Below are 72,089 nucleotides of genomic sequence, written 5' to 3' on the forward strand. Positions count from 1 at the left end.
TGAGCGGGTTCGGTTCCTCGGAATCCGAACCCCCCCGAACTTCAGCCTTTTTACACGGGTCCGAGGCAGACTCGGATCTTCCCGCCTTGCTCGGCTAACCCGAGCGCGCCCGAACGTCATCATCCCGCTGTCGGATTCTCGCGAGACTCGGATTCTATATAAGGAGCCGCGCGTCGCCGCCATTTTCACACGTGCATTGAGATTGATAGGGAGAGGACGTGGCTGGCGTCCTCTCCGTGTAGAATAGATTAAAGAGACACTTGATTTACTACTTGGGGAGCATTAGGAGTACTCAGTACAGTGCAGAGTTTTGCTGATAGTGACCAGTGACCACCAGTTTTATTTATAATCCGTTCTCTGCCTGAAAAAAAACGATACACAGTCACATACCATATCTGTGCTCAGCCTCAGTGTGCTGCATGATAATATCATCTATGTATATCTGACTGTGCTGAGTGCTCACTGCTCACACAGCTGAATTGTGGGGGAGACTGGGGTGCAGTTAATAGCAGGAGTACAGTGCACACTTTTGCTGCCAGTGTGACTGATCAGTGACCACCAGTATATTGTCTGCCTGAAAAAGTTAAACAAACACTCCTGTGGTGTTTTTTTTTTATTCTATAAACGCATTCTGCTGACAGTGTCCAGCAGGTCCGTCATTCATTACATTATATAAATATTTACCTGCAGTAGTGTTATATTTTTTTTGTTCATCTCTATCATCTTTATCATCTCTATATTAGCAGACGCAGTACGGTAGTCCACGGCTGTGGCTACCTCTGTGTCGTCAGTGCTCGTCCATAATTGTATACCTACCTGTGGTGGGGTTTTTTTTTCTATCTTCTTCATACTAGTAGTTTAGGAGTCTGCTGACAGTGTCCAGCAGGTCCGTCATTATATTATATATACCTGCAGTAGTGATATATATATATTTTTTATATCATTATCATCTCTATACTAGCAGACGCAGTACGGTAGTCCACGGCTGTAGCTACCTCTGTGTCGTCAGTGCTCGTCCATAATTGTATACCTACCTGTGGTGGGGTTTTTTTTTCTATCTTCTTCATACTAGTAGTTTAGGAGTCTGCTGACAGTGTCCAGCAGGTCCGTCATTATATTATATATACCTGCAGTAGTGATATATATATATATTTTTTATATCATTATCATCTCTATACTAGCAGACGCAGTACGGTAGTCCACGGCTGTAGCTACCTCTGTGTCATCAGTGCTCGTCCATAATTGTATACCTACCTGTGGTGGGTTTTTTTTTCTATCTTCTTCATACTAGTAGTTTAGGAGTCTGCTGACAGTGTCCAGCAGGTCCGTCATTATATTATATATACCTGCAGTAGTGATATATATATATTTTTTATATCATTATCATCTCTATACTAGCAGACGCAGTACGGTAGTCCATGGCTGTAGCTACCTCTGTGTCGTCAGTGCTCGTCCATAATTGTATACCTACCTGTGGTGGTTTTTTTTTTCTATCTTCTTCATACTAGAAGTTTAGGAGTCTGCTGACAGTGTCCAGCAGGTCCGTCATCATATTATATATACCTGCAGTAGTGATATATATATATTTTTTATATCATTATCATCTCTATACTAGCAGACGCAGTACGGTAGTCCACGGCTGTAGCTACCTCTGTGTCGTCAGTGCTCGTCCATAATTGTATACCTACCTGTGGTGGGGTTTTTTTTTCTATCTTCTTCATACTAGTAGTTTAGGAGTCTGCTGACAGTGTCCAGCAGGTCCATCATTATATTATATATACCTGCAGTAGTGATATATATATATTTTTTATATCATTATCATCTCTATACTAGCAGACGCAGTACAGTAGTCCACGGCTGTAGCTACCTCTGTGTCGTCAGTGCTCGTCCATAATTGTATACCTACCTGTGGTGGGGTTTTTTTTTCTATCTTCTTCATACTAGTAGTAGGAGTCTGCTGACAGTGTCCAGCAGGTCCGTCATTATATTATATATACCTGCAGTAGTGATATATATATATATTTTATATCATTATCATCTCTATACTAGCAGACGCAGTACGGTAGTCCACGGCTGTAGCTACCTCTGTGTCGTCAGTGCTCGTCCATAATTGTATACCTACCTGTGGTGGGGTTTTTTTTTCTATCTTCTTCATACTAGTAGTTTAGGAGTCTGCTGACAGTGTCCAGCAGGTCCGTCATTATATTATATATACCTGCAGTAGTGATATATATATATATTTTTTATATCATTATCATCTCTATACTAGCAGACGCAGTACGGTAGTCCACGGCTGTAGCTACCTCTGTGTCATCAGTGCTCGTCCATAATTGTATACCTACCTGTGGTGGGTTTTTTTTTCTATCTTCTTCATACTAGTAGTTTAGGAGTCTGCTGACAGTGTCCAGCAGGTCCGTCATTATATTATATATACCTGCAGTAGTGATATATATATATTTTTTATATCATTATCATCTCTATACTAGCAGACGCAGTACGGTAGTCCATGGCTGTAGCTACCTCTGTGTCGTCAGTGCTCGTCCATAATTGTATACCTACCTGTGGTGGTTTTTTTTTTCTATCTTCTTCATACTAGAAGTTTAGGAGTCTGCTGACAGTGTCCAGCAGGTCCGTCATCATATTATATATACCTGCAGTAGTGATATATATATATTTTTTATATCATTATCATCTCTATACTAGCAGACGCAGTACGGTAGTCCACGGCTGTAGCTACCTCTGTGTCGTCAGTGCTCGTCCATAATTGTATACCTACCTGTGGTGGGGTTTTTTTTTCTATCTTCTTCATACTAGTAGTTTAGGAGTCTGCTGACAGTGTCCAGCAGGTCCATCATTATATTATATATACCTGCAGTAGTGATATATATATATTTTTTATATCATTATCATCTCTATACTAGCAGACGCAGTACAGTAGTCCACGGCTGTAGCTACCTCTGTGTCGTCAGTGCTCGTCCATAATTGTATACCTACCTGTGGTGGGGTTTTTTTTTCTATCTTCTTCATACTAGTAGTAGGAGTCTGCTGACAGTGTCCAGCAGGTCCGTCATTATATTATATATACCTGCAGTAGTGATATATATATATATTTTATATCATTATCATCTCTATACTAGCAGACGCAGTACGGTAGTCCACGGCTGTAGCTACCTCTGTGTCGTCAGTGCTCGTCCATAATTGTATACCTACCTGTGGTGGGGTTTTTTTTTCTATCTTCTTCATACTAGTAGTAGGAGTCTGCTGACAGTGTCCAGCAGGTCCGTCATTATATTATATATACCTGCAGTAGTGATATATATATATTTTTTATATCATTATCATCTCTATACTAGCAGACGCAGTACGGTAGTCCACGGCTGTAGCTACCTCTGTGTCGTCAGTCACTCGTCATCCATAAGTATACTAGTATCCATCCATCTCCATTGTTTACCTGAGGTGCCTTTTAGTTGTGCCTATTAAAATATGGAGAACAAAAATGTTGAGGTTCCAAAAATAGGGAAAGATCAAGATCCACTTCCACCTCGTGCTGAAGCTGCTGCCACTAGTCATGGCCGAGACGATGAAATTCCATCAACGTCGTCTGCCAAGGCCGATGCCCAATGTCATAGTACAGAGCATGTAAAATCCAAAACACAAAATATCAGTAAAAAAAGGACTCAAAAATCTAAAATAAAATCGTCGGAGGAGAAGCGTAAACTTGCCAATATGCCATTTACCACACGGAGTGGCAAGGAACGGCTGAGGCCCTGGCCTATGTCCATGGCTAGTGGTTCAGCTTCACATGAGGATGGAAGCACTCAGCCTCTCGCTAGAAAAATGAAAAGACATAAGCTGGCAAAAGCACAGCAAAGAACTGTGCGTTCTTCGAAATCACAAATCCACAAGGAGAGTCCAATTGTGTCGGTTGCGATGCCTGACCTTCCCAACACTGGACGTGAAGAGCATGCGCCTTCCACCATTTGCACGCCCCCTGCAAGTGCTGGAAGGAGCACCCGCAGTCCAGTTCCTGATAGTCAGATTGAAGATGTCAGTGTTGAAGTACACCAGGATGAGGAGGATATGGGTGTTGCTGGCGCTGGGGAGGAAATTGACAAGGAGGATTCTGATGGTGAGGTGGTTTGTTTAAGTCAGGCACCCGGGGAGACACCTGTTGTCCGTGGGAGGAATATGGCCATTGACATGCCTGGTGAAAATACCAAAAAAATCAGCTCTTCGGTGTGGAAGTATTTCAACAGAAATGCGGACAACAGGTGTCAAGCCGTGTGTTGCTTTTGTCAAGCTGTAATAAGTAGGGGTAAGGACGTTAACCACCTCGGAACATCCTCCCTTATACGTCACCTGCAGCGCATTCATCATAAGTCAGTGACAAGTTCAAAAACTTTGGGCGACAGCGGAAGCAGTCCACTGACCAGTAAATCCCTTCCTCTTGTAACCAAGCTCACGCAAACCACCCCACCAACTCCCTCAGTGTCAATTTCCTCCTTCCCCAGGAATGCCAATAGTCCTGCAGGCCATGTCACTGGCAATTCTGACGAGTCCTCTCCTGCCTGGGATTCCTCCGATGCATCCTTGCGTGTAACGCCTACTGCTGCTGGCGCTGCTGTTGTTGCTGCTGGGAGTCGATTGTCATCCCAGAGGGGAAGTCGTTAGACGACTTTTACTACTTCCACCAAGCAATTGACTGTCCAACAGTCCTTTGCGAGGAAGATGAAATATCACAGCAGTCATCCTGCTGCAAAGCGGATAACTGAGGCCTTGGCATCCTGGGCGGTGAGAAACGTGGTTCCGGTATCCATCATTACTGCAGAGCCAACTATAGACTTGATTGAGGTACTGTGTCCCCGGTACCAAATACCATCTAGGTTCCATTTCTCTAGGCAGGCGATACCGAAAATGTACACAGACCTCAGAAAAAGACTCACCAGTGTCCTAAAAAATGCAGTTGTACCCAATGTCCACTTAACCACGGACATGTGGACAAGTGGAGCAGGGCAGACTCAGGACTATATGACTGTGACAGCCCACTGGGTAGATGTAATGACTCCCGCCGCAAGAACTGCAGCGGCGGCACCAGTAGCAGCATCTCACAAACGCCAACTCTTTCCTAGGCAGGCTACGCTTTGTATCACCACTTTCCAGAATACACACACAGCTGAAAACCTCTTACGGCAACTGAGGAAGATCATCGCAGAATGGCTTACCCCAATTGGACTCTCCTGTGGATTTGTGGCATCGGACAACGCCAGCAATATTGTGTGTGCATTAAATATGGGCAAATTCCAGCACGTCCCATGTTTTGCACATACCTTGAATTTGGTGGTGCAGAATTATTTAAAAAACGAGAGGGGCATGCAAGAGATGCTGTCGGTGGCCAGAAGAATTGCGGGACACTTTCGGCGTACAGGCACCACGTACAGAAGACTGGAGCAACACCAAAAACGCCTGAACCTGCCCTGCCATCATCTGAAGCAAGAAGTGGTAACGAGGTGGAATTCAACCCTCTATATGCTTCAGAGGTTGGAGGAGCAGCAAAAGGCCATTCAAGCCTATACAACTGACCACGATATAGGAGGTGGAATGCACCTGTCTCAAGCGCAGTGAAGAATGATTTCAACGTTGTGCAAGGTTCTGCAACCTTTTGAACTTGCCACACGTGAAGTCAGTTCAGACACTGCCAGCCTGAGTCAGGTCATTCCCCTCATCAGGCTTTTGCAGAAGAAGCTGGAGACATTGAAGGAGGAGCTTACACTGAGCGATTCCGCTAGGCATGTGGGACTTGTGGATGGAGCCCTTAATTCGCTTAACAAGGATTCACGGGTGGTCAATCTGTTGAAATCAGAGCACTACATTTTGGCCACCAAGCTCGATCCTAGATTTAAAACCTACCTTGGATCTCTCTTTCCGGCAGACACAAGTCTGCAGGGGTTCAAAGAACTGCTGGTGAGAAAATTGTCAAGTCAAGCGGAACGCGACCTGTCAACATCTCCTCCTTCACATTCTCCCGCAACTGGGGGTGCGAGGAAAAGGCTCAGAATTCCGAGCCCACCCGCTGGCGGTGATGCAGGGCAGTCTGGAGCGACTGCTGATGCTGACATCTGGTCCGGACTGAAGGACCTGACGATTACGGACATGTCGTCTACTGTCACTGCATATGATTCTCTCACCATTGAAAGAATGGTGGAGGATTATATGAGTGACCGCATCCAAGTAGGCACGTCAGACAGTCCGTACGTATACTGGCAGGAAAAAGAGGCAATTTGGAGGCCCTTGCACAAACTGGCTTTATTCTACCTAAGTTGCCCTCCCACAAGTGTGTACTCCGAAAGAGTGTTTAGTGCCGCCGCTCACCTTGTCAGCAATCGGCGTACGAGGTTACTTCCAGAAAATGTGGAGAAGATGATGTTCATTAAAATGAATTATAATCAATTCCTCCATGGAGACATTCACCAGCAGCAATTGCCTCCACAAAGTACACAGGGAGCTGTGATGGTGGATTCCAGTGGGGACAAATTGATAATCTGTGAGGAGGGGGATGTACACGGTGATGAATCGGAGGATGATGATGAGGTGGACATCTTGCCTCTGTAGAGCCAGTTTGTGCAAGGAGAGATTAATTGCTTCTTTTTTGGTGGGGGTCCAAACCAACCCGTCATTTCAGTCACAGTCGTGTGGCAGACCCTGTCACTGAAATGATGGGTTGGTTAAAGTGTGCATGTCCTGTTTATACAACATAAGGGTGGGTGGGAGGGCCCAAGGACAATTCCATCTTGCACCTCTTTTTTCTTTCATTTTTCTTTGCGTCATGTGCTGTTTGGGGAGTGTTTTTTGGAAGGGCCATCCTGCGTGACACTGCAGTGCCACTCCTAGATGGGCCAGGTGTTTGTGTCGGCCACTAGGGTCGCTTATCTTAGTCACACAGCTACCTCATTGCGCCTCTTTTTTTTCTTCTTTGCGTCATGTGCTGTTTGGGGAGTATTTTTTGGAAGGGCCATCCTGCGTGACACTGCAGTGCCACTCCTAGATGGGCAAGGTGTTTGTGTCGGCCACTAGGGTCACTTATCTTAGTCACACAGCTACCTCATTGCGCCTCTTTTTTTTCTTCTTTGCGTCATGTGCTGTTTGGGGAGTATTTTTTGGAAGGGCCATCCGGCCTGACACTGCAGTGCCACTCCTAGATGGGCCAGGTGTTTGTGTCGGCAACTAGGGTCGCTTAGCTTACTCACACAGCTACCTCATTGCGCCTCTTTTTTTTCTTCTTTGCGTCATGTGCTGTTTGGGGAGTATTTTTTGGAAGGGCCATCCGGCCTGACACTGCAGTGCCACTCCTAGATGGGCCAGGTGTTTGTGTCGGCCACTAGGGTCGCTTAGCTTACTCACACAGCTACCTCATTGCGCCTCTTTTTTTCTTTGCGTCATGTGCTGTTTGGGGAGTGTTTTTTGGAAGGGCCATCCTGCGTGACACTGCAGTGCCACTCCTAGATGGGCCAGGTGTTTGTGTCGGCCACTAGGGTCACTTATCTTAGTCACACAGCTACCTCATTGCACCTCTTTTTTTTCTTCTTTGTGTCATGTGCTGTTTGGGGAGTATTTTTTGGAAGGGCCATCCGGCCTGACACTGCAGTGCCACTCCTAGATGGGCCAGGTGTTTGTGTCGGCCACTAGGGTCGCTTAGCTTACTCACACAGCTACCTCATTGCGCCTCTTTTTTTCTTTGCATCATGTGCTGTTTGGGGAGTGTTTTTTGGAAGGGCCATCCTGCGTGACACTGCAGTGCCACTCCTAGATGGGCCAGGTGTTTGTGTCGGCCACTAGGGTCGCTTATCTTAGTCACACAGCTACCTCATTGCGCCTCTTTTTTTTCTTCTTTGCGTCATGTGCTGTTTGGGGAGTATTTTTTGGAAGGGCCATCCGGCCTGACACTGCAGTGCCACTCCTAGATGGGCCAGGTGTTTGTGTCGGCCACTAGGGTCGCTTAGCTTACTCACACAGCTACCTCATTGCGCCTCTTTTTTTCTTTGCGTCATGTGCTGTTTGGGGAGTGTTTTTTGGAAGGGCCATCCTGCGTGACACTGCAGTGCCACTCCTAGATGGGCCAGGTGTTTGTGTCGGCCACTAGGGTCACTTATCTTAGTCACACAGCTACCTCATTGCGCCTCTTTTTTTTCTTCTTTGCGTCATGTGCTGTTTGGGGAGTATTTTTTGGAAGGGCCATCCGGCCTGACACTGCAGTGCCACTCCTAGATGGGCCAGGTGTTTGTGTCGGCCACTAGGGTCGCTTAGCTTACTCACACAGCTACCTCATTGCGCCTCTTTTTTTCTTTGCGTCATGTGCTGTTTGGGGAGTGTTTTTTGGAAGGGCCATCCTGCGTGACACTGCAGTGCCACTCCTAGATGGGCCAGGTGTTTGTGTCGGCCACTTGGGTCGCTGAGCTTAGTCATCCAGCGACCTCGGTGCAAATTTTAGGACTAAAAATAATATTGTGAGGTGTTCAGAATAGACTGAAAATGAGTGGAAATTATGGTTATTGAGGTTAATAATACTTTGGGATCAAAATGACCCCCAAATTCTATGATTTAAGCTGTTTTTTAGGGTTTTTTGAAAAAAACACCCGAATCCAAAACACACCCGAATCCGACAAAAAAAATTCGGTGAAGTTTTGCCAAAACGCGTTCGAACCCAAAACACGGCCACGGAACCGAACCCAAAACCAAAACACAAAACCCGAAAAATTTCCGGTGCACATCTCTACTATATACTGCTTACAATAATGCAGCATAGTATACTTGACACAGAGCTGCAAGATACAGCAATGGCCTACTATACTGTACTACTATAATTATATACTTGTGGTCCCCAGTCCCCACAATGCAGCATACTGAGCACATATATTTGCAGCACACTGAGCACAGATATGGAGCGTTTTCAGTCAGAGAACGTAGATATTTTCAGCACACTGAGCACAGATATTTGCAGCACACTGAGCACAGATTATGGAGCTTTTCAGGGAGAGAACGCAGCCACGTCCTCTCCATTCAATCTCCAATGCACGAGTGAAAATGGCGGCGAGGCCCGGCTCTTTATATAGAATACGAATCTCGCGAGAATACGACAGCGGGATGATGACGTTCGGGCGCGTTCGAGTTAACCGAGCAAGGCGGGAAGATCCGAGGCTGCCTCGGAACCGTGTAAAATAGGTGAAGTTCGGGGGGGTTCGGATCTCGGAGAACCAAACCCGCTCATCTCTAGCGAACAGTCCTACAAAATAAGTTGTATATAAACTAAACAGTAGGCATATATGTTGGACGACCTTCTGCCCCAGATGCTCAGGGATCGGCCTTCTGCCTCCATCCCTGCCATCCATACTCCAACTATACCATGGGCCATCTGCCCCTCCATGGCCAGGGGTCGACCTCCTGCCACTACCCCGGACCACCACACCACTTGTAAAGACTAAGCTAAACTCCGCCCCTACGGAATAAAAATTGAGCCATCGGCCCCAATATCCACATATGCCTAGCAAACTACCATATGGGCCCACTTGGTACAGTGGTGCCCATACCTAATTTAAAAATTATAATTCATCAAAAGTTCGCTCTAAGCTTAATAACCTTTACTTCCTAAATTAAATTTAACTAACCGATCTGAACCTGCCACACAAAATTCACCTAACAACAGTTCCCAGGGTGGGAGGGTGGGCAACGAGAAACTGGAAAGAGACAGAATATTCTAGATCTGTCTCACATAACTGCCTCAGTACAGCCCCTAATGCCATCCTGACCAATCCTGAGCCAGCATCATCTTCACTGTGTTCCTCCCCCTAAAAAGCTTAACCCCTTCCATGCCACCGTGTTACCTTGAGTGACATGCAGCCTGCCCAGTGCAGTGATTTTATGCTGCTCGTGCCCATTTTGATGCCCTATGCAGTCTGGTTTTTCTTAACCAATTGTAGCTTTCATGGTAGGGCCTACTATTTTTCCTTTCTTGTCATGACAGTTAAGTGTTAAGGGTAGTACTAGTACCTGTGCTGGGAACTTAACTGAAGTAGACTATAGCAGTAGACAATAACTTTTCTGAATATAACAGCAGTAACAGTTCTCTGATTGAGACTTTAGAAACCCCTTTCACCCATGAACTTACAGTATTATCATCTCATACCCTAAAGTAGACATGCCACAAACAGATGGACAATAACACATAGGAAAAACAAAAAGAAAGAATATAGTAAGGCTGTATACACACTACAACGATGTGTAGCCGGCCGATATGCCAGCCAATGGGCCAACATATCGTATCAGCGGTACACATCAGAGCAATGTAATGAAGGTCCTTTGTTCCGTCCTACATTACACTGCACAGCACAGCATATAATATCATCCATTTGGCCCTGTAGAATGGCCAACCAGAAGATATCGCATGTGACCGCAGGAGCGTGCAGATTGGGCATACGTACTGAACTTATTGGATATGGCATACCGATTTGGCTGGAAACTACATATCGGTCCAAGATCATTCTACTATGTACCCAGACTAAGTTTAAGGTATGGAAGTCTAGGAATGGCAATCCTGAACAAGAATTTTTAGCATTGGTGACTTAAAGGCACCACAGTGCTCCACAGTGTCAGAGAGTGGGGAAAATAGGTAGCATGCAGCAGAATGGAGATTGTCGGGTCCATTTGTTATTGAATATTTGCAGCTTAATCTCTGATAAAATTGGTTTTTAAGTAATATTTTTAACTTTAATTTTAACTTTTTTACTTTTTTTTTTTTTTTTTTACAATGGAGCAGAACCCCTGGACAAACACAGCAGAGCCCCTGAACAAACACAGCAGAGCCCCTGAACAACACAGCAGAGCCCCTGAACAAACACAGCAGCCCCTGAACAAACACAGCAGCCCGTGGACAGAACAAACACAGCAGCCCCTGGACAGACACAGCAGCCCCAGGACGGACACAGCAGCCCCAGGATGGGCACAGCAGCCCCAAGATGGACACCACAGAACCCCTGGACAGATACAGCACCCCTGGATGGACACAGATCCCCTGGACATACTGCAGTGTTAAAGCTCCACAATAGAGTGAAGTTGCACTGGAGACCTTTGTGCAGTCCAAAACCAGCGAGAATTCGACAGCGGGAAGATGACGTTTTGCCTTGTTTTGGGATTCGAGACAGGCGGAAAAACCCGAGCTGGACTCAGATCCCCCTCGGATTCGCAATGTTTTGGTGGGTCCAATGTTTGGGTGGGTCCTTTGCTCGGACAACAAGACCAGCTCATCTCTACAAAAGACCATGAGAAACAATTTTTAAAACCTGGAAAAGTACAATATTCCTAGTGGGTGGAATTCAAATGTTTGAAAAGTTGGTTGGGTGTCTGTTTTTTTCCTGTCTATTAGATAGGAAAAAACAGACTCCCAACTGACTTTTCAAACATTTGAATCTCCTCCAATGAGTGCAGATAGGTGAATGGGCTAATTCACTTCATCACAAAAGGTGATGTTTTATGCTCTATGGACCTATACTGTTAATGTTTAATGTTTATATAAATGTTTAATGTGATACTGTTGATGTTTAACGTTTTACGGGCTTATACTGAGAAGGGGAGGAGCTGTGACCAGTGCTGTGCGGGTGTGGTCAGTGCCATGTGGGTGTGGTCAGTGTCACGTAGGTGTGTATACCCCCAAAAGACCCACTGTCTCACAAAATACATAAACATAGAAAAATTGCAGAAAGGCGATTTATTATCATAATACTGTCATTTATTTATTACCAGTTATTTATATAGCGCACACATATTCCGCAGCGCTTTCCAGAGAATATTTTTTGCCATTCACATCAGTCCCTGCCCCTGTCAAAGTCAGAAAAATGTCTCAATGCACGTTGCCATATTTGCACCGCACACTGGTCCGTGCTGCGCGTGCGTACACTCTCCCGTGGATGCGCATACCCGCAATAACGTGCACTCGCCGGCGCGGTATGCGTATTTACGGTAGAGTTTATGTAGTCGTAGCGTGCGACTCATTCGTTACAAATGTTCACAATTAATGTAGTTTATAGATCATGGTCCCTTTGATAGATTCTGAAAGTTTGGTTAAAATACAATGTCCCAGAGCTGAGGAATCCCTCTTTATATCGTACGAAGGGTCTGACAGGAATCATACAGCAGTGTTTGGTACCCATCGGAAGAGTATTTAATTAGCAATATTCCGGTGTTGGTTTGGAGCGTATTAATCGCTCGTGCGAATAGTTATGGACATAAGAAGTTTATGTCCATTTCTATTATTTACACATACTCAGGTATGCGGCGGGAAACCCAGTTTCCCACCCACCTGAGCTGTTGGAAATCGTCACAGCCCACCTGTATGAATCACCCTATGACCTTTTGTTATGATACAGGGCCGAATTCCTTCGGCCAATGGACAATGGGATTGTAGGACCAGGAGATTACATTGTGTGTGGGGCATAAATAGGCAGACCGACCACATCCAGCTCTCACTCTCTCATCAACGGTTATCTGCTGATAGCCGGGAGCTGGATATCGAGGCGCAGGCGATCATACCCTTTGTGCGTAAGTTTCTCTCCGTAATCATTGTCTTTCTGTGAGCCAATTTCTCTCATCTCATCTCTCTCTCTCTCTCTCTCTCTCTCTCTGTTCTGTTCTCTCATATCTCCCCTAGACTAGGCTAGTATTGTATTGTATTTCTTTTAGGTCAGAGTAGTATTGTCCTTTTGTATTTATTGTTTAGTTCTGTGGTTAGGAAGTCTCTGTTATATTGTAGTGTATCATTTGTACTGTTATCCCCTTTTACAAGTATATAAGATATAATACAGTTAATAGGCCTTGGAACCTAAACCAGTATCTGTGTATTTTCTATAGTGATAAGTGTTCACTTGAGCGTCGGTGACGCTCAAGCAGCTTTGTAGTTAGTCAGGTTACACAAGGTTGCACTCACACCCTGTACTCACATTAAGGTATTCAGTGTATTTCATTGGTATAAGGTTTTATCATAAAGGTATAGTGTTGTGAGCGTCTGCATCGCTGGTGACCTCCTCGTGGTCTCGAGCGTAAGCTACGCCATAGCGAATCATTCCCCTAGACATAACCAATAACGTGTCCTGTGATCCCTGGGCCGTGAGCGAACGTGACGCCTGAGCGTCTCGCCTACGGCTGAGCGATCGTTACGCAACTAGCGTACCATTACGGTACTTCTTAAGTAAACAGCGTACAGTGTTCTTAGCTTCATAAAGGGTTGTTTATACGACAAAGGAATTTAGCATTGTCAATTGCGGGCTCGTCCTATACTTCTCACATCTGCACTAGGTAGATCAGCAGACATTATCCCTCCAGCAAAGGGTGGGAGGTTGTCTCACAGTGCTGACGGGATAAGCGTCTGCTTCGCTTAGATAAAGAGTGCTGAAGGAACCCGGTAACCGGAAGTAAGAACAAAACGCTTGTGTCTTTTTAAAACTGTTTATTTTTCTTTTGTCTTGCGTACGCATACATACCTGCATTTCTTTTCACTTGTGTATTTCATTTTTCGTATATCACTATTCCTGTTTGCCAAATTTTATAGTTGATAGAAAGTGCTAAAAAGAGATTTGCTGTTATTTAATAGTAGAGGTGATAGTTAAAGTATAGAACAAACACACGGTTTGTCTGAGATACAAGGCAGTCAGTGTGGATTGCGGTAGATGATCAGGGATCACCTACATTGATAAATAAATATATTGTGTTACGGTGGATCCTTTGCATTGCGTACACGTGTCGCTAACAAAGACTAGCGTACGCAATCCAAAGGCAGACGCACGCAGCGTTCATTACGCAACGTAGCGTCCGGTTACGCTCACGTAGCTCAAGTCACGAAAAAGTTGAATTAGCGCAAAGCGATAATTAGCGCAAGGCGATAATTAACGCACAGCGGTAGATAACGCGAAGCGGTAAATAACGCAAATCTATTTTTAGAAAATCTGAAATTTAGTTTAACAGATCCTGCTCCTAATTGGTAACACTCTTGGCCTGAAGACAATTTCTGCGCAGAAATAGATATAGAAACAAAGTGTACATGTGTTGAGTGAGTGTGTTTTGTATACAAAAGTTTATATAACTTTAAGGTGGAACCAAAAGGAAAGCCGGGTACTCGTCAAGGGACATACGTGTAAGTGACATATACGGTGGCCAGGGAGGCATCCCTGGTTAAATAATATTTGAGCATTAGAGTATAGCGGAGGTCATAAGGTAACAAGACCAGGAGGTCGTAAGGTAAAAGGTCCGCTATAAAAGTCCAGTGGCACAACGCCTGGGGTGTTGGTGCAGAACCCATATAGGCCATAAGCTCTTGCTGAAGGAATCGCGGCCGGAAACATCGATTCCATTGGTCTTTCAGTACATGACAAGTAGTGCTCGTGTACTGAACGATTGGACCGCACGTAATTGTGTGCAGTAGTTAGTGATCTGACCTAATACCATTAGAGTAAAGTGGTCACAAACGCTATCTGTACATTCTGACGTGATTTGTGTAATTTTTTATTTTTGGAAGGGAAGTTCGCTGGTCACTCAGGAACTATCTAACAACCCCACCTTTACTGGAAAGAGTAAGTGTCCTGCGGGTAACCCTCATATGTTCCAGTAAACTGAAGGTTCCATAGGGGCCCTGTATCGAGTACGCCAGCACCACGTCGGTGTGATCAGGTCGTATTGGTCGAGGTGGGCGAGTGAGTGGGGTACTCGGTAAACCGCCACCGCCGGCCTACTGTGGAGTAATTTGGTTGTCTGAAAAGGCTTGCTGAAAACCTTGATACAGAGATCCAAGGAGGACTAAGCAACACCTGCAGACTATGGGGGCCAGTTGCTCAGGTAGGGGGCGATCAACCCTGGTTCAGGTTGATTCTGTGAACCGACCAGTTGGGTCGGCACGATATGTAATGTGTGAAAAATATGGAATTCACACCGAATCTTTATGTGATGAATGGGAGAGAATGACTGTACAAGACAGGGACAAATTCCCAAGAATAGGTAGCTTCAGTCCAGAAGTGTTACAAAATTTAAGGAGGAGGATATGTCTCGTAAAATCAGCAAAGAGACGAATTCAGCATCATGATTATTTACAGTTATGGCACCAGGAAGGTGAGATACAGAGAGGTTTGGCTCTGGCGGCAGGATCTGGGGCAGTCAGGAAGTTGATTGCCACAGCTCCTCCCCCACCATACATTGCAGGAGAAAAGTTGATTGCGGAGAGAAACGCACTGGGTTGTAAAACACAAACTCTTAGTAACACTGTAAATGTTAATGATGTTAACCAAATAACTCATGCAAGTATTAACCCGTGCAAGATGTACCCTGTTTTGAACCTTCCTCAGGAGTGTGATCAAGAAGACGATTCAGCAACAATTTCAGCTCTCTCTCTTGCAGCCACCATAGCAGAGACCACAGTAGGCACAGCGACACCCACGAGATTAGTGAAAGCCCCTAGCGGAGGGATAGGTGAGGTCGTGTCAACGGGTAAGTACGGCACCATGCACTACACTGAAACAATTGTACCACAACAAGCTGTAGAATCTACACAGGAAGAGGCTGTTAGAATTGCTCCTGTAAGGGTAATAGCAGTCCCCAATGGAAAAACAGATGTCTCTGGAGCCACTCCCATTAGGAACATTGCCATGTACACTCCATTTTCCAGAATGGAATTAAGAACAATAGTGTCCGAATTTCCTGACCCCAGGAAGGATTTAGTTGCTAGCCAAAAATACATCAGGGATTTAGGTAACACGGTAGAACCCAACAACAAGGATTGGCAGATACTGCTAAGAGCTTGTTTACCTTCCAATGTTGATGCAACTCAGTTTTTAGCTGATTGTGCATTGGATAAAGATGTACCGCTTACAGACGTGTACAACAAGGATAATGTAAAAAGGATAAATTTACAGCTAAAAGAGTATTTCCCAGCCGTTGTTAAATGGAATAAAATATTTTCCATTAAGCAAAAGGAGTCCGAAACGGCAACAGAATATTTTCACCGGGCACTATTAGAAATGGCAAAGTACACTGGTATAGAAGACATTAAGACCAACCCAAACCATCGAGAAGTAGCAGTATCTGTACTGATGGATGGTTTGAAAGAAACATTAAAAGCTAGGGTACAGACCACGCAGCCCTGTTGGCGAGGTCTGTCAGTGTCCACCTTGAGAGAGGCTGCTATTGATCACGACAGAAATATCACTAGGCACAGGGAGTCGCAAAGTGATAAGTTGATGTCCGTAAGTATACAGGCGCTGACCACAAGGCAGCCTGCGTATGTACCACCGAATCCTGTGGGTAAGGCAAGTGTAATAACATGTTTTTCTTGTAACAGACCGGGACACTTTGCACGAGAATGTAGAACAAAGAATGTACAAAGGTCTTTTCAACCCCCTAGACAACAACACAACACACGACATTGGGAGCAGGGTCCACAGAGGCGGAGTTTTGAGCCACATACAGGGGAAACAAAAAGATATCCCCCAAACAGAGACTGGCATGCCTCTGGTAGTTCCCAGCTAACTCCCTCACAAGTAGTTGCTGCCAGCGGGATTCAGGGAGGTCAGCATACCCAATAGGGGTGTGGCCATACCTGTAATCTGCAGCCAGTTAAGTTGATTGCTAGTCTTGGAAACGAACCAGAAATTGCAATCAATGTAGCTGGTAAAACTTTAAACTTTCTTGTAGACACAGGGGCGGCCAAGTCAGTGATAAATTCGACAGTGGGCATGAGAACCACTGGTAGGACAATTCCAGCCATGGGAGTAACAGGAGTAGTCCAGCACTACCCTGTTAGCAAACCAGCCGAGATTACAATAGGGCCTTTGCATACCAAGCATTCCTTTTTGCTGGCTGCATCTGCACCAACTAATCTCCTGGGAAGAGATTTACTATGTAAAATGGGTTGCGTCATTTATTGTACTCCTGAAGGTGTATTCTTGGACATCCCTGAGAATCACGCTCAGGAAGTACGAGACATGTTAGACTCCCCATCAAAATTAATGTCACATTCCATTATGACAAATAGGAATCCATCCCAAGTAGAAGAGATGACATCTCAGATACCAGAGTCGCTTTGGACAAAAGATGGACAGGACACTGGATTAATGGCAAACGTAGCTCCAGTAGTTGTGCAAGTAAAAGATGGTAGGATAGCTCCAAAAATCCCACAGTATCCTCTGAAGCCAGAGGTGGAGTTAGGAGTTTTTCCCGTAATAGAGCGCTTGCTACAACAGGGCATTCTAGTAAGAACGTCCAGCACAGCAAATAGTCCCATCTTCCCTGTTAAAAAGAGTGGGGGGAGGGGTTACAGGCTAGTGCAGGATCTAAGGGGGATTAACAAAATAGTTGAGAGTCAGTTCCCCGTAGTGCCTAATCCAGCTGTCATCCTAATGCAAATTCCTCCCACTGCCAAATTTTTCACTGTTATTGACCTCTGCTCCGCTTTCTTTTCGGTACCTCTGCACCCTGACAGCCAATATTTGTTTGCATTCACATACAGAGGAGTCCAATACACGTGGACTCGGTTACCCCAAGGTTTCATAGATAGTCCAAGTATATTTTCTCAGGCTTTGCATGATTGTTTACAGTCTTTCCAACCGGAAAGTGGATCAGTGTTGATACAGTACGTGGATGATTTATTACTGTGTTCAGATTCACTGGAAACATCTCTGAAGGATACGAAACAGCTCCTGTTTCATCTTTCAGACACAGGTCACAAGGTTTCCAAAGACAAGTTGCAATTATGCCAAGCTAAGGTAAAATATTTGGGACACTGTCTAACACAAGGACTGAGACACCTGACCGCTGATAGAATCCAAGCCATTAGAGACATGACACTGCCACAAACCCAGCAACAGATCAGGACGTTTTTAGGAATGTGTGGGTATTGCCGTAATTGGATCCCAGGGTTTTCCATATTGGCGCTACCTTTGCAGGAAATGGTCTCCTCAAACAAACCTGATCGGATTTCGCATACAGACGGATCCGAAACAGCATTTGAGAGACTCAAACAGTGCCTAACGCAGGCACCAGCACTAGGTATGCCAGACTATGGGAAACCCTTTGAACTATACGGAACAGAAAGTGCTGGGTGCGCAGCAGGTGTACTAACACAAAAACACGGTGGTGCCAGCAGGCCAATTGCATACTACAGCGCTCAGCTAGACACGGTAGCGCGATCCCTCCCCACATGCTTGCGTAGCGTTGCGGCGATAGCATTGCTAGTGACAAAAAGCGAAGATGTCGTGCTAGGCCACAACCTCACAATCCATACACCGCATGCGGTATCTGCCTTATTGAATTCTGCCCAAACCAGACACGTCTCATCAGCAAGGTTTACAAGATGGGAATTGGCATTAATGGCCCCCGTAAACATCACCATAAGGAGATGCAGTGCATTAAACCCTGCAACATTTCTCCCAGGTGTGCCTGGTCAGACACAAAGGGTGGAAGGTGAGAGTGATGGGGAAGGAGGATTTAATGCAAAGGGAGATACACATGATTGTATGGAATATTTGACCCAAAATTTTACCGCAAGGCCTGACATCAGTGACAATCCACTGGAAGATGCAGAACTCACGTTCTACACGGATGGTAGTTGTCACAGACAGTCAGACTCGGGAGACTTGTGTACTGGATACGCAGTCGTAGATGACCAAGACACCATAGAAGCGGAACCGCTAGGCCCACCTCACTCAGCCCAGGTTGCTGAACTGGTCGCCCTAACCAGAGCATGTGAATTGGCTAAGGGTAAGTCAGCCAATATCTACACCGATTCCAGATACGCGTTCGGGGTAGTCCATGATTTCGGAGCCCTATGGCGGCTCAGAAATTTCATGACGGCAGCTGGTACACCGATAGCGCATGCAGCTCACATAAAAAGGCTTCTAACAGCGATACAGGAACCCGACAGAGTGGCTGTTATCAAATGTAAAGCACATACATATAGCCAAGACCCAGTATCCCTTGGTAACAGCCGAGCAGACGAAGCCGCAAAGCTTGCAGCTGCTACCCCCACACGGACAAACACCACACAGTTGATGGTATTTAATACCATCAACACACAGAAGTTGTGTGAGATGCAGAATTTGTGTTCCACACAGGAAAGAGCAGTCTGGAAGGCAAAGGGATATGGCCAGGAGTCCTCAGGGCTCTGGACGGACGGACATGGTAAACCAGTGGCCCCCAGGACATACCTTCCATGTCTGGCTGAAGCAGCTCACGGGCTGACTCATCTAGGCAAGGAGGGGATGTGCAAATTGGTAAGAGCATACTGGTGCGCCCCAGGATTCTCCTCTCATGCGAGTAAAAGAGCAATGTCATGCCTTACCTGTCTGAGAAAGAATATTGGAAAAGCAATACCTACAGAACCATCCCATATCCCACCTGCCGGCGGCCCTTTCCAGGTAATACAAATTGACTTCATTCAATTACCCCCATGTAGAAATTTGAAATATGTACTTGTCTGTATAGATGTTTTCTCGAATTGGGTCGAAGCTTTTCCAGCAGCTACAAATACCGCTATGTTTACAGCTAAGAAAATTGTGCAGGAATTTGTATGTAGATATGGTATCCCTAGAATCATTGAAAGTGATAGGGGTACCCATTTTACAGGTGATGTCTTTCAAGGAATGTGTAAGTTGATGGGAATTGATAGCAAGCTGCACACTCCGTACCGTCCACAGGCGAGTGCGAAGGTCGAAAGAGTGAACAGCACTATTAAAAATAAATTGAGTAAAGTAATGGCAGAGACAGGATTGACGTGGCCAGAAGCTTTACCCATTGTTTTGTATAGCATCAGAACCACTCCCAGGTCCCCTCTTAATCTGTCCCCTTTTGAAATCTTGTTTGGTCGACAACCTCATGTCATGATTAACCCTCAGGATGATTTGAAATGTAACAATGAAGTAACTGTAAAGTACTTGATTAACATGAGTAAACAGTTGAGGAATCAAAATGATAATCTGAAGTTGGTGATTCCTGATTTACCAGATAGTAATTGTCATGACATTGAACCTGGGGATTATGTAATGATACGAAATTTTCTACGCTCAGGTTGTCTTATTGATAGATGGGAAGGACCATACCAGGTCTTATTGACTAGCACCACAGCATTGAAGGTTGCTGAGAGAGAGACTTGGGTCCATTCATCCCACTGCAAGAAGGTTGCTGATCCAGAGAAGTCCCGTGATAAGGAACAGACGGTAGAGGTTGTATCACTAGAGTGTCTGTTCCAGGAGGACTGAGGCGGCACCTGAGCCTTGAAGACCGAAAGCAGCTGTCGACTCCCCTCTCCCTTTTATTGTTTTCTCCACTTCCCATCCCCTCTCCCTTAAAATTTCTTTTTCCCCCTTCTCATTCTTCTCTATTTCCTCCTCAAAGATGGACTTGCCCCAAGAGACTGTGATCCGGATTTTTATGTTAACCATGATGTTGACCAGAGCAGTCTGTTCCGGCGAGAGTACCATAGAGGTCGAAAGAGGTTCTGGAATGGGTTCCGATTATGATGATGGAGGCGTAGTTTTCCAAGATCAACCAAACCAACAAGCAAAGGCGAGTATCAGAAAACGATCCGATAGAAGAAATTGTGATGGATTGTTAGCTGAAGAAAATTGTATCTGTAAGCTCTGTGATAATCTGGTTGAAGATGGATGCATAAAGAAATGCCAATCTAGTTTTAATATCCATATAGACCGGCATCCATTGAGTGACTATCACTCCTTAGTGGGTAACGTGTTAAACCAAACAGATTGTTGGGTATGCTCTCAAGTACCTCAGGGTCACAGTAAATCAGGGCTAGTACCATTTCCTTTAACGTTAGGGGAGGTACTTGAGCTAAGTGGTGGGAGACCGGTGGACCGGAGGTTTAACATCTCCAGCCCTCCTAGTTTGAAGCTCCACCAATACCATGTGGATAGGTCCCTCATATGTTTTAACATCTCCAATCCCAGAAAACCGGGAAATTGGGAAGTGTCATGGAGCAACCTTACCATGACCTTTTCACACAGAGCAGATAGAATGCCTACAGATACAGAGCTCGTACGCCACATAGCCAGTAGAGGAAAATCTTTCCGGTATCGATATACCTTAGGAAATAGGATTACTAGAGTTGGAGAGGTATCACCAGGATACTGTGCACATATCGTACAAACCGATACGTGCATTAGGCAGATGGAAGAATTAGGGTCAGGAGATTTCACCTGGAAGGTTTGTAACATGGTCATGTCCTTCTCCGTCCCATATGTTCTCCCCGATGATGCATATTTCATATGCGGGAGAAAGGCGTACAAGTGGCTTGCCCCAAACTCTGAAGGATTGTGTTATATTGGAAAAGTATTGCCTGAAGTGATGACTGTAACACATGACAAAATGAAGGACATACACCGTGGTGCCCAAGCTCCTTATACTCACACTCATTACGAACACCGAGTTAAAAGACAACTGTCAGAAAGGTTAGAGCATCCGGCCTCTGATCTTATCCATGAATCCACCGGGATTCAGGTTCTGGTAGCGTTAGATTTCACTCGTACCGCTCGAGGAGTGATGAATTATAGATACATTTCCGCACTCGCCAATTTGTTAGATAATATCACTGAAATGTATGATGACACGTTTAGATACACTGGAAGAGAACTTCAAGCTTACAAAACAGAACTAGTTCAGCATAGGATGGTTCTTAATTATCTTACAGCAGTAACAGGCGGATATTGTGTTACATTGGCAACACAGTACGGCATAAAGTGTTGCACGTATATCACAAATAGCACCGAGGATCCGGTAGAGGTCATAGACCAAAAGATGGACGATATTCTCCAACTAAAGTGGGAATTTCGTCAAAAACACAATCTCACCCTTGCTGCTGTAGGTAATGAGCTGACTGGTTGGGTGTCATGGTTGAACCCGCGAAATTGGTTCTCCGGTTTAGGAGACTGGGCTCAAGGAGTCATAATGGATGTTGGAAAGTTTCTACTATGTATCTTGGGTGTCGTTATATCGATTGGATTGATATTTAGATGCGGGCAGGCTTTAATGAGGTGCAAACAAAGTACAAAAGTGATGAGCTTGAGGAGTGAGGAAACTGTAATTAACCTGGATTTGATTTATGACCCAATGATAGAAACCAGAATGTGATGAAAATGCGATTATACGGTCCGTTTCTTTCACCTGTTTTTCTGCTTTTCTCCAAGATACAAAGACCCCCTTGGACGAGGAAGTTGACGAGACGAGATGTATACAGACAACAGACAAGCACCAAAGAAGAAGATTTGACAACTTTAAATATGGACACTTGATGAACTTTGCCATGGATCCCCAGTTTCCCTAGTATTTTTAAACTCACGCTAGCCCAACATTTTTTGTAAATCTGATGGCACTGACAAAGCTTGTTGCTCATGCCTAAGGAGCAAAACAGCGCAAAGAAGACGACTCTCAACAGATACCGAACACAACTTCGACGACAGATGTACATTTCCCTGACATAGAATATCATTGCATTTTTCGTAAGTGTTCTTTATCTTCATCTCTACAACCCTCAGGTAACGACACACATAGACGATAGGGAATTCAGGCACAGATATCAGCAACCACATACCTCCCCCATTCATGTATCATCAACTAAAATGTGCATCCCCATTTTGTTACAACCACAGCCGAAATGAGCTCGGTAAAGTTTGACAGCCCATCCACAGACCTGTACCACAGGATAAGAAGGAATTCAAATGTATACTTCGCAATACCTCGAAGCTTGATTTACCACACGTACGGCACGATGATACATGACCCTCCAAACATGGACTCATACACACATGCTTCTGCTTTCTCACTAGGTCATACCCTCTTCACACCTTCTCCTCTCTCCTCCCCTACCCAACCATGGAAATCAATTAACCCCTGACTTACATTTTTCTCCTTAAATGTTTTGTGGCAGTTATTATTGACTGCCAAAGGGTGGACTGTCAAAGTCAGAAAAATGTCTCAATGCACGTTGCCATATTTGCACCGCACACTGGTCCGTGCTGCGCGTGCGTACACTCTCCCGTGGATGCGCATACCCGCAATAACGTGCACTCGCCGGCGCGGTATGCGTATTTACGGTAGAGTTTATGTAGTCGTAGCGTGCGACTCATTCGTTACAAATGTTCACAATTAATGTAGTTTATAGATCATGGTCCCTTTGATAGATTCTGAAAGTTTGGTTAAAATACAATGTCCCAGAGCTGAGGAATCCCTCTTTATATCGTACGAAGGGTCTGACAGGAATCATACAGCAGTGTTTGGTACCCATCGGAAGAGTATTTAATTAGCAATATTCCGGTGTTGGTTTGGAGCGTATTAATCGCTCGTGCGAATAGTTATGGACATAAGAAGTTTATGTCCATTTCTATTATTTACACATACTCAGGTATGCGGCGGGAAACCCAGTTTCCCACCCACCTGAGCTGTTGGAAATCGTCACAGCCCACCTGTATGAATCACCCTATGACCTTTTGTTATGATACAGGGCCGAATTCCTTCGGCCAATGGACAATGGGATTGTAGGACCAGGAGATTACATTGTGTGTGGGGCATAAATAGGCAGACCGACCACATCCAGCTCTCACTCTCTCATCAACGGTTATCTGCTGATAGCCGGGAGCTGGATATCGAGGCGCAGGCGATCATACCCTTTGTGCGTAAGTTTCTCTCCGTAATCATTGTCTTTCTGTGAGCCAATTTCTCTCATCTCATCTCTCTCTCTCTCTCTCTCTCTCTCTCTGTTCTGTTCTCTCATATCTCCCCTAGACTAGGCTAGTATTGTATTGTATTTCTTTTAGGTCAGAGTAGTATTGTCCTTTTGTATTTATTGTTTAGTTCTGTGGTTAGGAAGTCTCTGTTATATTGTAGTGTATCATTTGTACTGTTATCCCCTTTTACAAGTATATAAGATATAATACAGTTAATAGGCCTTGGAACCTAAACCAGTATCTGTGTATTTTCTATAGTGATAAGTGTTCACTTGAGCGTCGGTGACGCTCAAGCAGCTTTGTAGTTAGTCAGGTTACACAAGGTTGCACTCACACCCTGTACTCACATTAAGGTATTCAGTGTATTTCATTGGTATAAGGTTTTATCATAAAGGTATAGTGTTGTGAGCGTCTGCATCGCTGGTGACCTCCTCGTGGTCTCGAGCGTAAGCTACGCCATAGCGAATCATTCCCCTAGACATAACCAATAACGTGTCCTGTGATCCCTGGGCCGTGAGCGAACGTGACGCCTGAGCGTCTCGCCTACGGCTGAGCGATCGTTACGCAACTAGCGTACCATTACGGTACTTCTTAAGTAAACAGCGTACAGTGTTCTTAGCTTCATAAAGGGTTGTTTATACGACAAAGGAATTTAGCATTGTCACCCCAGTGGAACTTACAATCTATTTTCCACATGTACACACACACACATTACGCTAGGGTTAATTTTGTTTGGATCCAATGAACCTACCAGTATATTTTTGGATTGTGGGAGGAAACTGGAGTACCCAGAGGAAACCTACTCAAGTGCGGGGAGAATATACAAACTCCACACAGTTAGGGCCATGGTGGTTATCAAACCCATGACCTCAGTGCTGTGAGGCAGTAATGCTAACCATTACACCATCCATACTGTCATGATGATGGGCCTATTATTATGTGAAGGCCTGGTACAGGAGCTCCATGTGCCTGATTGTTAACCTGGCCCTGAACCCCCTAGACTCCAGAGTGTATAGCAGATACAGGGCAGGGAGATGGGTGACTAATGCTTTATATGTAGATTACAAAGACAAACTATACTACAATTCCTGATCATGAACCGTATAAGTGTTTTATTTATCATTTCTGATTTTCTGTAAATATGAACCACTTAAGTTTTACCAATTATAGGTTGGAACAGAACAAATAAACAGATTTCACTTGCCTGGCACCTCCTCCGTCGATTCTTTTGAAAGAGCCACTAAAATCCCTTGAGTGTGAATCACAAAGCAATTCTCAGTCCATGGACTATCTATCCAAGGTCTTTCCTTCCTAGAGATGATGAAAAACAAGTGTTTTAACAATAACAAACATCTGTTAATTATGTGGCAACATTCGTAACATCAAAGAGAGAAAAAAAGATATTTTTTCTCCTCTCATTCTCTTTACATGCACACGCACGCCCCTCTCTCGCTAGAGATATTTAAATATATCGTACTCATACAATTGTATATCACTGGCCTATATGTGCATAATAATACATCAATTTTTACTCTGCCTGCTCCTATGTGTAGCTTCCTCGCCTGCCTTCCTCTCTATATTTCTTCTCCATCCAATCCTCCATGTGTATATATTTATATCCTTTCTCTTTGCCTTCCTCCATACATATATATATTTTCACCTTCGCCACTGCTCTTTTTTCACTCTCTGTCTTGTGGGACTACTTGACTGTTTTATTAGTTTTTTACAACTAGGTAAGAAATGAAAAAGTGAAAAGAAAATACAGAGACCAAAGCTGGCTGGTTTTGTCACAGGATCCTCTTGCCCTTTATAGCTCCTGATATATGATTTCTGCTCATTGCTGTTGATATGTATTACCTCTGACCTGCCTCATCTGCACAGTGCCATTGCACCCCCACTACTCCCCCCCCCCCCCCCACCCCACTCCCCTTCCACTCTCTCTTCTCCGAGTCATTCACCTCTTCTCTGCTTTCTCTCTTTTTCTTTGTTAGGGCTGGGAATTGAAAATACATTACAAGAATCTTTTGAGGATTTTGTTCGGCTTTAATTTTAATGAAAATGTGGTTCAGAGCAGGGGAAACAAAATTGTTTTATCATCAGTCTGCCTGAATGATTGGCAAAAGGAGGCTTCGTCACTGGACGCATCCTGAACGGCTGGTGTTCTAAATCCCTAGGCTTGGGGTCTGTGAAACAGCAAAGAGGACAAAAATTAGCCTTTGCGAATTGCAAGGCTAGAATGGTTTATATCATCTTTGGTTCTAGATCCCTGCACATCTCTTCTGTTAATGACACTAATGAATCAGTGATGAAACTGCCACTGCCTGCATTAGGTGTGTGTCTCCATGGCTGATTGTCCTATGACTTTGATTATTTTCTAGTACTGTGTGTGACGGCCTTAGCTGTATGCAGCAGATTACACACATCAAAGTCTCCCAAACAGGGAATCAGCCACTATTTCTGTTCTAGTAAAAATCCTTTCAATGGAATTTTCCAGTGTGTGGTGGGTTCTTGTTTATCCTTCTCTATTACAATCGGGAAGACTTTGATAAACTGCATGTATGAGTCAATTTGGATTGCGTTTCTCAGATCTACAGGATAAGGAAAATTGTGCTAAGGGAATGGCGTGTCTGCGTTCTCTAGACTTGTCTATATATGACATACCTGTGACACATTCTAGGGAAAGTATTAGGAAGGAGGAGGAGCAGTGTAATTAATACAGATGAGCATTGGCGTAAGTTCATCCCAGTTGCCCGGAGGCAAGATAAATATTAGTGCACCCCCCATATATTTAGATAAATATATGTATGTATGTATGTATGTGTGTATATGTATATATATATATATATATATATATATATATACACACTGTGTGTGTGTGCGTGTGTGTGTGTGTGTGTGTGTGTGTGTGTGTGTGTAATGTTCTGAAAAAAAAAAATATATATATATACTGTATATATACATTTCACTGTCTTTTATTTTAAATCACACATTTCTTAGCAGTCATACCCAGGATAAGAACCCGTAACTTGTTACACTGACAGCAGACACTTTACTGATGGAGTTATTTGCTCCTGTACAGTAAGAATGAGAATTCTATCTATATGAAGTTACGTGTAATTGTCAGAGAAGTACAGTAACTTCATATAGTTAGAATTCTCATATTTCCTATACAGGAGCAAACAGTGTTTCCAGTGTAATAGGTTGTGGTTTCTAATACTGGGTGTGACATTTGTAAAATGTGTATCTACAGTATAATAAAAGTGGTGTGATTTGTAAGGTGCAGGGACCAGTGAGGAAGTTGGACACTGAAGAGATAGCGGCAGCTATCAATGAACTTAATTCAATGGTGTCACAGAATGGGAGGAGAGGTGCCCCCTTCAGAGCAGGAGCCCGGCGGCAGATGACTCCGTTGCCTCCCAGAGTTCTGCCTCTGCAGATGAGCATCATTTCCAAATTGTTCCACTCAATATTCATCTCATTCCACATTTGGCTGTGCATTTCCCATTTTTCTCCGAAGAGATTTACCCTTAAGGGTTTCATGCAGAATTCGCCCAATCATTTTTATTTCGCCCGGACATATCCCTTAATAGTTATACACTATAAAAGGCACACTAACTGCTGCTAGGAGTAGGCTGCTGATTTATATATAAAGAGACACAAACAGGCACAGAATGAGTGTAAAGGATCTAGAGAACAGTAATGAAATTGGGATGAATAGGATAGGAAAAAGTGTGTAAAAGAGAGAATATAAGAAAAAGAGATGTGGTTTAAAATTGGTAGAAAAAAAAGACAGAAAAGAATTGAGAAAACAAAGAAAGAAAAGTCAGAGAAAAAGAAAGAAAGGGAGTAAAAGAGGGAGAGAGATAGAACGAAAGGGAGAGAGACTCCTCCCCCAAAATTTACTTTTTAGATAAGTAAAAAAAACCTAAACCTACATTTTTAAATGACCAGTCTTAGCAGTGGGGTTTAGATTTTGAAGAGCCATTGAGAGTAAAGAGTTTCTTCTGCTGTCCCAATAGCTGTTCTACCAGGTGGTTGGAGCTGTTCTGTATACTCTTGGCTGCCAGTTGTTCCTCCACATGTGTTGAGTCTGATTTAAGGTACCAGGTTGTGTTTGGTGCAATCACGCCACCTGACTTATCAGCCCCTGTTAGTGCTGGTATAGGCATTCAACAAGAAGACTCTCTAATACATGTTACTGTGACTCGTAAGTGTGAGGCCGTCACTATCAGGGTTGAATTTAGGGGTGAGGGTGCCTCTAGGCAGAACAGCATTGGCAGCCCCCTCCCCGCTTCCTAATTGTATTAAATTTATTTTCATTGATTGGTTATAAGCAGGGGGTTAAAGTGAGCCGAAACGGGGCGGAACTGCGTTCCATCAGTTCCACTTGGAGACGGAACGCAGTTCCGCCTCCTCCAGATCACCTAACCCGATGTGTGCGGGCGCGGCAAGGAGATGCCGGGAGCCCGCTGTGATTGTGTTATCAGCGGCACCCGGCTCTCCCGGCACAGCCGGCGGCAGGAGCTCACTACTGAGCTCCTGCTTCCGGCTCCCGGCTCAGTGCGCGCTATGAAGAGAGACATCATGATTCATGACGTCTCTCTCATAGTGCTGGGGAGCGGGAGTGAAGCGGACGCCAGGAGGATCACAGCGGGAGCGGGGATTGGTAAGTGTGGGTTTTTTGTTTTTGTTTTTTTAAACGTGTGACTACTACTGGGGGCATAACTACAGGGGGGCTAAACTACAGGGGCTAACTACAAGGGGGTAAGCTACTGGGGGAATTACTACTTGGGCCAAACTACTGGGGCAAACTACATGGGGCAAATCTACAGGGGCGCATTACTACTGAGGGCATAACTACAGGGGCACATTACTACTGGGGGCATAAGTACTGGGGCGCATTACTACTGGGGTATAACTACAGGGGCATTACTACTGGGGGCATAACTACAGGGGCTAAACTACTGGGGGCATTACTACTTGGGGCAAGCTACTATGGGCATTACTACTGGGGGCAAATTACATGGGGCAAACCTACAGGGGCGCATTACTACTGAGGGCATAACTACAGGGGCACATTACTAGTGGGGGCATAACTACAGGGGCACATTACTACTGGGGGTATAATTACAGGGGCATTACTACTGGGGGCATTACTACTGGGGACATAACTACAGGGGGCAAACTACTGGGGCAAACTACATGGGGCAAATCTACAGGGGCGCATTACTACTGAGGGCATAACTACAGGGGCACATTACTACTGGGGGCATAAGTACTGGGGCGCATTACTACTGGGGTATAACTACAGGGGCATTACTACTGGGGGCTAAACTACTGGGGGCATTACTACTTGGCGCAAACTTCTTTGGGCAAACTACATGGGTCTAAACTACAGAGGCGCATTACTACTGGGGGCATAACTACACGGGTGCATTACTACTGGGGGCATTACTACTGGGGGCATTACTACTTGGGGCAAACTACATGGGTCTAAACTACAGAGGCGCATTACTACTGGGGGCATAACTACATGGGCGCATTACTACTGGAAGCATTACTACTGGAGGCATTACTACTGGGGGCATTACTACTTGGGGCAAACTACATGGGTCTAAACTACAGAGGTGCATTACTACTGGGGGCATAACTACACGGCGCGCATTACTACTGGGGGCATTACTAGTTGGGGCAAACTACATGAGGCTAAACTACATGGGCTAAACGACTAGGGGCATTACTACAGGCGACATTACTACTGGTGGCAATACTACACAGGGGCATTACCATTAAGGGCATTACTAATGGGGGCACTACTAATGAGGGCACTGTAAAGGGGGCACTTCATAAGGGGCATCACTCCTGGGGACATAAGGGGCACTACTACTGGGGGCATTGCATAAGGGGCACCACTACTATGGGCTCTATATAAGGGGCACTACCACTGTGGGCACTACCAGTACAGTGGACATTGCATAAGGAGCACTACTACTGTCAGCATTATGTGTATTGGAGGTGCTACTACTGTGGGCATTATTACTAGTGTGTGACCACGCCCCTTTATTTTTTAGACCAGGCCCCCATTTTCGTGCAATACCTTTATTGCATGGGCCCGGGAGGGGGGGGGGGGATGCAGTGAGGATTTAGTTGCATAGTGATTGACAGGAAGAGGCCATTTCGGGTAGTGTCTGCAAAGACGCAGGAATGCTGTGACCATTTCCAGGGCAGTGTCTCGGTGTGCGACTGCAATCTCGTACGCATCAAACATGGAACCAGCTTTGCTGCTACCATGGGTATTCTGCACACCCATGGATGCAATCAGTGAGTCAATATTCCATGTATCTGGACAGAGGGGGTAATTGAGACCTGGTCGCTAGACAGTGATTTTTGCAGCCCAGCGATCGGATAGTCCCTGCCTACAGGGAGAGTGAATTTTTGCTGTGCAAGTGTGCGATTGCATGTGTAGCAGAGCTGCACAAACTGATTTTGGGGGTCATTCCGAGTTTATCGTAGCTGTGCTAAATTTAGCACAGCTACGATCATCTTTCCTGACATACGGGGGAACGCCCAGCACGGGGCCAGTCAGTCCCGCATGTCAGGACAGCCCCCCTCGCAGAAGTGCAAAGGCATCGCACAGCGGCGATGCCTTTGCACTTCAGGAGTAGCTCCCGACCAGCGCAGCTTTAGCGTGCTGGCCAAGAGCTACTCCTCGCTCCCTGGCCCGCAGCGGCTGCATATGACGTCATGCAGCCGCTGCGGCCCGCCCCCCGTTCGGTCCGGCCACGCCTGCGTTGGCCAGACCGTGCCTACGAAACGGCGGCCAAACGCCGCTGTTTCGCCCCCTCCCGCCCATAGATCGCCTCTGCCTGTCAATCAGGCAGAGGCGATCGCTGTCCTGCTACGCCCTTCAGCCGTCCCGCATGCGCAGGCGCACAGCGGCTCTGGCGCATGCGCAGCAGGGACCCGTTTGCTCTGCTGCGTTAAAATGCAGCGAAGAAACGGGTCGGAATGACCCCCTATGTGCAGTCTCTGCGCAGCACAGGACTTACTCAGCCGCTGTCCAGGACCGGATTTGACGTTAGACACCCTCCCTTCCAATACGCTGCATTTTTCCAGACACTGCTTGAAAACGGCCAGTTGCCACCCACAAACGCCCTTTCCTGTCAATCTCCTTGCGAATGCCCGTGCAATCGGATCCTTCGCACAAACCCGTCGCTGACCGGCGATCCCCGTTGCTGCGGTCCTTTGTGGTGCATACGCATGCACAGTTCAGTCCTGATCGCCCGCTGTGCGAAAACGCACAGCAGCGATCAGGTCTGAATTACCCCCATAGTACGCAGCTGCTGGACATCTTGTGATGGATTCGGGGGGCGTCTTTGTTCACTTGTGGTCGGCTGCTACACTTGCATTGCCTCGCAATTCTGTCACTGAAAATGTTCGCTGCTGCTTTGCCATTGGGACAGAATCTGAATCAGGCCCACTGTGTGGACAATGCAGCTACTGTACCTTCACTGCAGGTAAAATCTGATTTTATAATGTGAAAAAATGTTTAACCCTTTTAAGTACATTAATAATTATAAGAGAAACATTTTTGCTTGAGGAGGATATTGGAGAGTGGGGGAAGGGTTGGTGGATGGGGGTGGGGGTTGAAAAAAACGGGAAGGGTGGCTGGTTCGAGCAGGAGACTGGATAGTGGGGGAAGGGTGGATGGATGGGAGTTGACAAAAACGGGAAGGGTGGCTGGTTTGATGAGGAGGCGTTAGAGGAGGTCTGCGCTTGCGGATAACTGGAATTGTAGCTGTGATGCATAGAAGGATGGGTACTGGAGGAAGGGTAGGTGGGTGGTGAACTGAAGGTGAAAGGGAGATGAGGAGCAGGTGCTTGAGGCTCTGGCCCATGAACGTTCCACTCTGGTGTCAGTTGTCCTAAGAGTGTTTGGTACAAAACCTGTGACACCAGGCGCTGGCACTACTTGGTGCTGCGCAGAAACCTTACGCATAGTTTTGCTCACATATGACACAAAGTCATCAAACTCATCCAGTTTCCGGAGCAGCTGTGAATGGGCCTCCAATAGTAGAGGGTCTTCTACAAATTTTGTTTTCCGTGGCTTCCTCCTGGCAGCCTGTCGCTGTGGAAAGGTTGGTTCCTCTGGTGAGGTGCTGATGAGGGCAGGGGTACAGCTGAGGTCTTCTTCAGGTTTCTGTAGGTCTTGTGACTGTAGGGTAAAAAATAACATATTTAGTGAATATTCCAACATATTATTTTTCTTTTACAGTTCCCTAAAAGCGTGGCAGAATGGCAAGCTATTGCAGAGGACTTTGACAGGCACTGGAATTACCCAAACTGTAGTGGTGCGATAGATGGGAAACATGTGCGCATCACCAAACCCACCAACAGCGGGTCGGACTACTTAAATTATAAAGGCCACTTTAGCATTGTTCTCAGGCGGTGGTCAATGCAAACTATGAATTTATTTTCCTGGATGTTGGGAAAAATGGTCGTTGCTCGGATGATGGATCGTTGAAAAATACGCGCTTCTATGATAGGCTCACCACCAACTCCATTCATCTGCCACCTGTGGAGCAAACAAAGAATAGCCTGGAATTTGTTTTCGTGACAGATGAGGCCTTCGCACTGGACGAACACATAATGAAGCCCTACCCGCCAAGAGTCCTGAACCTCGATATGCGCATTTTCAACTACCGCCTTTCTAAGACCCGCAGGGTTGTTGAGAATGCATTTGGCATTTGGCATTCTCAGCAACCGGTTCAGGATCTTCCACAAATTCATTAACATGAGGCTAGACAAAATTGACTGTGTAGTAACAGTATGCTGTGTACTACACAACATGCTCTGTCGCAAGGCCACGAGGGAAATGCCTTTGCTCCCAGTAGGACCAGAAGACCCCAACCAACCAGTGGTGACAGCGCCGATTTCCTCGGTGGGACTACCTGCAGCAACTTTACGCAGCACTGCAAGGGCAAAAGAGGTCAGGGAAAAATATAATGCCTTCTTCAATGGGGAAAGAGCTGTGGCATTGTAGGAGGAATGTATAAGGTAAAAACAATTTAAAAAGCAACTTACCCCTTCGGCCTCCTCCACGTCCAGACTTCCCTCCTCGGACTCTGCCATCACCACTAGGGAATCCTTATATGACCTTTTCTCCAGGAGGAAGTGGAGATCTTTGTAGTACCACAGCTGCGGCACATACACTTTGTCTGCACCGGCCCCTGACCTCTTGGACTCCTCCACCTTGTGGTTCTCTTCAACAAAGACTGTCCGTAGATTGGCGATTTTCTTCTGGACCCAGGCCACCGAGGCAGCAGAGTAGGAGGGCTTGGAGTACTCCACCATACGGGTATAAGCAGCCTCCCTCTTCTGTTTGTTACTGTAGTCTGGTGAGGACGTCAGCCACAGACACTCCTCCTCACAGTACAGGCTGATAAAGCCGGAAAGAAAATTGCGGCTCTCATAGGACATCGGCAAAATGCAAAAAAAGGAAAATTAATACGCATGAAAAAAGTACCATTATTCTGGTTAAATAAAGTTTGTTTTCTAGTTAAAGTTCCATTATTCTGGTTAAATAAAGTTTGTTTTCTAGTTACTGGTGTGAGTTATATGAAATATGTTGTGAGATATATTGGTGTGCAGGGTGCAGTGGTGGGCTGTGGCTTGTAGTGGCGCAGTATAATGGCGTTTAGGGCGCGGCCACCTGGGGCTTGCATCGGGGCAGCATTTTGGGCAGTGGGCCAGTATAAAGCTGTGTGCAGCAGAATAATGGTGGGCTGTGGCTTGCAGTGGCGCAGTATAATGGCGTTTAGGGTGCGGCCGCCTGGGGCTTGCAGTGGGGCAGCATTTTCGGCAGTGGGCCAGTATAATGCTGTGTGCAGTGGTGATAAAACAGAATAATAATCATTGGTAGCCTGCCTACCTTGTGCGGTTTGTTTGGGAGCTCAGCAGTGTGCTTGCAGCCTCCTCTCCAGTCATGTGCGCAGTAGAGATGAGCGCCTGAAATTTTTCGGGTTTTGTGTTTTGGTTTTGGGTTCGGTTCCGCGGCCGTGTTTTGGGTTCGACCGCGTTTTGGCAAAACCTCACCGAATTTTTTTTGTCGGATTCGGGTGTGTTTTGGATTCGGGTGTTTTTTTCAAAAAACCCTAAAAAACAGCTTAAATCATAGAATTTGGGGGTCATTTTGATCCCATATTATTATTAACCTCAAAAACCATAATTTCCACTCATTTTCAGTCTATTCTGAATACCTCACACCTCACAATATTATTTTTAGTCCTAAAATTTGCACAGAGGTCGCTGGATGACTAAGCTAAGCGACCCTAGTGGCCGACACAAACACCTGGCCCATCTAGGAGTGGCACTGCAGTGTCACGCAGGATGTCCCTTCCAAAAAACCCTCCCCAAACAGCACATGACGCAAAGAAAAAAAGAGGCGCAATGAGGTAGCTGTGTGAGTAAGATTAGCGACCCTAGTGGCCGACACAAACACCGGGCCCATTTAGGAGTGGCACTGCAGTGTCACGCAGGATGTCCCTTCCAAAAAACCCTCCCCAAACAGCACATGACGCAAAGAAAAAAAGAGGCGCAATGAGGTAGCTGTGTGAGTAAGATTAGCGACCCTAGTGGCCGACACAAACACCGGGCCCATCTAGGAGTGGCACTGCAGTGTCACGCAGGATGGCCCTTCCAAAAAACACTCCCCAAACAGCACATGACGCAAAGAAAAAAAGAGGCGCAATGAGGTAGCTGACTGTGTGAGTAAGATAAGCGACCCTAGTGGCCGACACAAACACCGGGCCCATTTAGAAGTGGCACTGCAGTGTCACGCAGGATGTCCCTTCCAAAAAACCCTCCCCAAACAGCACATGACGCAAAGAAAAAAAGAGGCGCAATGAGGTAGCTGTGTGAGTAAGATTAGCGACCGTAGTGGCCGACACAAACACCGGGCCCATTTAGGAGTGGCACTGCAGTGTCACGCAGGATGTCCCTTCCAAAAAACCCTCCCCAAACAGCACATGACGCATAGAAAAAAAGAGGCGCAATGAGGTAGCTGACTGTGTGAGTAAGATAAGCGACCCTAGTGGCCGACACAAACACCGGGCCCATTTAGGAGTGGCACTGCAGTGTCACGCAGGATGTCCCTTCCAAAAAACCCTCCCCAAACAGCACATGACGCAAAGAAAAATAAAAGAAAAAAGAGGTGCAAGATGGAATTGTCCTTGGGCCCTCCCACCCACCCTTATGTTGTATAAACAAAACAGGACATGCACACTTTAACCAACCCATCATTTCAGTGACAGGGTCTGCCACACGACTGTGACTGATATGACGGGTTGGTTTGGACCCCCCCCAAAAAAAGAAGCAATTAATCTCTCCTTGCACAAACTGGCTCTACAGAGGCAAGATGTCCACCTCATCATCATCCTCCGATATATCACCGTGTACATCCCCCTCCTCACAGATTATCAATTCGTCCCCACTGGAATCCACCATCTCAGCTCCCTGTGTACTTTGTGGAGGCAATTGCTGCTGGTCAATGTCTCCGCGGAGGAATTGATTATAATTCATTTTAATGAACATCATCTTCTCCACATTTTCTGGATGTAACCTCGTACGCCGATTGCTGACAAGGTGAGCGGCGGCACTAAACACTCTTTCGGAGTACACACTTGTGGGAGGGCAACTTAGGTAGAATAAAGCCAGTTTGTGCAAGGGCCTCCAAATTGCCTCTTTTTCCTGCCAGTATAAGTACGGACTGTGTGACGTGCCTACTTGGATGCGGTCACTCATATAATCCTCCACCATTCTTTCAATGTTAAGAGAATCATATGCAGTGACAGTAGACGACATGTCCGTAATCGTTGTCAGGTCCTTCAGTCCGGACCAGATGTCAGCATCAGCAGTCGCTCCAGACTGCCCTGCATCACCGCCAGCGGGTGGGCTCGGAATTCTGAGCCTTTTCCTCGCACCCCCAGTTGCGGGAGAATGTGAAGGAGGAGATGTTGACAGGTCGCGTTCCGCTTGACTTGACAATTTTCTCACCAGCAGGTCTTTCAACCCCAGCAGACTTGTGTCTGCCGGAAAGAGAGATCCAAGGTAGGTTTTAAATCTAGGATCGAGCACGGTGGCCAAAATGTAGTGCTCTGATTTCAACAGATTGACCACCCGTGAATCCTTGTTAAGCGAATTAAGGGCTCCATCCACAAGTCCCACATGCCTAGCGGAATCGCTCCGTGTTAGCTCCTCCTTCAATGTCTCCAGCTTCTTCTGCAAAAGCCTGATGAGGGGAATGACCTGACTCAGGCTGGCAGTGTCTGAACTGACTTCACGTGTGGCAAGTTCAAAGGGCATCAGAACCTTGCACAACGTTGAAATCATTCTCCACTGCACTTGAGACAGGTGCATTCCACCTCCTATATCGTGCTCAATTGTATAGGCTTGAATGGCCTTTTGCTGCTCCTCCAACCTCTGAAGCATATAGAGGGTTGAATTCCACCTCGTTACCACTTCTTGCTTCAGATGATGGCAGGGCAGGTTCAGTAGTTTTTGGTGGTGCTCCAGTCTTCTGTACGTGGTGCCTGTACGCCGAAAGTGTCCCGCAATTCTTCTGGCCACCGACAGCATCTCTTGCACGCCCCTGTCGTTTTTTAAAAAATTCTGCACCACCAAATTCAAGGTATGTGCAAAACATGGGACGTGCTGGAATTTGCCCATATTTAATGCACACACAATATTGCTGGCGTTGTCCGATGCCACAAATCCACAGGAGAGTCCAATTGGGGTAAGCCATTCTGCGATGATCTTCCTCAGTTGCCGTAAGAGGTTTTCAGCTGTGTGCGTATTCTGGAAAGCGGTGATACAAAGCGTAGCCTGCCTAGGAAAGAGTTGGCGTTTGCGAGATGCTGCTACTGGTGCCGCCGCTGCTGTTCTTGCGGCGGGAGTCCATACATCTACCCAGTGGGCTGTCACAGTCATATAGTCCTGACCCTGCCCTGCTCCACTTGTCCACATGTCCGTGGTTAAGTGGACATTGGGTACAACTGCATTTTTTAGGACACTGGTGAGTCTTTTTCTGACGTCCGTGTACATTCTCGGTATCGCCTGCCTACAGAAGTGGAACCTAGATGGTATTTGGTAACGGGGGCACACTGCCTCAATAAATTGTCTAGTTCCCTGTGAACTAACGGCGGATACCGGATGCACGTCTAACACCAACATAGTTGTCAAGGACTCAGTTATCCGCTTTGCAACAGGATGACTGCTGTGATATTTCATCTTCCTCGCAAAGGACTGTTGGACAGTCAATTGCTTACTGGAAGTAGTACAAGTGGGCTTACGACTTCCCCTCTGGGATGACCATCGACTCCCAGCAGCAACAACAGCAGCGCCAGCAGCAGTAGGCGTTACACGCAAGGATGCATCGGAGGAATCCCAGGCAGGAGAGGACTCGTCAGAATTGCCAGTGACATGGCCTGCAGGACTATTGGCATTCCTGGGGAAGGAGGAAATTGACACTGAGGGAGTTGGTGGGGTGGTTTGCGTGAGCTTGGTTTCAAGAGGAAGGGATTTACTGGTCAGTGGACTGCTTCCGCTGTCGGCCCAAGTTTTTGAACTTGTCACTGACTTATTATGAATGCGCTGCAGGTGACGTATAAGGGAGGATGTTCCGAGGTGGTTAACGTCCTTACCCCTACTTATTACAGCTTGACAAAGGGAACACACGGCTTGACACCTGTTGTCCGCATTTCTGGTGAAATACTTCCACACCGAAGAGCTGATTTTTTTGGTATTTTCACCAGGCATGTCAATGGCCCTATTCCTCCCACGGACAACAGGTGTCTCCCCGGGTGCCTGACTTAAACAAACCACCTCACCATCAGAATCCTCCTGGTCAATTTCCTCCCCAGCGCCAGCAACACCCATATCCTCCTCATCCTGGTGTACTTCAACACTGACATCTTCAATCTGACTATCAGGAACTGGACTGCGGGTGCTCCTTCCAGCACTTGCAGGGGGCGTGCAAATGGTGGAAGGCGCATGCTCTTCACGTCCAGTGTTGGGAAGGTCAGGCATCGCAACCGACACAATTGGACTCTCCTTGTGGATTTGGGATTTCGAAGAACGCACAGTTCTTTGCAGTGCTACTGCTTTTGCCAGCTTGAGTCTTTTCATTTTTCTAGCAAGAGGCTGAGTGCCTCCATCCTCATGTGAAGCTGAACCACTAGCCATGAACATAGGCCAGGGCCTCAGCCGTTCCTTGCCACTCCGTGTGGTAAATGGCATATTGGCAAGTTTACGCTTCTCCTCCGACAATTTTATTTTAGGTTTTGGAGTCCTTTTTTTACTGATATTTGGTGTTTTGGATTTGACATGCTCTGTACTATGACATTGGGCATCGGCCTTGGCAGACGACGTTGCTGGCATTTCATCGTCTCGGCCATGACTAGTGGCAGCAGCTTCAGCACGAGGTGGAAGTGGATCTTGATCTTTCCCTAATTTTGGAACCTCAACATTTTTGTTCTCCATATTTTAATAGGCACAACTAAAAGGCACCTCAGGTAAACAATGGAGATGGATGGATACTAGTATACAATTATGGATGGACTGCTGAGTGCCGACACAGAGGTAGCTACAGCCGTGGACTACCGTACTGTACTGTGTCTGCTGCTAATATAGACTGGTTGATAAAGAGATGTAGTAGTAGTAGTAGTATGTATGTATAAAGAAGAAAGAAAAAAAAAAACCACGGGTAGGTGGTATACAATTATGGACGGACTGCCCAGTGCCGACACAGAGGTAGCTACAGCCGTGGACTACCGTACTGTACTGTGTCTGCTGCTAATATAGACTGGTTGATAAAGAGATGTAGTAGTAGTATGTATGTATAAAGAAGAAAGAAAAAAAAACCACGGGTAGGTGGTATACAATTATGGACGGACTGCCCAGTGCCGACACAGAGGTAGCTACAGCCGTGGACTACCGTACTGTACTGTGTCTGCTGCTAATATAGACTGGTTGATAAAGAGATGTAGTAGTAGTAGTAGTATGTATGTATAAAGAAGAAAGAAAAAAAAAACCACGGGTAGGTGGTATACAATTATGGACGGACTGCCCAGTGCCGACACAGAGGTAGCTACAGCCGTGGACTACCGTACTGTACTGTGTCTGCTGCTAATATAGACTGGTTGATAAAGAGATGTAGTAGTAGTAGTATGTATGTATAAAGAAGAAAGAAAAAAAAAACACGGGTAGGTGGTATACAATTATGGACGGACTGCCCAGTGCCGACACAGAGGTAGCTACAGCCGTGGACTACCGTACTGTACTGTGTCTGCTGCTAATATAGACTGGTTGATAAAGAGATGTAGTAGTAGTATGTATGTATAAAGAAGAAAGAAAAAAAAACCACGGGTAGGTGGTATACAATTATGGACGGACTGCCGAGTGCCGACACAGAGGTAGCTACAGCCGTGGACTACCGTACTGTACTGTGTCTGCTGCTAATATAGACTGGTTGATAAAGAGATGTAGTAGTAGTATGTATGTATAAAGAAGAAAGAAAAAAAAACCACGGGTAGGTGGTATACAATTATGGACGGACTGCCGAGTGCCGACACAGAGGTAGCTACAGCCGTGAACTACCGTACTGTGTCTGCTGCGACTGGATGATAAATAATGATATAAAATATATATATATATCACTACTGCAGCCGGACAGGTATATATTATATAATGACGGACCTGCTGGACACTGTCTGTCAGCAGAATGAGTTTTTTATAGAATAAAAAAAAAAACACCACACAAGTGAAGTCACACGACGAGTGTTTAACTTTTTCAGGCAATCACAATATAGTATACTATACTACTAACTATACTGGTGGTTAGTGTGGTCAGGTCACTGGTCAGTCACACTGGCAGTGGCACTCCTGCAGCAAAAGTGTGCACTGTTTAATTTTAATAATAATATGTACTCCTGGCTCCTGCTATAACCTATAACTGGCACTGCAGTGCTCCCCAGTCTCCCCCACAATTATAAGATGTGTGAGCTGAGCACAGTCAGATACGAGTGTTTAACTTTTTCAGGCAATCACAATATAGTATACTATACTACTAACTATACTGGTGGTCAGTGTGGTCAGGTCACTGGTCAGTCACACTGGCAGTGGCACTCCTGCAGCAAAAGTGTGCACTGTTTAATTTTAATAATAATATGTACTCCTGGCTCCTGCTATAACCTATAACTGGCACTGCAGTGCTCCCCAGTCTCCCCCACAATTATAAGATGTGTGAGCTGAGCACAGTCAGATATATACATAGATGATGCAGCACACTGGGCTGAGCAGTGCACACAGATATGGTATGTGACTGAGTCACTGTGTATCGTTTTTTTCAGGCAGAGAACGGATATATTAAATAAAACTGCACTGTCTGGTGGTCACTGTGGTCAGTCACTAGTAAACTCTGCACTCTCTACAGTTCTACAGTACTCCTAATCTCCAGTAAATCAGGTCAATCTCTCTCTCTCTCTCTCTCTCTCTTCTAATCTAAATGGAGAGGACGCCAGCCACGTCCTCTCCCTATCAATCTCAATGCACGTGTGGAAATGGCGGCGACGCGCGGCTCCTTATATAGAATCCGAGTCTCGCGAGAATCCGACAGCGTCATGATGACGTTCGGGCGCGCTCGGGTTAACCGAGCAAGGCGGGAAGATCCGAGTCGCTCGGACCTGTGAAAAAAAACATGAAGTTCGTGCGGGTTCGGATTCAGAGAAACCGAACCCGCTCATCTCTAGTGCGCAGTAGGGGGAAGAGGAGTGTCCAGGAAGTCAGCTCCTGTCTTCACATATCGCACATCGCAGTGCGATGAATCGAAAGTGGTAAAAAAACAGCATGCGATCGCGCCGCGATTCGATAAATATTAAGTGCAGCACATACTATCTTGAGATGCGAGATTCGACCGGCGTGCCCTCGCATTGCGTCGAAAGGTACCTAAAATGTGCATACAATCCTTCCAATTCTCGCACAGATCCAGTCGAAATCGAAGGTTAGCACCGATTATCTCACAAGTGTATGGGCACCATAAGGGTATGTGAGAGTGGGGTGAGATGAGCCAGTGGGTAAGTTGACCCACCCACTGTAGGCACTATTCACTTTTTTGTCATGTTACCTTAAAATCTGGAAACACCCGTCATTTCTATCTGGCTGTGATGCAGGGACGTGCCGTGAGCTAAATGGCTCAGGAGGCACTGGCTAACCCCAGAGCCAGAATTCCTGGAAATTTGGTGAGGTTTGATCAGAGATGTGCTGAAAAGATTAGCAGTGCCTCACCTGCCACAGACTTTTTACTCCAGAGTTTGGGTTATAAAAATTATTAAAATAATGCAAAGATATTTCAAACAAATTATTAGTATTTTTCATATACTTTATTCAGACAAAATTCTGGTTTAAACGTAAGTATGACAGGAAAGGCTCTGCCTCACCTGCCTCACCCCACCGCACGTCAATGCTGTGATGGAGAGAAGCACATGGTAAAGTACTTTTTTTTTTTCACAAGAAACAGGTTTTTGCTTATCAAAGTAAATTTTCCACAGTGCTTGTCAAGGATAATGACTGTTATGTCAAAGCAATTTTATCCAGGCCTAAAAATATACACCATACCTGTTGTCAATTTGCCAATGTATAGAACCAAGGCCCTCATTCCGAGTTGTTCGCTCGGTAATTTTCTTCGCATCGCAGCGATTTTCTGCTAATTGCGCATGCGCAACGTTCGCACTGCGACTGCGCCAAGTAAATTTGCTAAGAAGTTTGCTATTTTACTCACGGCATTACAAGGTTTTTTCTTTGTTCTGGTGATCGGAGTGTGATTGACAGGAAGTGGGTGTTTCTGGGCGGAAACTGGCCGTTTTATGGGAGTGTGTGAAAAAACGCTGCCGTTTCTGGGAAAAACGCGGGAGTGGCTGAAGAAACGGGGGAGTGTCTGGGCGAACGCTGGGTGTGTTTGTGACGTCAAACCAGGAACTACAAGCACTGAACTGAAGAGTAAGTCTTGAGCTACTCAGAAACTGCACAGAAAAATCTTTTCACAATATTGCGAATACTTCGTTCGCAATTTTGCTAAGCGAAGATACACCCCCAGAAGGCGGCGGCTTAGCGTGTGTACTGCTGCGAAAAGCGGCTAGTGAGCGAACAACTCGGAATGAAGGCCCATGTGAGTCATTTAGCTAAAGATTAGCCTGAATTACTAAACTACAGTAGGCACTTTTTCCCCCCAAAATGATGGCTGTGTGGTAAACTGAACAAGTTTAAAATTGAGGGCAAAAAGTGAGTGCAAGATTTCTCATAAGAATACAGGGGAGCACTGCCAAAGAGAAACCAATTTTGCATTTAAAGAAAATAAAGTGGCATTTTTCCCACAAAGGAGCAGATTTATCGAAGCTTGGAGACAGTGGCATAACTAGGGCAGGGCGAGTGGGGCACGTGCCCTGGGCGCCTTGGCAGGTCCAGCAGAGGGGGGCACCGGCGCCGGCCAGGGCATCATGTCCCACTTGCCCCCGTCACGCTGCAGTGTGAGGGGAGGAGAGCGCAGCGTCTCTCCTGCCCCTCAATGTCCTCACTGCCGCTGCCGTGTGGCGCTGCCAGCAGTGCTGCGTGTGTCTGGTCTCCGGCGGCGTTAGCCAATCAGAGCTTGCGGACTGGCTCCTGATTGGCTGTCGGTCCGCAAGCTCTGATTGGCTAACGAACCGGCGCCACATAGCCGCCGCCGGAAACCTGGAGCGTTGAGGGGCAGGAGAGGCACAGCGCTGCGCTCTCCTCCCCTCACATAGCAGAGGGAAGGAAACGGTGAGTGACGGGGGGGGGGGGGTCTTATAACTGGCACTGTGGGGCATGTATGGCACTGTGGGGCATGTAACTGGCACTGTGGGGCATTGTATCTGGCACTGTGTGGGGCATGTATGGCACTGTGGGGCATGCAACTGGCACTGTGGGGCATGTATCTGGCACTGTGGGGCATGTAACTGGCACTGTGGGGCATGTAACTGGCACTGTGGGACATTATAACTGGCACTGTGGGGCAATGTAACTTGCACTGTGGGGCATGTATCTGGCACTGTGGGGCATGTAACTGGCACTGTGGGGCATGCAACTGGCACTGTGGGGCATGTATCTGGCACTGTGGGGCATTGTAACTGGCACCGTGGGGCATGTAACTGGCACCATGGGGCATGTATATGGCACTGTGGGGCAATGTAACTGGCTCTGTGGGGCATGTATCTGGCACTGTGGGGCAGGCATGTAACTGGCACTGTGGGGCATGTATCTGGCACTGTGGGGCATTGTAACTGGCACTGTGGGGCATGTAACTGGCACTGTGGGGCATTGTACCTGGCACTGTGGGGCATGTAACTGGCACTGTGGGGCATGTTACTGGCACTGTGGGGCATGTATCTGGCACTGTGGGGCATGTATGGCACTGTGGGGCATGTAACTGGCACTGTGGGGCATTGTATCTGGCACTGTGGGGCGCTGTATCTGTCACTGTGGATCTGACACTGTGGGGCACTGTGTATCTGGCACTGTGGGGTACTGTGTATCTGGCACTGTGGGGCACTGTGTATCTGGCACTGTGGCGCAATTGTGGGGTAGGTGATAGTGTGCTGAGAGGCGACACAGGGGGTAGGTGATAGTCATGTTGACACGCCCCATTTTCAGTGGCCACACCCCTTCTGGTGCATGGCCACACCCCTTCTGGTGCGTGGCCATGCCCATTTTTTCGGCGCGTGCACATACTTCTTTTGGTGTGGGTTTTTTTTTTTTTGGGGGGGGGGGGGGGAGGGGCGCCACTCTTCATCTTGCCCTCGGCTCCAAAAACCCTAGTTACGCTTCTACTTGGAGAGAGCTAAAAGATAAACCAATATTTCTAAAACAAAGGGCGAGATGTAGTCAAACCTCAGAAAATGCAGTTTCTGGAGGTTGCTGGGGTGTAGTATGGTTTGCCGGTGGTCGGGGTCCCGGCGACCAGCATACCAGCGCCGGAATCCCGACCGCCGGCATACCGACAGCTGGGCGAGCTCAAATGAGCCCCTTTGCTGGCTCGCTGCGCTCGCCACGCTGCGCTCGCCACGCTGCGGTCACTGTGGCGTGCTACGCGCGCCACGTTATCTATTCTCCCTCCAGGGGGTTTGTAGACCCCCAAGAGGGAGAAAAGATATCGGTATGCCGGCGGTCGGGATTCCGGCACCGGTATGGTGGTCGCCGGGAGGCCGGCCACCGGCAACCTGAAGACCACCCGTTTAGCTGGGTACCGCATATGCGTCCAGGAATGTGATATATTCTATACAAGACTATGGGCTTCTAATGCATTGCACCTTCTGAGAGGGACCCAACCGACTACCTCCCAGCAACCCCCGCGACATGCGCGTCACTTGACGTTTGCGCAGATAGGACTCCGGGTCCTAAACCTGAAAGTTCACACATTGCAAAGGACAGCTCATACTGCAAGAACTGTCCTTGGTGATTTTCTTCATTCATACAGCGTTAATAAACACCACTATGCATGCAGAGAGTGGCGGGATGCATCACATTGAAAATGCGATGATTGCTGCATCCCTCCCAAAGCCGGTAACATGAGAGTTAGAGGCTGATTAATTTGTTTTTTATCTCGCTCCACTTTTCAAGTATTGATAAATCTCCACCGAAGTGATGTGCTGAAGAAGCTATCTCACCCTCATAAGGCTGGAGGTACAGCAAGGAGGGAGCAACGCTTCATATTTCCCTGCAACCTTGATGGATGGAATGTTGAATAGTCTTTGAAATGCTGAACAGATGATGTATGAAAATTATTTCATTGTTGTTTTATATTTTTTTAAACTATGTTTAGGAAAGGAAAAGCCGCATTAGTAAATATATTTTTTAATTATGCTCATGTTTAAATTTGAAAAAGTAAATTGGTCTGTTTACCCTCAGGTTGCTGAATGTACCCACTGACCCAGAACAAGTTACCACTAATCTGGGTCAAGTTTAGCCACGTAAACTTTTTTTGAGAACTTACATTTCCACAGCTCATTCTCATAGATGCATTATTATTATCATTTGAATTTACAGGAGACATCCTGATAAAGGTAGGGAGGTGTGGTCAATCTCCAGATGGGTTGTGGCTGTCGGTGAAGTCAACAGCAGTGTGTAATTATATATATTTCTGACTCATTTGTGCGACGCTGTCGGTGAAGTCAACTGCAGTGTGTATTTATTATATATATTTCTGACTCCTTTGTGCGACGCAGTCGGTGAAATCAACTGCAGTGTGTATTTATTATATATATTTATAACTCATTTGTGCTACACTGCAACTGCCGGTGTGTGATATAAAAAAAAATACTTGACATTTTTCTGACTTATTTGTGCAACGCTGTCGGTGAAGGACAATTCCATCTTTCACCTCTTTTCTTTGCATTATGTGCTGTTTGGAGCTTTTTTTGGCATAGTTTATAAAATTGATATCCTGTCTGCCACTGCAGTGCCACTCCTAGAGGTGCCATGTGCAACCATTGGCCTGCCCTAAACTAGGTGAAAACAATATTGTGAGCTGTGAGGTGGTCAAAATTGACTGGAACTGAGTAGAAATTAGTGTTATTGAGGTTAATAATACTGCAGGAACAAAAACACCCCCAAATTCTGTTATTTTAGCTGTTTTTATAATTTATAAGGGCGGTTTTGCAAAACCAATACAGATCCAAAACACGGAGAAGATACAGATCCAAAACCAAAACACAAAACCTGAAAAATGGCCCCCCTAATCCATACGCTGATCACCATGGTGGCCAGATCAGCATGTCAAAGTAATACTGTACATCGGGAGATTACCTGCAGTGTCCCCACCCCATCCTCCTGTTTCGCCCATAAACTAGGGATGAGCGGGTTCGGTTCTCAGAGAACCGAACTGTACCGAACGTCACCATTCGAGTCCGGTTCCGAGCCAAGCTCGGGTTTTCCTAACTGACTCGGAAACCAGAACGAGGCAAAACGTCATCATCCTGCTGTCGGATTCTCTCAGGGTTTGGATTCCATATAAGGAGCCGCGCGTCCCCTGCATTTTCACTCAGTCATTGGAGAGTGTAGAGAGTAGACGTGTCTCCGTTCTCTCAGTGTCCATGTCTTATGCTGTATCTGTCCAGTCACAGTGCTTGTGTCCTCTGCTGCCATATGTCCAGTGCTATCCAGTGGTGCTGTGTTGTGCTGCATCAGTTCAGTGGTAGTGTGTTGTGCTGCATCAGTCACAGTGGTGGTGTCCTCTGCTGCCATATGTCCAGTGCTATCCAGTGGTGCTGTGTTGTGCTGCATCAGTTCAGTGGTGGTGTGTTGTGCTGCATCAGTCACAGTGGTGGTGTCCTCTGCTGCCATATGTCCAGTGCTGTCCAGTGGTGCTGTGTTGTGCTGCATCAGTTCAGTGGTAGTGTGTTGTGCTGCATCAGTCACAGTGGTGGTGTCCTCTGCTGCCATATGTCCAGTGCTATCCAGTGGTGCTGTGTTGTGCTGCATCAGTTCAGTGGTGGTGTGTTGAGCTGCATCAGTCACAGTGGTGGTGTCCTCTGCTGCCATATGTCCAGTGCTGCTGTATAATAAGTCCCTTACAGTATTGCTGTGTTGTGCTGCATCAGAACAGTGGTAGTGTCGTGGCCATTAGTCATTCCAGTGACCAGGCAGTCACAGTGGTATACGCTGCTGCTATATGTCCACTGCTGCCGTATACTAATAATAACAACAACAAGTCCCTTACAGTGTTGCTGTCTTGTGCTGCATCAGACCAGTGGTAGTGTCCTGGCCATCAGTCATTCCAGTGACCAGGCAGTCCAAGTGGTCATTCCTGTGCCGCATATTGTGTTATCTAACTCCAAAAAAATAAAATAATGGAGAATAAAATTTGGAGGATAAAATAGGGAAAGATCAAGAACCACCTCCTCCTTGTACTGAAGCTGCTGCCACTAGCCATGACATAGACGATGAAATGCCATCAACGTCGTCTGCCAAGGCTGATGTCCAATGTGATAATAGAGGGCATGTAAAATCCAAAAAGCCAAAGTTCAGTAAAAAGGCCCCAAAAAAAGAAATTTAAATGGTCTGAGGAGAAACGTAAACTTGCCAATATGCCATTTCCGACACGGAGTGGCAAGGAACGGCTGAGGCCCTGGCCTACGTTCATGACTAGTGGTTCAGCTTCACATGACGATGGAAGCCCTCATAACTGAGACCTTGACACTTATGTTGGTGTTAGACGTGTGTCCGGTATCCGCCATTAGTGCAATGGGATTTAGACAATTGATGGAGGTATTGTGTCCCCGGTACCAAATCCCATCTAGATTCTACTTCACTAGGCAGGCAATACCGAAATTTTGCCATTTAATTCTAGTGATTTGGACGTATAATTACAGTGATTTTGCCATTTATTTCCAGTGATTTTGCCATTTAATTCCAGTGATTTGGACGTATAATTCCAGTGATTTGGACGTATAATTCCAGTGATTTGGACGTATAATTCCAGTGATTTGGACGTATAATTCCAGTGATTTTGCAGTATAATTCCAGTGATTTTGCTATTTAATTCCAGTAATTTGGGCATATAATTCCAGTGATTTTGCCATTTAATTCCAGTGGTAATTGTTTGTGTCGCTTGTCTTAGCCATGCAGTTACCTCATTGCACCTCTTTGACATCTTTGCTAGTGATGAGCGGGTTCGGTTTCTCGGAAACCGAACCCCCCCGAACTTCAGCCTTTTTACACGGGTCCGAGGCAGACTCGGATCTTCCCGCCTTGCTCGGTTAACCCGAGCGCGCCCGAACGTCATCATCCCGCTGTCGGATTCTCGCGAGGCTCGGATTCTATTGCGAGACTCGGATTCTATATAAGGAGCCGCGCGTCGCCGCCATTTTCACACGTGCATTGAGATTGATAGGGAGAGGACGTGGCTGGCATCCTCTCCGTTTAGATAGAGAGTGAGACACTTGATTTACTGGAGCATTAGGAGTACTCAGAGAGTGCAGAGTTTTGCTGATAGTTATACTAGTGACCACCAGTTTTATTTATTATTTAATATAATCCGTTCTCTGCCTGAAAAAAAACGATACACAGTCACATACCATATCTGTGCTCAGCCTCAGTGTGCTGCATGATAATATCATCTATGTATATCTGACTGTGCTGAGTGCTCACTGCTCACACAGCTTAATTGTGGGGGAGACTGGGGAGCAGTTATAGCAGGAGTACATATTTAACAGTGCACACTTTTGCTGCCAGTGTGACTGACCAGTGACCACAAGTATATTGTCTGCCTGAAAAAGTTAAACACTCGTGTGGTGTTTTTTTTATTTATTCTATAAACGCATTCTGCTGACAGTGTCCAGCAGGTCCGTCATTCATTATATTATAATATATACCTGCAGTAGTGATATATATATATATTTTTTATATCATTATCATCCAGTCTATACTAGCAGACGCAGTACGGTAGTCCATGGCTGTAGCTACCTCTGTGTCGGCAGTCGCTCGTCCATAATTGTATACCTACCTGTGGTGGTTTTTTTTTTTTTCTATCTTCTTCATACTAGTAGTTTAGGAGTCTGCAGTGCTGACAGTGTCCAGCAGGTCCGTCATTATATAATATATACCTGTCCTGCAGTAGTGATATATATATATTTTTTATATCATTATCATCCAGTCTATACTAGCAGACGCAGTACGGTAGTCCACGGCTGTAGCTACCTCTGTGTCGGCAGTCGCTCGTCCATAATTGTATACCTACCTGTGGTGGGGTTTTTTTTTCTATCTTCTTCATACTAGTAGTTTAGGAGTCTGCAGTGCTGACAGTGTCCAGCAGGTCCGTCATTATATAATATATACCTGTCCTGCAGTAGTGATATATATATATTTTTTATATCATTATCATCCAGTCTATACTAGCAGACGCAGTACGGTAGTCCACGGCTGTAGCTACCTCTGTGTCGGCAGTCGCTCGTCCATAATTGTATACCTACCTGTGGTGGGTTTTTTTTCTATCTTCTTCATACTAGTAGTTTAGGAGTCTGCAGTGCTGACAGTGTCCAGCAGGTCCGTCATTATATAATATATACCTGTCCTGCAGTAGTGATATATATATATTTTTTATATCATTATCATCCAGTCTATACTAGCAGACGCAGTACGGTAGTCCACGGCTGTAGCTACCTCTGTGTCGGCAGTCGCTCGTCCATAATTGTATACCTACCTGTGGTGGGGTTTTTTTTTCTATCTTCTTCATACTAGTAGTTTAGGAGTCTGCAGTGCTGACAGTGTCCAGCAGGTCCGTCATTATATAATATATACCTGTCCTGCAGTAGTGATATATATATATTTTTTATATCATTATCATCCAGTCTATACTAGCAGACGCAGTACGGTAGTCCACGGCTGTAGCTACCTCTGTGTCGGCAGTCACTCATCATCCATAAGTATACTAGTATCCATCCATCTCCATTGTTTACCTGAGGTGCCTTTTAGTTGTGCCTATTAAAATATGGAGAACAAAAATGTTGAGGTTCCAAAAATAGGGAAAGATCAAGATCGACTTCCACCTCGTGCTGAAGCTGCTGCCACTAGTCATGGCTGAGACGATGAAATGCCATCAACGTCGTCTGCCAAGGCCGATGCCCAATGTCATAGTACAGAGCATGTAAAATCCAAAACACCAAATATCAGTAAAAAAAGGACTCAAAAATCTAAAATAAAATCGTCGGAGGAGAAGCGTAAACTTGCCAATATGCCATTTACCACACGGAGTGGCAAGGAACGGCTGAGGCCCTGGCCTATGTTCATAGCTAGTGGTTCAGCTTCACATGAGGATGGAAGCACTCAGCCTCTCGCTAGAAAAATGAAAAGACTTAAGCTGGCAAAAGCACAGCAAAGAACTGTGCGTTCTTCGAAATCACAAATCCACAAGGAGAGTCCAATTGTGTCGTTTGCGATGCCTGACCTTCCCAACACTGGACGTGAAGAGCATGCGCCTTCCACCATTTGCACGCCCCCTGCAAGTGCTGGAAGGAGCACCCGCAGTCCAGTTCCTGATAGTCAGATTGAAGATGTCAGTGTTGAAGTACACCAGGATGAGGAGGATATGGGTGTTGCTGGCGCTGGGGAGGAAATTGACCAGGAGGATTCTGATGGTGAGGTGGTTTGTTTAAGTCAGGCACCCGGGGAGACACCTGTTGTCCGTGGGATGAATATGGCCATTGACATGCCTGGTGAAAATACCAAAAAAATCAGCTCTTCAGTGTGGAAGTATTTCAACAGAAATGCGGACAACATTTGTCAAGCCGTGTGTTGCCTTTGTCAAGCTGTAATAAGTAGGGTAAGGACGTTAACCACCTCGGAACATCCTCCCTTATACGTCACCTGCAGCGCATTCATCATAAGTCAGTGACAAGTTCAAAAACTTTGGGCGACAGCGGAAGCAGTCCACTGACCAGTAAATCCCTTCATCTTGTAACCAAGCTCACGTAAACCACCCCACCAACTCCCTCAGTGTCAATTTCCTCCTTCCCCAGGAATGCCAATAGTCCTGCAGGCCATGTCACTGGCAATTCTGACGAGTCCTCTCCTGCCTGGGATTCCTCCGATGCATCCTTGCGTGTAACGCCTACTGCTGCTGGCGCTGCTGTTGTTGCTGCTGGGAGTCGATGGTCATCCCAGAGGGGAAGTCGTAAGACCACTTTTACTACTTCCACCAAGCAATTGACTGTCCAACAGTCCTTTGCGAGGAAGATGAAATATCACAGCAGTCATCCTGCTGCAAAGCGGATAACTGAGGCCTTGGCATCCTGGGCGGTGAGAAACGTGGTTCCGGTATCCATCATTACTGCAGAGCCAACTATAGACTTGTTGGAGGTACTGTGTCCCCGGTACCAAATACCATCTAGGTTCCATTTCTCTAGGCAGGCGATACCAAAAATGTACACAGACCTCAGAAAAAGACTCACCAGTGTCCTAAAAAATGCAGTTGTACCCAATGTCCACTTAACCACGGACATGTGGACAAGTGGAGCAGGGCAGACTCAGGACTATATGACTGTGACAGCCCACTGGGTAGATGTATGGACTCCCGCCGCAAGAACAGCAGCGGCGGCGCCAGTAGCAGCATCTCGCAAACGCCAACTCTTTCCTAGGCAGGCTACGCTTTGTATCACCGCTTTCCAGAATACGCACACAGCTGAAAACCTCTTACGGCAACTGAGGAAGATCATCGCAGAATGGCTTACCCCAATTGGACTCTCCTGTGGATTTGTGGCATCGGACAACGCCAGCAATATTGTGTGTGCATTAAATCTGGGCAAATTCCAGCACGTCCCATGTTTTGCACATACCTTGAATTTGGTGGTGCAGAATTATTTAAAAAACGACAGGGGTGTGCAAGAGATGCTGTCGGTGGCCAGAAGAATTGCGGCACACTTTCGGCGTACAGGCACCACGTACAGAAGACTGGAGCACCACCAAAAACGCCTGAACCTGCCCTGCCATCATCTGAAGCAAGAAGTGGTAACGAGGTGGAATTCAACCCTCTATATGCTTCAGAGGTTGGAGGAGCAGCAAAAGGCCATTCAAGCCTATACAACTGACCACGATATAGGAGGTGGAATGCACCTGTCTCAAGCGCAGTGGAGAATGATTTCAACGTTGTGCAAGGTTCTGCAACCTTTTGAACTTGCCACACGTGAAGTCAGTTCAGACACTGCCAGCCTGAGTCAGGTCATTCCCCTCATCAGGCTTTTGCAGAAGAAGCTGGAGACATTGAAGGAGGAGCTAACACAGAGCGATTCCGCTAGGCATGTGGGACTTGTGGATGGAGCCCTTAATTCGCTTAACAAGGATTCACGGGTGGTCAATCTGTTGAAATCAGATCACTACATTTTGGCCACCGTGCTCGATCCTAGATTTAAAACCTACCTTGGATCTCTCTTTCCGGCAGACACAAGTCTGCAGGGGTTCAAAGAACTGCTGGTGAGAAAATTGTCAAGTCAAGCGGAACGCGACCTGTCAACATCTCCTCCTTCACATTCTCCCGCAACTGGGGGTGCGAGGAAAAGGCTCAGAATTCCGAGCCCACCCGCTGGCGGTGATGCAGGGCAGTCTGGAGCGACTGCTGATGCTGACATCTGGTCCGGACTGAAGGACCTGACAACGATTACGGACATGTCGTCTACTGTCACTGCATATGATTCTCTCCCCATTGAAAGAATGGTGGAGGATTATATGAGTGACCGCATCCAAGTAGGCACGTCAGACAGTCCGTACTTATACTGGCAGGAAAAAGAGGCAATTTGGAGGCCCTTGCACAAACTGGCTTTATTCTACCTAAGTTGCCCTCCCACAAGTGTGTACTCCGAAAGAGTGTTTAGTGCCGCCGCTCACCTTGTCAGCAATCGGCGTACGAGGTTACATCCAGAAAATGTGGAGAAGATGATGTTCATTAAAATGAATTATAATCAATTCCTCCGTGGAGACATTCACCAGCAGCAATTGCCTCCACAAAGTACACAGGGAGCTGAGATGGTGGATTCCAGTGGGGACGAATTGATAATCTGTGAGGAGGGGGATGTACACGGTGATATATCGGAGGATGATGATGAGGTGGACATCTTGCCTCTGTAGAGCCAGTTTGTGCAAGGAGAGATTGATTGCTTCTTTTTTGGTGGGGGTCCAAACCAACCCGTCATTTCAGTCACAGTCGTGTGGCAGACCCTGTCACTGAAATGATGGGTTGGTTAAATTGTGCATGTCCTGTTTATACAACATAAGGGTGGGTGGGAGGGCCCAAGGACAATTCCATCTTGCACCTTTTTTTTTCTTTCATTTTTCTTTGCGTCATGTGCTGTTTGGGGAGTAGTTTTTTGAAGGGCCAGCCTGCGTGACACTGCAGTGCCACTCCTAGATGGGCCAGGTGTTTGTGTCGGCCACTAGGGTCGCTTAGCTTACTCACACAGCTACCTCATTGCGCCTCTTTTTTTTCTTCTTTGCGTCATCTGCTGTTTGGGGAGTAGTTTTTTGAAGGGCCAGCCTGCGTGACACTGCAGTGCCACTCCTAGATGGGCCAGGTGTTTGTGTCGGCCACTAGGGTCGCTTAGCTTACTCACACAGCTACCTCATTGCGCCTCTTTTTTTTCTTCTTTGCGTCATGTGCTGTTTGGGGAGTAGTTTTTGGAAGGGCCAGCCTGCGTGACACTGCAGTGCCACTCCTAGATGGGCCAGGTGTTTGTGTCGGCCACTAGGGTCGCTTAGCTTACTCACACAGCTACCTCATTGCGCCTCTTTTTTTTCTTCTTTGCGTCATCTGCTGTTTGGGGAGTAGTTTTTTGAAGGGCCAGCCTGCGTGACACTGCAGTGCCACTCCTAGATGGGCCAGGTGTTTGTGTCGGCCACTAGGGTCGCTTAGCTTACTCACACAGCTACCTCATTGCGCCTCTTTTTTTTCTTCTTTGCGTCATGTGCTGTTTGGGGAGTGTTTTTTGGAAGGGCCATCCTGCGTGACACTGCAGTGCCACTCCTAGATGGGCCAGGTGTTTGTGTCGGCCACTTGGGTCGCTTATCTTAGTCACACAGCTACCTCATTGCGCCTCTTTTTTTCTTTGCATCATGTGCTGTTTGGGGGGTGTTTTTTGGAAGGGCCATCCTGCGTGACACTGCAGTGCCACTCCTAGATGGGCCAGGTGTTTGTGTCGGCCACTTGGGTCGCTTATCTTAGTCACACAGCTACCTCATTGCGACTCTTTTTTTCTTTGCGTCATGTGCTGTTTGGGGGGTGTTTTTTGGAAGGGCCATCCTGCGTGACACTGCAGTGCCACTCCTAGATGGGCCAGGGGTTTGTGTCGGCCACTTGGGTCGCTGAGCTTAGTCATCCAGCGACCTCGGTGCAAATTTTAGGACTAAAAATAATATTGTGAGGTGTGAGGTGTTCAGAATAGACTGAAAATGAGTGGAAATTATGGTTATTGAGGTTAATAATACTTTGGGATCAAAATGACCCCCAAATTCTATGATTTAAGCTGTTTTTTAGGGTTTTTTGAAAAAAAACACCCGAATCCAAAACACACCCGAATCCGACAAAAAAAATTCGGTGAGGTTTTGCCAAAACGCGTTCGAACCCAAAACACGGCCGCGGAACCGAACCCAAAACCAAAACACAAGACCCGAAAAATTTCCGGTGCTCATCACTAATATTTGCATGAGGTGCTGTTTGGGGCCTAGTTTTTGAAAAGTGCCATCCTGTCTGACGCTGCCGTATGAGTCCAGGGGTACTGCTGTATTAGTCCTGGGGTACTGGCGTATAAATCCACCAATTGCAGATTTTTTTAAAAATGACAAGGGCGCGCTGTAGATGCTGACAGTGGACCGAACAATTGCGGCCCACTCTCTACATTCAGCCACTGCGTGACACTACTAGATGGGCCAGGTGGTTGTGTCACTTAGCTTAGTCATACAGCAACATCGGTGCACCTTTTTATCTTCTTTGCATCATGTGCTGTTTGGGGACTATTTTTTTAAAGTGCCATCCTGTCTGACACTTCCGTATATGTCCAGTGGTACTGCCATTTAATTCCAGTGATTTGGACGCATAAATCCAGTGATTTGGATGTATAATTCCAGTGATTTTGATGTATAATTCCAGTGATTTTGCCATTTAATTCCAGTAATGTGGATACAGGTTGAGTATCCCATATCCAAATATTCCGAAATACGGAATATTCCGAAATACTGACTTTTTTGAGTGAGAGTGAGATAGTGAAACCTTTGTTTTCTGATGGCTCAATGTATACAAACTTTGTTTAATACTCAAAGTTATTAAAAATATTGTATTAAATGACCTTCAGGCTGTGTGCATAAGGTGTATATGAAACATAAATGAATTGTGTGAATGTACAAACACTTTGTTTAATGCACTAAACCTCCTAATGATAATGTGTGGACCCTTATTCAAAAAGTAAAGCATTCAATACCTTTAATACCAAGAAATAATGACACGGAGACTTGAATTTGGCAGAAAATTGTTAGCTATTTATTGTACCCTAACCATTAGAAAAAACCTGTAAAGTAAAATTTAAGTTAACATGCCGATTCAGCCGGCATATGGTGGCAGAAAAAAGAACGGCTATATTCCACTGACGATAACCTCAAAAAACATTAAAACCCAAACGATCCTAATTTACCACAAACCATACATAGGTAATAGGTGCCCGACTCAGACCTCCACGCTGACTGCCCACCCTGATGGGTGATGACGCTGCCCCCTGATGGGTGATCTAGCGGCCTTAAAAGTCAATGGAGGTGAGTGCACCTAAACCACACCAATACTGTAAACAACGGTAACTAACAAGTCAAACTACAACATGCCGTTCTTTTCCGCCAACAGCGAAAGACTCTTCCCCAGAGTCTTCGCACCGCCACCATACCCTCAACCTAACTCCTGCAACACCAGAAACAGATCCTCCAGGAAAAACAACATCCCTTCCTTGGACAGATGCACACCATCAGGCCGAAAAAGGTGACTGGCACGAAACCAAATCCTAGGGTGGCGAACCACTTTCCCTCCGTGAGCCAACACCTACTTCGCCACCGCCACATTCACCTTTTGCCTGGCCTCATCAATCGGGCGACCGTCCGCCACTCCTCGCCAACGCAACCTTGGCACCATCATAGAGAACACCAAAACACAATTGGGCCACGCTGCGGCCACACTGGCCAGATCGTCTTGGGGCATAGAAGTGGCCTACTTTTGTAAGTCCCAATAGTATAAGTGAGACTAGGTCCTACCTTCCCTTGGAGTAAAGGACTGGTCCGCTGATGCAGAATCCCCTCTTAGCCGACGCGTTTCGAGTTAAAGACTCTTTTTCAAGGCATGAGGGTCCATAGTGATAGGTTTCCCTATTTATAGTAAATGTAGTGAATCACTTCTGGTCACATGACCGGAACCGGAAGTGATGACAAATGAACAAATTGAAATATTCAAAAGACATATTCGAAGGCTTACTGCCTTATATGAAAATTGCTTATATATAAACTAATTCATATACAAATTATGAACATATTGTATACAATGGTGGTGGTTCTGGTGACAAAAAGCGGACAAAATGGAAGTTTTGACCCGCTCGGGATTGTGGGTAATGTAGTCCTCCATAGCATGAATGAAATGCTGGCGGAAACGGATGTTATGTGCCGTTTGCGGTTTTGGGAAATGTAGTTTCCCACTGTGATTGCTTCAATGTTGGTTACGGCGCAAACGGAGATCAGTGAGCGCGGAGTTCCGCTTGGGATTATGGGAATTGTAGTTTTCAGCTGTAGTTTTTCGTTTCCACTAAAAATTGCTTGAATGCAAGTCGCGTAAAAACGGAAGGTGATGAACACAGGGTCCCGCTAAGGATTGTGGGAAATGTAGTTTCCGGCTGTAGTTATTTCATTGCTTGACGCAGCCGTGATGAGGGTCCGGGTTGTGTAAATAATGTCCATATTATTGAAACATGCTGCACTGAATTATGGGATGTGTAGTTTACTGGGAAGCCATTTTAGTAGTTCTAAATCTTCATCCATAGTTTACAATCAGTGGAATGAATAGCCATAATTCTGTGTTATATTCCTAGTTGAATTATCCTTCTTTCTTTTTTATTCTTTTAGGCTGATGTTGCTGAAATAAACAGGGGTAAAGAAGATTAATAAAACAGTGTGTGTTTTTCCATAAATTAATATAATAACAATCAATAAAGGACGCGCCAGATTATGTAAAAATAGGAAAAATAATAATAATAAAGATGCATTAAATCAAGGATTTTCTACTGTACTTAGATGAATGGAATGTAATGTACAAGTATATGTATGCATATGTGCGTGCATGCACACACACACACATACACATTTTAGTTCGAAGTCGTGGTTTAAACCACCTGGTGTTAGAGTGTTGAGTAAAAATATGGTCTTCATCTCGGAGATAGCCAAGTTCTTCTCGATGTTTTTATCTCTCCAAGTGGACTTGATGTGTTTAATTCCAATGAATTTCTTTATGTGTTGAGTGGAGCAATCATGTTTTATCCTAAAATGATTGGAGAGATGGTGGGTCTCTATTCCTTTTCTGACATTTCTCAAATGCTCCCCTATTCTTATTTTGAGAGGTCTTGTAGTTCTGCCAATGTAATTGAGGCCACAGGAACATTCAATAAGATAAATTACATTGGCAGTGTGGCAAGTGATGAAGTCCCTGATTTTGTAAGTGACATCATTGACCGTTACTTCAGAGTGTTTACTGGTGGAATCTTTGATGTTTCTACATCCAATACAAAGTCCACATCTGTGGAAGCCTTTGGTCCTGATTAGGTTCCGAGTGGGGACATGTAGCGCACTCCGTACTAGGTGATCTTTTATATTTCTTGATTTCCTGTAAATAAAATTTGGTTTTTCCGGTATTATGTTGGTTAGGACAGGATCCTTGGTGAGGAGATACCAATTTTTCTTAATGATTCTTTCAATTTGCTTATGTTGGGCGTCATATTGAGATATAAAGGCCCACGTCAGTTTATTGGCTTGATTGGTTTTGTATTGGATGTAGAAACATCAAAGATTCCACCAGTAAACACTCTGAAGTAACGGTCAATGATGTCACTTACAAAATCAGGGACTTCATCACTTGCCACACTGCCAATGTAATTTATCTTATTGAATGTTCCTGTGGCCTCAATTACATTGGCAGAACTACAAGACCTCTCAAAATAAGAATAGGGGAGCATTTGAGAAATGTCAGAAAAGGAATAGAGCCCCACCATCTCTCCAATCATTTTAGGATAAAACATGATTGCTCCACTCAACACATAAAGAAATTCATTGGAATTAAACACATCAAGTCCACTTGGAGAGATAAAAACATCGAGAAGAACTTGGCTATCTCCGAGATGAAGACCATATTTTTACTCAACACTCTAACACCAGGTGGTTTAAACCACGACTTCGAACTAAAATGGTTCTTATAACCAACACCAGACGTGTATGTGTGTGTGCATGCACGCACATATGCATACATATACTTGTACATTACATTCCATTCATCTAAGTACAGTAGAAAATCCTCGATTTAATGCATCTTTATTATTATTATTTTTCCTATTTTTACATAATCTGGCGCGTCCTTTATTGATTGTTATTATATTAATTTATGGAAAAACACACACTGTTTTATTAATCTTCTTTACCCCTGTTTATTTCAGCAACATCAGCCTAAAAGAATAAAAAAGAAAGAAGGATAATTCAACTAGGAATATAACACAGAATTATGGCTATTCATTCCACTGATTGTAAACTATGGATGAAGATTTAGAACTACTAAAATGGCTTCCCAGTAAACTACACATCCCATAATTCAGTGCAGCATGTTTCAATAATATGGACATTATTTACACAACCCGGACCCTCATCACGGCTGCGTCAAGCAATGAAATAACTACAGCCGGAAACTACATTTCCCACAATCCTTAGCGGGACCCTGTGTTCATCACCTTCCGTTTTTACGCGGCTTGCATTCAAGCAGTTTTTAGTGGAAACGAAAAACTACAGCTGAAAACTACAATTCCCATAATCCCAAGCGGAACTCCGCGCTCACTGATCTCCGTTTGCGCCGTAACCAACATTGAAGCAATCACAGTGGGAAACTACATTTCCCAAAACCGCAAACGGCACATAACATCCGTTTCCGCCAGCATTTCATTCATGCTATGGAGGACTACATTACCCACAATCCCGAGCGGGTCAAAACTTCCGTTTTGTCCGCTTTTTGTCACCAGAACCACCACCATTGTATACAATATGTTCATAATTTGTATATGAATTAGTTTATATATAAGCAATTTTCATATAAGGCAGTAAGCCTTCGAATATGTCTTTTGAATATTTCAATTTGTTCATTTGTCATCACTTCCGGTTCCGGTCATGTGACCAGAAGTGATTCACTACATTTACTATAGATAGGGAAACCTATCACTATGGACCCTCATGCCTTGAAAAAGAGTCTTTAACTCGAAACGCGTCGGCTAAGAGGGGATTCTGCATCAGCGGACCAGTCCTTTACTCCAAGGGAAGGTAGGACCTAGTCTCACTTATACTATTGGGACTTACAAAAGTTGGCCACTTCTATGCCCCAAGACGGTCCTTACCTCCCTTGGGAATTTGACTCTTACGCTGATTCAAGTCTTTTTATTTTTAATATTTTTTAATTCATTTTATATATTTTTTATTGAATAAATTTTCATTCCTTCACCTTCTCTGGATGGAGCCTTCTTTTAAAGAAACCATGATGCGAGGAGCCATACAGTCATCATAGTGAGTGTTAGGTACGCTGATTAAGTACCAACTTTTTTTAATCATATCTCTGTGCAGAAGTGCCTGTGGTCAAGAAAGATACCTTCATAGGAATATAAACGCCTGCTTTGATGTAAGTGAGGTGTGTTCATGTGAAGAAGTATCATCTTTTATGCAAAAAAGATACCTTTATATTTGTCATCCGACGACTCACATTGTAAGTGAGGTACGCCGGATGAGATTGGTGAAGTTTTCTACCATTGTTCATGTAACAATACTACACATTGTGTGTTCTTTATCTCTTTCACCCTATCCGTGGTCGAATACAACATCGGGGATCCGAATAAAGAGCCACTCCGGACTACCGCGGTGATATACAGAGCTAAGTATTCTGACTCCCTCACAAATTCCACCTTTGCATGAACGTTAGCGCCATCTTATCCACAACACCATTTTTTCTGTCCACATTCTAGGACCTTTTGGGATAGGTCCAATTTTGGATTTAGAAGGCAGCTTACGGCATACAAGAAGCGCCCCTAAGGATTTTCATTTTTTCTCTACAACACTGGCCAGATCCTCCATTATGGCCCATCGCAGCTCCAAAGATGTCCTATTCCCCAGATCGTTGCCACCCAAATGGACAACCAGCACCCTAGGGACTCCATGCTCGCTGACCTGACAGACCAATCTACTCTTCAGATCTTGCCACATCATCCCTCGCCAACCAAGCCAACGAACGCCATGAGCCCAAGGAAAAAACTGCGCCCCCTCCGAGGCCAAAAACCTGGCTGCCCAGTAAACATAAGAGTGGCCAACTACCCAGATTGCCAAATCGTCTTCTACCCAACCTGAAGAGAAGGAAAGGAGTAAAAATTGGTTAATAAGTATCCTAACAGGAGCTTAGTGAATGCATTAACCTGAAGGATCTGCCAAAAGAAAAAAGGGGTTTTCATGTCTTGCATAAGTCACGGCCTAGCCGATCTAAACAAGCTTCCAGCCAATCGAAGCATAACATAAAAACACAACGGGAAAGATCAAAGGAAAATAAGGAAAATAAAAAGGGGGGGGGTCAAAATGGGAAAAACATGTAAGAACTCAGCTGGAGGTGAAAGCGTAAAAACCTGCTGAGGGACTTTGAGTTGTACTGATCAGCCGAATTGTAGATTGAAATTCAGTCCGTCAAGTCAGGCAAATAATCGCAAAAGAACTCCAGACCCCCGCTGCCAGCAGCGGCGAGTAGCTAATCCCTGAGTAGGATGAACAGGGGAGACAAACAGACACAACTGCACAACGACGTACTTAACCTTACAACATGAACTTATACGACGGCTAATAAAACTGAACTGTTAATCAAACTAAAAACTCATGAAACTGGGCGAATATATCGTCTGTAACTTGACGACTTCCATCGCCCCACTGCCTGAATCTCCGCAATGGAAAAACCCGTTGACGCAGCCATGTCGCCGCCCTGATTCGGAAAGAATGCGTACCTAAAGCAGCGGGTGAAAGGCCAAAGCTCGGCAGACAGCAACTCAGCATCCAACGAAACTGATATTTCGTCAAAGGTAAACCGTCATAATGCAGCAGCCACGACCCCTGCACACCGGGCTGAACTGATGCATATTTCGATGCCAATCTCACCGGGCAAATGCTCCCCTCCAGAGACGGTACCAAAGTGACCCATCGCCCTCTACCTACTTGGTCCGTCTTAGAGCGACGCAATCTGCACAGCAAGGACCTCTCACCCACCACCACGTCATCCAGAAGCATGCGCGAGTCTGCCCGCTTAGATGGCGCTACCAGCTCCGAAACCCGAAAGGCTCCGTGGTAAGCCATGGAGAACGCCAACTGGAACAAAAGCGATTCAAAAATTGACGACGCGATACTGCCTACCGCATCGATGACAGCCGGTAGCAAGGCTGCATCGATGGGGCGTTGCCTATCAGGCGGCGTTGGCGCCACGCGCGCCCACCCTTTCATCACCTTTACCAGAAGCCCGCTCTTTGTCACGTCAGGGACACCCTTGATTTTATTAAAAAACGAAATCCCTGCTAAGTACTGGGACACCACCGCTCTGGACCTACCCGTGACAAAAAGCTGCCAAATAAAAGAAAGCATCATCCGATGCCCGCTCTTACCTTCTTGACTACGTCCGCGGACAAACTCTTCCCACTCGCTGCAAGCTTGACCGTAAGCCTTGAGCGTGTTCGGAGCCACTGACCGCATCGCTAGACCCTCCAGTCCGGTCCGATCACCTGCCAAACATAACCGGGACATTGAAACCCCCGCTCATCGGCCTCGGGTGCCAACAAACGAAATCTCTCCCACTGACCGCGGGACAACGCGTCGGCAATTCCGTTCTCAAGTCCTGGCACATGTTGCGCGCGGAACCATACATTCTTATGCAAGCATGTCAGCAGCAATCGCCCAAGCACCCTCAGAACCACCAGCGACTTCGCCCTCTGGTTATTGATCGCATGCACCACGCCCAGATTGTCACATCTAAACAAAATGCTGCGATGAGCCAGACGATCGCCCCAAACCTCCAGTGCTACCGTAATGGGGAAAAGCTCCAGCAGCAAAAGGTCCTTAGTGAAACCTTCGCGACGCCATTCCTCAGGCCACGAGGCTACGCCCCAAGATCCCTCTAGGTAGCAACGGAACCCAGAGGAACCCGCCGCGTCGGTAAACAGCTGTAATCTATCATTGTCAATCGTTGGGGCCAGCCAGATATGCACCCCATTAAAGTCCTCCAGGAACGAGGCCCAGACGGACAAATCCCTCTTAATCTCGGAGGACAAACGAATGAAATGATGCGGCCTGGCACACCCCGCCGTCGCCCTCTCCAGCTTTCGGCAGAAAACCCTGCCCATCGGGCTCACCCGGCAAGCAAAGTTCAAGAGGCCCAGCAAGGACTGCACCTGCCTCAGCGTGACTTTGTGCGACATCACGAACTGGCAAATAACCTCGCGGAGATTCGCGACCTTGGCCTGAGGAAGGCGACACGAGCCTGCCACCGTGTCGATTTCAATCCCCAAGAACGACAAACAGGAAACCGCCCCCTCCGTTTTATCCTCGGCCGCAGGAATGCCAAAGTGATAAAACAATGCTCGGATGCTGAACAGCAAGTCGCTGCAGCGCGGCGAATTCGCCGGTCCCACACACAGGAAACCATCGAGGTAATGCGCAACTCCATGACCCCCTGAAGAAGACTCCACGCACCAATGCAAGAATGTGCTAAACCTTTCAAAAAACGAGCAGGAAACGGAACATCCCATTGGCAAACATTTGTCAATTAAATATTCCGCTCCGATCCGAAAACCCATAAAACGGAATGAGTCCGGATGCAACGGGAGCAACCGAAATGCGTACTCAACATCGATCTTAGACATCAGAGCTCCCGGGCCGTAACTACGAACCAACTCCAGCGCCTTGTCAAACGACTGGTACACCACCGAGCAATGTGCTGGCGGTATCGCGTCGTTGACCGACGACCCTGACGGGTAAGAAAGATGTTGAATGAGCCAAAAGGCACCCGGAGTATTCTTGGGGACTACCCCCACTGGGGAAATGACCAAGTCATCCACTGGGGGCGAGCTAAACGGGCCCTCCATCCTACCCATTCGCACCTCTTTATCAACTTTCTCGCGCAAAACAGACGGCAAGGCGCGAGCGGACTGAAGATTCTGGAGAGCCTTGACCGATACTTTGCCCGCAACTGGCAAGCGGAAACCAAACTTAAAACCCTGAAACAAAAACTGGGCGTCCGTACTATTCGGATACCAATCCAACCATTTGTACATGGCGTCCAAATTAATTGGCGTTGGGGCCCTGTTGAGCTATCCCGCTCGCGCCGGGTTTTGCGTAGCTTTGCTTTCCCCTTGCGCCTTGCCGATTTCCTTTAAAACAGTTGGAGGCCGGGTGGAAGCCGCCACATTGCAAGCACGAATGTCGAAACCGACACTGCTTGCCGAAGGAACAGGTCGCATTATTAAATGCGAAGCAGTTCCCCTTTGCGGGGGCCTGTCCTCCCCCGCGGATAGCCAACCTACCTCTCCTACTCCGGTCACCCTTTCGCACTACTCCCCTGGGCGGACGACCCTGCGCGTTGCCCGTCTGTCCCCGGATTCCGGGCTCCTTTGCGGGTTGAGAAGCCCGGGTGACCTGGAGCCAGACCTCCACATCCTTGCAACCAAAGTCAATAATCTGTAAGCAGTCCTGCTTCTCTCGGAACTTCTCATCATACATCCGCCATTCGATTCCTGACGATGTGCGCTGCATATCGTGTATCAAGTGCAGGTATCGTATGACGTTCATATGTTCCTCAGGCCTATCTTCTAGATAACACGCCGCAAAGATGCAAAAACCGGCCAGCCAGTTGTCGAAAGTACGGAAAACTTCAGCTCCGATGCCTTTCTTAGCTGTCGCTGACTTATACTCCTTCTTCGCGTCCTTAGTCAGCACGAACATATCCACGTAATCGCCTCTGCAGATCTTCCTACGGCAGCTATCCCGCAACCCCCTCAACACTGCCGTATAATCACAGTGGACTACTCCCGGCAAATCACGGCACTTCTTGGCCCTGCGAGCGTCCTCTCTAAGCCGCTTGCGTCTCTTCCGCCTCTCCTGCTGCCCTGCCGCCCTCTTAGCGTACTTCGTCGCACGCTTTTTTGCCCTAGTCGTGCTACTGATGTCGGACGCTTGCGACTACAGGGATGATGAAGAAGAGGAGGAACTGAGAGAACTGGAGCGCGCGCTGGAGCCCGACGCCAACTGCTCAACTCACCTGACGCTGTCGACTGTTCGGACTGGGAGTCCTCCGGTGTGGAAACTTCGAAATCCCCCTCATCGCTCACGTCCACCTCAACCTCTCCGCGATCACCTGAAAAAGAAGACAAAGCACAGGACCCGGAAACCACTCCCGGGGCCTGCCTAGCACTCCGGGGCAAAGACGTCCCCACCTCGCGTCCGCGCTCCGTCCGTACTGGACGATGTCCCAACTGCGCCGCGGCCGCCCCCAGGTCACGGCAAGCGCGCGCTATTCTCTGAGCCGCTGACCCCGGCTGCGTACCGGACGCCCTCGCTTCTGCGCGAGCGCCGGAATGCCTTGCTGCTCGCGGGGATGCGGCTGCGGCCAATGGGCCCAATGCCGCCACCACCGTCGACAGAGCCGACGCCAACTCTCCGGAAGCCTCCTGACTTCCCCAAAAGTCATGGCCGGCACCGACGGGAGCCCCCGCAGATGCCGGCGCACCCCTCCTGGCCCGTCGGCCGGCAGGCGCCGATAAGGGACCCAACGGTCAATGCCCCGCCTGGCCTGCTGGTGATCCGCTGGCCCCCCTGACCACAATTGGCGTGGCCCCCCACCAATCATCTATCCTATCCTGCGCCTGCTGGCCCTCACTATCACTGCTGTGCCTGCCACCTGCCCCCCCGCGCGTGCCCTCCCCCCACAGGCCGGAGCTCTCTCCGTCTGCAGGGAAGGCACCTCTGCGGGGCTCAATGCTGCCGCGCCCTATCCTGGGACCCCCCCCGCCGCCGCTCCCCGCCGGACTCCGGCTGTAAAGGAGGCAGCAGGGGAGACGTTGAAACTGGCTAGTGATGGGTAGTTCATGAATGATTAGTTCAAAATGAACTAATCTTCAAAGTGAATTAGTTCGTTCAGTTCACAGCTTTGGCAAAGATTAGTTCATCAGGAAGGAGGAGTCAGACACAGACACAGACAGAATAGAGCCAGCAGCTGCATTAGGCTTCTCACTGTCTCATTCACTTCACTGGATTTTCACTTCCTGAATCTGATGCTGTAAAATGAAAGGTAAAAGTACAACACAGCCCAGCAATACAGATCTAATAAAGAAAATAGCATCTGCACTGCCTAGCCAAAGTCTATGTGTGTCTGTGAGTGAGCATGTGTGGTCATGCTGCTCACCTTTCTGTGATACAATCACTGTCCTATTAGTCCAGATGTCCAAACACTTGCTGCTGCTTCTGGAACTACTGGCTTCTGTGCATACTGCTGTGCTAAATCTCTGCTGGGTGTTGTGTAGGTGCAGCTGCAGCAGCACTGTTGCTATTCAGCTCTCACTCAGCAATACTCCAGCAAGGCAAACCAGCAGCAAGAGAGACTTAGCTAGCCTATACATCCCTATATATACTGATCCCTCCCCTCTCTACCATTGGCTGTACTTTTCATAACAGTTAGGTCCACCCCTCACAGGAGGTTTAACTCTCTCCATTCCTATGTCTGTCATTTCGCTCTCCAAAGTTATAAAAAATATTGGCTAAAATGACCTTCAGGCTGTGTGTATAAGGTGTATATGTAACACAAATGCATTCTGTGCTTAGATTTAGGTCCCATCACCATGATATCTCATTATGGTATGCAATTATTCCGAAATACGGAAAAATCCGATATCCAAAATTCCTCTGGTCCCAAGCATTTTGGATAAGTGATACTCAACCTGTATATAATTCCAGTGATTTTGCCATTTAATTCCAGTGATCCTGCCGTATAGTTACAGTGGTACTGGCGTATAATTACAGTGATCCTGTCTTATATATCCAGTGATCCTGCCGTATAAGTCCAGTGATCCTGCCGTATAATTACAGTGGTACTGGCGTATAAGTCCAGTCCAGTGATACTGCCGTATACAGTATATGCCCTGTTGCAAAGCCGATTACTGAGGCCATAACAACTATGCTGGTGTTAGACGTGCGTCCGGTATCCACCACTAGTGCAGTGGGACTGCAGTGCCAACCCTAGATGTGCCAGGTGTTTGTGCTGCACACTTGTGTCACTTAGCTTAGTCATACAGCTACCTCATTACCTTCTTTTACGTCTTGGCATGATGTGCTGTTTTGCCATCCTGTCTGACACTTCCATATATGTCTAGTGGTACTGCCATTTAATTCCAGTAATTTGGACGTATAATTCCAGTGATTTTGCAGTATAATTCCAGTGATTTTACCATTTAATTCCAGTGATTTTGCCATTTAATTCCAGTGATTTGGATGTATAATTCCAGTGATTTGGATGTATAATTCCAGTGATTTTGCAGTATAATTCCAGTGATTTTGCCATTTAATGCCAAAGATTTTGCCATTTAATTCCAGTGATTTGGACATATAATTCCAGTGATTTGGACGTATAATTCCAGTGGGAATTGTTTGTGTCACTTGGCTTAGTCATACAGCTACCTCATTGCACCTCTTCTACATCTTTCCATGGGGTGCTGTTTGGGGCCTAGTTTTTGAAAAGTGCCATCCTGTCTGACACTGCAGTGCCACTCCTAGATGGGCCAGCTGTTTGTGCCGCACACTTGTGTCGCTTGGCTTAGTCATGCAGCAGCCTCGGCGCACCTCTTTTTATTATTTGCATCATGTGCTGTTTGGAGACTAGTTTTGAATAGTGCCATCTTGTCTGCAACTGCAGTGCCACTCCTAGATGGGCCAGGTGTTTGTGCCACACACTTGTGTCGCTTAGCTTGGTCATACAGCCACCTCGGTGCAACTTTTAGGCCTAAAAACAATATTGCGAGGTGTGAGGTGCTCAGAATAGACTGGAAATGAGTGGAAATGAATGTTATTGAGGTTAATAATACCGTAGGAGCAAAATTACCCCCAAATTCTGTGATTTTAGCATTTTTTATGTTTGTTTTTTCAAAAATCATCCAGATCCAAAACCAAAACATGAAAAGGGTGGTTTTGGCAAAACCATGCCAAAACCAAAACACGAAAGTGGAATTAGAACCAAAACACAAAACACGAAAAGTGCCAGCCGCACATCTCTACCATAAACCATTTTAATTACTTTGCTGTTGGTGAAGCGGCCTTACCCAAGAATTGTGATGCCCTTAGGCATGCTAAATACCCTTGGCACTTGCCTAGAATGCCTATGCCTAGGGCTGGCTTTGCGTACAGTATGTATTTGTTATGGCTACTACTAAAAGGCACCCTTGCTATGTTTACCATTTTCCTACAGTAAACTTGATGAATTGAGTTTTCAGTAAAAGGCCGCAATGGTTATTTGTCCCACTGTTATTCCTATTTTGTCACACTGAAACGGAGGCATTTCTTTGTGTAATGATTTATATTCTTTACTCTATTTTATGTGTCACCAAGAAGGGTCTTTAAGGTTATCTCCTTCTACCACTACCACATTGTTAATGCTATGTAGGAATTGTGCATTATTATCTTCTAGCCTCCTATCCATTCCCTGCATTCATTTTTCCCAAAAAGGCATCATGGATCCAAATAGCTGCCAGATCCCGGAGACCCAAATTAGTAAAAATGAAAAATAGCTCTGACAGCAATTAGTCAAACCCCACAGAAGACTGTGACACCATTAACATTGGGAATAAGAGACCAGGAAAATAGAAGCACATATCAGTGTATGAGCTTCTGTAAAATACATTTTTTTTTATTACAGAGAAAAAGATGACTGACAGTACCTTCCAATTAGTGGGAATCAGTCCAAATGAGGGAGAGCTGACAAAACTGTATTAGCATGAATGCCATATGGCAGAGGGAAAGGTGCATTATTACAATAAAGAGTTCTGGACATGAGAGTGACCTGATCATTTTTAGCCCTTTCAAAAAGCTGTGTAGACGCCAAATAATTTACAACTTGGATAGCGCCGTTTATCCGAAACCAACCAGAATGTCTTATCTGGAGATGGCTGATTAGAAGGTACAAGCAGAATACTGAGGATGTCAGAAAAGGGATAAGACCAGAGGAGATGAAGAGAGCTAGAGATATGTAGCCATCTGCTCCTGGTCCAAGGTGATCCGATTCATTCTGATTTCTGCTTTGAGTGTGATGTTGCGGATAAGTCTGAAATCTGAGCAGAAGGTGATGAATAGGAAATGCTTGCAAATATTCATTTTTGCCATATTTTTTTTTACTTCCCATATTGTGTTGTCAAAATATTCCCCCAGGAATGTAATAATTTTCTCTAGCTAAATAATCACAGAGGTAGTCTATTATATTGCATACAATCCAAGGCTTGATGATCTGATATCGGATGAACGGGCTGACAATTGTATAGGTGTGTACAGTGGGGGTCATTCCGAGTTGTTCGCTCGGTAAAAATCTTCGCATCGCAGCGATTTTCCGCTTAATGCGCATGCGCAATGTCCGCACTGCGACTGCGCCAAGTAAATTTGCTATGCAGTTAGGAATTTTACTCACGGCTTTTTCATCGTTCTGGCGATCGTAATGTGATTGACAGGAAATGGGTGTTACTGGGCGGAAACAGGCGTGTGGGAAAAAACGCTACCGTTTCCGGAAAAAACGCAGGAGTGGCCGGAGAAACGGAGGAGTGTCTGGGCGAACGCTGGGTGTGTTTGTGACGTCAAACCAGGAACGACAAGCACTGAACTGATCGCAGAAGCCGAGTAAGTCTGGAGCTACTCAGAAACTACTACGAGGTGTGTAATCACAATATTGCGAATACATCGTTCGCAATTTTAAGATGCTAAGATTCACTCCCAGTAGGCGGCGGCTTAGCATGAGCAAATCTGCTAAAATCCGCTTGCGAGCGAACAACTCGGAATGACCCCCAGTATGCAGGTCCATTAGCTGATAATGGTGGGGATCGGGAGATCGCATGTGCTGTTTAATATTTAACGGCCCGACCTTCTAATCCCTTAGAATCCCATACACACTGGGCTATTTCTAGAACAGTGTGTATGGGGCTTGCAGGCGGCTCACAGGGGGCCAATCTGGGGACACGGCACACAACTAATTAGGTGTACTTAACTGATCAGCAGAGTAATCGCAGTAGTGTGTACCCAACTTAATTTGGGTTGATGAAAGACCTCGAGCATCTTGTATGTTGGGACAGTGCAATATAAGACACTTCCCATTCAACCCATAAGCAAGCTAAACTTTAAGGAGGTTACAATAACTACCACATAAAATAGTGCAGACAATGTTAATAAATATAGTTCTGTATCATTTAATAATAAAATATTAAACTGACATAATGCATATATACATACAATAAAAAACTGTAATTAATCAGTTGACAAAACTTCAGAGTCTGGTGGCAATATCACTAACATCTAGAGCACAGGTTCTCAAACTCGGTCCTCAGGACCCCACACAGTGCATGTTTTGCAGGTCTCCTCACAGAATCACAAGTGAAATAATTAGCTCCACCTGTGGACCTTTTAAAATGTGTCAGCGAGTAATTAATACACCTGTGCACCTGCTGGGTTACCTGCAAAACATGCACTGTGTGGGGTCCTGAGGACCGAGTTTGAGAACCCCTGACCTAGAGCAACAACAAGTTCTTGTCCATGTCTTTATAATGGGATTATTAAAGACAGTCCCAGCAATATGTTAATCCCAATTCAAGTCTCATAGAAAAGTTGCCAATTAAGGGGGTCATTCCGAGTTGATTGCTCGCTAGCAACTTTTTGCTGGCTTGCGATCAGATAGTCGCCGCCTATGCGGGAGTGTATTTTCGCTTTGCAAGTGTGCGAACGCGTGTGCTGCCGAGCGGGCCGAAAAAACCATTTGTGCAGTTTCTAAGTAGCTCTAGACTTACTCAGCCTTTGCAATCATTTCAGTGTGTCTGGTCCGGATTTGACGTCAGACACCCGCCCTGCAAACGCCTGGACACGCCTGGGTTTTCCAACCACTCCCTGAAAACAGTCAGTTGACACCCATAAATGCAATCTTCCTGTCAATCACCGTGCGTTCGGCTGTGCGAATGGATTCTTTGTTAAATGCATCGCTCATCAACAAACTGCTTTGTACTGGTATGATGCGCCTGAGCATTGCGGTGCATACACATGCGCAGTTTAGCCGCGGTTGAGATGTTCGCTGCACTGCAAAATGTTGCTAGCGAGCGATCAACTTGGAATGACCCCCAAAGTGCTGATTATCCAATGCATACCTCCCAACATTTTAAAATATGGATGCGGGACTCCTGTGTGCGTGCGAAAAGAGACATGGCCTATATGAAAAGGGGCGTGGCCTTGCGGCAGTGCCATGATCACGAGGCATGCCTCCCTTTTCCATCACTAAGGGGACATGCCCAGCGCTTTGAGAGCTGCTGGCATGCCCCCAGTCCCTCTGCCTCCATTGAATAGACGCTGTGCACACAGCATCTCTTCACCGCTGCTCTGCTAAGCAAGGCAGCAAGTGACAGAAGCCTCCCAACTGCCCCCCCCCCCCCCTCCCTCCCCCACTGCGGGACACTGTGGCCCGCGGGTGGGACAGTCCCCAAACAATGGGTATGTCCTGCGAAAATCGGGACAGTTGAGAGGTATTGTAAAAGGGGCTCTACCTGGCGTGTATAAGGGGTACTACTGTGATGCATATTGCCCATATTTTAAATATAATGACAGAGGGGGCACCAATACTTTTTCTAGCATAGGGCACAAAAATGTCTGGTTAAGGCACTGAGATAAAGTATCTGTCAAACAGCTCCTTCCTAACTCAGTGGCAAACGCAGGATTTCTAAAGGGGGATTTCCAAATTAAGGTTACAATCTCCCACTCTGTGGAACATTAGAGCAAGTATGGGAATCTAGGGGAGTGGTAGAAGAACCTAGTGATGACCTTGGACATTAATATAAACATTGGTCTCTTTATACACTATTCGGACACTGTGCCGCTGTCCCTCCCGCAGGTCACAGTGTCCCGCGGGCGGGGGGACAGTTGGGGGAGGCTTTGATCACCCGTGGCTTTGCTCTGCAAAGCAGCCGGTGATCACTGAATAGATGCCGTGCGCTCGCGCACGGCATCTATTCAATGCTGGGAGGGGAGCAGGGGGCTGGCCAGCTGCTCGGGGGGGCTGGGCTAGCCCCCAAAATGCCGAAAAGGGTTCCACGGCGAGCCACACCCCCTTTTTGGGTCACGCAGGGGTCCCTCTTCCTCCCCCTTCAAAGTTGGGAGATATGGCTATTGTCATAATTCGAGCCACTTGCCAAGAGAAGGGAGTTTCCAGGCAACCGGAAACACCCCCCTAACTGCCCTGTTGCAGGCTGAATTTAAAAAATGGCCATTAGGAGATGATTGGTTGGAACTATAGTTTATCTCTTTCCACTTTATCACCCTCCATTGCACACTACATCTGCCCCTATGTGTGAAAGATGATTTTCTCCTATGAAAACTATTAGCGGGAGTAAGACATAAGGTCATGCAATATATCATTTAACTGGTATATGTGCAAAGCATTCCGATCATTTTACATATAATTCAGTTAAATAATAGATGAGAGTTTCTCCAATGCTGAAGAAATGACTAGCTGTACTTTAATTAAATGATACTGTTCTTTTATCTCCGTAGTCCCCAGCCTTCTATTATAACATTTTCAGCACCTTTTTATGGCAAAGTTTTAAAATGGGTCATTAAGGAATAAAATATTGTTATACCCGCTAAGACTTCAGAACATGCAATGAAACCAGCCATACAAACTGAGATGTCTCTGGTTACAGCGCTGATTACAGCGGCAATGCTGTAGGCCAACTGGAGAAACAAGCTGAATAGCTCACTTTTTCAGTGAATTTATTTTTTTAAGTCTTTTCATACCAATTGTCTGCTGAACCTGCTGAATTCAATGTGAGACTTTCCCAAGAATTTAGTAATTATGCATCTTCTTTATATTTTTTTATGTACATTTGAAGGCAACATACAGGTGTGATATCTATTATGCAGAATGATTGGAACTTCTGGAGTAGAGTTGATTTCCACGCTTTGGAACATCATTTAAAAAAATAACCATTGTATTTCCAGTACAGGTTGGCAGTGCACTAGTTGCAGCCATATACCAGTTGCACATGCTCTAGGTTTACACCAGTCAGAATGCATACAAAAGCATAATGTGTGCCCAAGTAATAGAGAAAGCACCTATTAACTTTAAAGGACTTGCAAACAGCCAATCACAAGCGGTATGTGCCAGAGCTGATTAACTGCAGTATAACTGAGGGCCTAATTCAGAGTTGATCGCAGCAGCAAATT

This window comes from Pseudophryne corroboree, chromosome 2, assembly GCF_028390025.1.
Source record: "Pseudophryne corroboree isolate aPseCor3 chromosome 2, aPseCor3.hap2, whole genome shotgun sequence".
Classification (NCBI taxonomy): Eukaryota; Metazoa; Chordata; class Amphibia; order Anura; family Myobatrachidae; genus Pseudophryne; species Pseudophryne corroboree.